We start from the raw sequence: 70,855 nt of genomic DNA on the forward strand, positions 1-70,855 counted from the left end.
TAACATGACCCAGCTGTAATGTCAGTAGTCGCATTGATTTGATTTTTGGTGTGCTTGTAGGGCGCTGGCACCCTCATTCATTGACCCAGAAAATTTGGCACTGCTGTGAATAGTTTAGTCGCAAAGTGAAGATTCACGGGTAAAAAGCCCCAAACTGTCAGAAAGGTTATTTTCAGCTTTCAGCAGCCCTGGGCGAGTTCTTTAGAGAAATGTGGCTGTTTTTCTTGGTGCACTTGTCTATATCCAGCCACACAAGGAGATGAGGATTGTCATTGTCTGTTACGGAGCTGCGAACGGGAAGAAAGTTGAGAAAATGTCGGATTTTGACCATTTGTGCTGACCTTTGAATTTCAATGTACCTCTCTATAACATGACCCAGCTGTAATGTCAGTGGTCGCTTTGATTTGATTTTTGGTTTGCTTGGAGGGCACTGTCACCCACATTCAGTGACCCTGAAAATTTGGCACTGCTGTGAATAGTTTAGTCGCAAAGTGAAGATTCACAGGTAAAAAGCCCCAAACTATCAGATAGGTCATATTTCAGCTTTCAGCAGCCCTGGGCGAGTTCTTTGGAGAAATGTGGCTCTTTTTCTTGGTGCACTTGTCTATGTCCAGCTACACAAGGAGATGAGGATGGTCATTGTCTGTTTCTGAGCTGCGAACGGGCAGAAAGGTGAGAAAATGTCGGATTTTGACCATTTGTGCTGACCTTTCAATTTCAATGTACCTCTCTATAACATGACCCAGCTGTAATGTCAGTAGTCGCATTGATTTGATTTTTGGTGTGCTTGTAGGGCGCTGGCACCCTCATTCATTGACCCAGAAAATTTGGCACTGCTGTGAATAGTTTAGTCGCAAAGTGAAGATTCACGGGTAAAAAGCCCCAAACTGTCAGAAAGGTTATTTTCAGCTTTCAGCAGCCCTGGGCGAGTTCTTTAGAGAAATGTGGCTGTTTTTCTTGGTGCACTTGTGTATGTCCAGCTACACAAGGAGATGAGGATGGTCATTGTCTGTTTCTGAGCTGCGAACGGGCAGAAAGGTGAGAAAATGTCGGATTTTGACCATTTGTGCTGACCTTTGAATTTCAATGTACCTCTCTATAACATGACCCAGCTGTAATGTCGGTGGTCGCATTGATTTGACTTTTGGTTTGCTTGGAGGGCGGTGGCACCCACATTCAGTGACCCAGAAAATTTGGCACTGCTGTGAATAGTTTAGTCGCAAAGGGAAGATTCACAGGTAAAAAGCCCCAATTTGTGAGATAGGTTATTTTCAGCTTTCAGCAGCCCTGGGCGAGTTCTTTTGAGAAATGTGGCTCTTTTTCTTGGTGCACTTGTCTATATCCAGCTACACAAGGAGATGAGGATGGTCATTGTCTGTTACTGAGCTATGAACGGGCGGAAAGGTGAGAAAATGTCGGATTTTGACCATTTTTGCTGACCTTTGAATTTCAATGTACCTCTCTATAACATGACCCAGCTGTAATGTCAGTGGTCGCATGGATTTGATTTTTGGTGTGCTTGGAGGGCGCTGACATAGCCAGCAATCGCACGTCATCACGTACATTGAAAATCAACATAATTTAGCGAATCCACCTTTTTTTCAGGATCCCTTTTCAACGAGGACGAAGCAAAGTCGGCCGAACGAAGCCTAGAGGAAGAAAATCACCCTCTCCACTTCACCATCACGATACTGACATAGATACGAGATGAAACAACTGAAAAATCCACAAGAAAACTGTACGACCATCATCGCGCTGACTTTGGTCTGACTTTGGTCTGAGAATTTCTATCACGATCAAAAATGTACGAGGAGCACTCAAAAATCAGCCACAGACGTACCTTTATCGCTCTCTACTCCTTTTTCAAGGCACAGAAGTCGACTCTCCACTTTCAAACCAGGAACCAGACATACCAGTGGTCCTTTTCAGCTGCTCCACGAGCGCAGGAAATGTTCACCAAGGGGCGCAGAGCAGCATCCATTCCAGAAAAAGAGCTAAAATACGAGTGAGACTGCATGCCTGAGTACATGAGTACATGTGTGAGTACATGCAGAAAATAGTCAATTTCAGCGTTTCTGCTCCAAACAGCAACTAGCTTCGACTAGAAACAAAGATTACACCAAAGGATCAAACAACAACCATTTTCTGCACTTTTTTTGCAGATGGCTTCCTTGTGCTTGGCCCAGCACGCCAAAAATCACATCTCGGAGGAGTACAAAAATTACAACTCTCAGATGTCCTCGATTGCTGGCCATGACTCAAAAATAAGCCACAGACGTACCTTTATCGATCTCTACTCCTTTTTCAAGGCACAAAAGTCGACTCTCCACTTTCAAACCAGGAACCAGGCTTACCAGTGGTCCTTTTCAGCTGCTCCACGAGCGCAGGAAATGTTCACCAAGGGGCGCAGAGCAGCATCCATTCCAGAAAAAGAGCTAAAATACGAGTGAGACTGCATGCCTGAGTACATGAGTACAATCATGCAGAAAATAGTCAATTTCAGCGTTTCTGCTCCAAACAGCAACTAGCTTCGACTAGAAACAAAGATTACACCAAAGGATCAAACAACAACCATTTTCTTCAGTTTTTTTTGCAGATGGCTTCCTTGTGCTTGGCCCAGCACGCCAAAAATCACACCTCAGAGGAGTACAAAAATTACAACTCTCAGATGTCCTCGATTGCTGGCCATGCCACATTCAGCGACACAGAAAATTTGGCACTGTTGTGAATAGTTTAGTCGCAAAGTGAAGATTCACGGGTAAAAACCTCCAAACTGTGAGATAGGTTATTTTTCAGCTTTCAGCAGCCCTGGGCGAGTTCTTTAGAGAAATGTGGCTCTTTTTCTTGGTGCACTTGTCTGTGTCCAACTACACAAGGAGATGAGGTTGGTCATTGTCATTTTCTGAGCTGTGAACGGGCAGAAAGGTGAGAAAATGTCGGATTTTGACCATGTGTGCTGACCTTTGAGTTTCAATGTACCTCTCTATAACATGACCCAGCTGCATTGTCAGCGGTCGCATTGATTTGATTTTTGGTTTGCTTGTAGGGCGCTGGCACGCACATTAAGTGACCCAGAAAATTTGGCACTGCTGTGAATAGTTTAGTCGCAAAGTGAAGATTCACGGTAAAAAGCCCCAAACGGTCAGATCAGTTATTATTCAGCTTTCAGCAGCCCTGGGCGAGTTCTCCAGAGAAATGTGGCTCTTTTTCTTGGTGCACTTGTCTATGTCCAGCTACAGAAGGAGATGAGGATGGTCATTGTCTGTTTCTGAGCTGCGAACGGGCAGAAAGGTGAGAAAATGTCGGATTTTGACCATTTGTGCTGACCTTTGAATTTCAATGTACCTCTCTATAACATGACCCAGCTATAATGTCAGTGGTCGCATTGATTTGATTTTTGGTGTGCTTGTAGTTGCATCTGCGCGCCTTGATCCAAGAGGGTGGTGGCGTTCCTGCGGATGCGGAAAACTGGGCCTTTGGCCGAGTCTCACGCGAACCGTGAATTTTTTTTTTTTTTTTTTGTAGGGCGCAGGCAGGCAGGGCGCAGGTAGCAGCAGGCAGGCATAGTGGGATGGTCTAAGACCATGATTGAGAAACAGAAGGTACCAGGTTCAAGTCCTGCTTGGAAGCGGAAGGATTTTTTCTAGCCGTGCTGCGACCCACAGTTAATTGGGAACTCGTGGCCTGGCACGATGGAAACATGGATGCAGTGAATGGGATTTCGGTCTTTGACCACTTTGTGGTGGGTTTGATCTACTCACCTCCCACCGCTTAGGAGCTGCATCTGCGCCTTGATCCAAGAGGGTGGTGGCGTTCCTGCGGATGCGGAAAACTGGGCCTTTGGCCGAGTCTCACGCGAACCGTAATTTTTTTTGTAGGGCGCTGGCACCCACATTCACTGACCCAGAAAATTTGGCACTGCTGTGAATAGTTTAGTCACAAAGTGAAGATTCACTGGTAAAAAGCCCCAAACTGTAAGATAGGTTATTTTTCAGCTTTCAGCAGCCCTGGGCGAGTTCTTTAGAGAAATGTGGCTTTTTTTCTTGGTGCACTTGTCTATGTCCAGCTACACAAGGAGATGAGGATGGTCATTGTCATTTTCTGAGCTGCGAACGAGCGGGAAGGTGAGAAAATGTCGGATTTTGACCATTTGTGCTGACCTTTGAATTTCAATGTACCTCTCTATAACATGACCCAGCTGTAATATCAGTGGTCGCATTGGTTTGATTTTTGGTTTGCTTGGAGGGCGCTGGCACCCACATTCAGTGACCCAGAAAATTTGGCACTGCTGTGAATAGTTTAGTCGCAAAGTGAAGATTCACGGTAAAAAGCCCCAAACTGTCAGATAAGTTATTATTCAGCTTTCAGCAGCCCTGGGCGAGTTCTTGCTGCGAACGGGCAGAACGGTGAGAAAATGTCGGATTTTGACCATTTGTGCTGACCTTTGAATTTCAATGTACCTCTCTATAACATGACCCAGCTATAATGTCAGTGGTCGCATTGATTTGATTTTTGGTGTGCTTGTAGGGCGCAGGCAGGCAGGGCGCAGGTAGCAGCAGGCAGGCATAGTGGGATGGTCTAAGACCATGATTGAGAAACAGAAGGTACCAGGTTCAAGTCCTGCAAGGAAGCGGACGGATTTTTTCTAGCCGTGCTGCGACCCACAGTTAATTGGGAACTCGTGGCCTGGCACGATGGAAACATGGATGCAGTGAATGGGATTTCGGTCTTTGACCACTTTGTGGTGGGTTTGATCTACTCACCTCCCACCGCTTAGGAGCTGCATCTGCGCCTTGATCCAAGAGGGTGGTGGCGTTCCTGCGGATGCGGAAAACTGGGCCTTTGGCCGAGTCTCACGCGAACCGTAATTTTTTTTGTAGGGCGCTGGCACCCACATTCACTGACCCAGAAAATTTGGCACTGCTGTGAATAGTTTAGTCACAAAGTGAAGATTCACTGGTAAAAAGCCCCAAACTGTAAGATAGGTTATTTTTCAGCTTTCAGCAGCCCTGGGCGAGTTCTTTAGAGAAATGTGGCTTTTTTTCTTGGTGCACTTGTCTATGTCCAGCTACACAAGGAGATGAGGATGGTCATTGTCATTTTCTGAGCTGCGAACGAGCGGAAAGGTGAGAAAATGTCGGATTTTGACCATTTGTGCTGACCTTTGAATTTCAATGTACCTCTCTATAACATGACCCAGCTGTAATATCAGTGGTCGCATTGGTTTGATTTTTGGTTTGCTTGGAGGGCGCTGGCACCCACATTCAGTGACCCAGAAAATTTGGCACTGCTGTGAATAGTTTAGTCGCAAAGTGAAGATTCACGGGTAAAAAGCCCCAAACTGTCAGATAAGTTATTATTCAGCTTTCAGCAGCCCTGGGCGAGTTCTTCAGAGAAATGTGGCTCTTTTTCTTGGTGCACTTGTCTATGTCCAGCTACACAAGGAGATGAGGATGGTCATTGTCATTTTCTGAGCTGCGAACGAGCGGAAAGGTGAGAAAATGTCGGATTTTGACCATTTGTGCTGACCTTTGAATTTCAATGTACCTCTCTATAACATGACCCAGCTGTAATGTCAGTGGTCGCATTGGTTTGATTTTTGGTTTGCTTGGAGGGCGCTGGCACCCACATTCAGTGACCCAGAAAAGTTGGCACTGCTGTGAATAGTTTAGTCGCAAAGTGAAGATTCACGGTAAAAAGCCCCAAACTGTCAGATAAGTTATTATTCAGCTTTCAGCAGCCCTGGGCGAGTTCTTGCTGCGAACGGGCAGAAAGGTGAGAAAATGTCGGATTTTGACCATTTGTGCTGACCTTTGAATTTCAATGTACCTCTCTATAACATGACCCAGCTATAATGTCAGTGGTCGCATTGATTTGATTTTTGGTGTGCTTGTAGGGCGCAGGCAGGCAGGGCGCAGGTAGCAGCAGGCAGGCATAGTGGGATGGTCTAAGACCATGATTGAGAAACAGAAGGTACCAGGTTCAAGTCCTGCAAGGAAGCGGAAGGATTTTTTCTAGCCGTGCTGCGACCCACAGTTAATTGGGAACTCGTGGCCTGGCACGATGGAAACATGGATGCAGTGAATGGGATTTCGGTCTTTGACCACTTTGTGGTGGGTTTGATCTACTCACCTCCCACCGCTTAGGAGCTGCATCTGCGCCTTGATCCAAGAGGGTGGTGGCGTTCCTGCGGATGCGGAAAACTGGGCCTTTGGCCGAGTCTCACGCGAACCGTAATTTTTTTTGTAGGGCGCTGGCACCCACATTCACTGACCCAGAAAATTTGGCACTGCTGTGAATAGTTTAGTCACAAAGTGAAGATTCACTGGTAAAAAGCCCCAAACTGTAAGATAGGTTATTTTTCAGCTTTCAGCAGCCCTGGGCGAGTTCTTTAGAGAAATGTGGCTTTTTTTCTTGGTGCACTTGTCTATGTCCAGCTACACAAGGAGATGAGGATGGTCATTGTCATTTTCTGAGCTGCGAACGAGCGGAAAGGTGAGAAAATGTCGGATTTTGACCATTTGTGCTGACCTTTGAATTTCAATGTACCTCTCTATAACATGACCCAGCTGTAATATCAGTGGTCGCATTGGTTTGATTTTTGGTTTGCTTGGAGGGCGCTGGCACCCACATTCAGTGACCCAGAAAATTTGGCACTGCTGTGAATAGTTTAGTCGCAAAGTGAAGATTCACGGGTAAAAAGCCCCAAACTGTCAGATAAGTTATTATTCAGCTTTCAGCAGCCCTGGGCGAGTTCTTCAGAGAAATGTGGCTCTTTTTCTTGGTGCACTTGTCTATGTCCAGCTACACAAGGAGATGAGGATGGTCATTGTCATTTTTTGAGCTGCGAACGGGCAGAAAGGTGAGAAAATGTCGGATTTTGATCATTTGTGCTGACCTTTGAATTTCAATGTACCTCTCCATAACATGACCCAGCTGTAATGTCAGTGGTCGCATTGATTTGATTTATGGTTTGCTTGGAGGGCGCTGGCACCCACATTCAGTGACCCAGAAAATTTGGCACTGCTGTGAATAGTTTAGTCGCAAAGTGAAGATTCACATGTAAAAAAACCCAAACTGTGAGATAGGTAATTTTTCAGCTTTCAGCAGCCCTGGGCGAGTTCTTTAGAGAAATGTGGCTCTTTTTCTTGGTGCACTTGTCTATGTCCAGCTACACAAGGAGATGAGGATGGTCATTGTCATTTTTTGAGCTGCGAACGAGCGGAAAGGTGAGAAAATGTCGGATTTTGACCATTTGTGCTGACCTTTGAATTTCAATGTACCTCTCTATAACACGACCCAGCTGTAATGTCAATGGTTGCATTATTTTGATTTTTGGTTTGCTTGGAGGGCGCTGGCACCCACATTCAGTGACCCAGAAAATTTGGCACTGCTGTGAATAGTTTAGTCGCAAAGTGAAGATTCACGGGTAAAACATTGCGCGAAATCGCGCATCTATGAGCGACATCCACATAAACTGCTGGGACCATGGTACTCGAATCTCATTCTGAGCACCCTTTTTTCTTCCTTTTTTCAGCCGTTTTTTAGCAAAAAGTCCTCGAGCTCGATTTTTTTTTGATCGATCGTTCTTCAAGGAAAGACGAGTGGACAATCGATCAACAGGGCCGAGGACGAATGCGTGTGGTTGGAGTTCTTGCGTGGCACAGGATGACCAGACACACATATAGATACATTGCGACGATCTAATCTGCACAGTGTTTCCTAATACCGCACGCACGACGGTAAGTACAATTCATGTGATTTCAAATTGTTTGTGATCTACAACGTCGCGAGCAGGACGGAAATACAGCAACAGCACGACAACCGTTATACCAGGCAGTAACCAACAGTCACCTCCATCACATTCTCCAGATCAGAAGGCAAGTGAGGCAGTGAACATGAAGAAATAAAGTATGAAAGAATGAAAAGTGAATAATTCAAAAATCTCAGAAACGTTGAACGTAAAAAACACTGAGAACAAGGAAAGTGACTTACTTCGATGGCGAAAGACAAAGCGAATGTTCCTCGTATGGACCTGGCTCTTGCGGAATCAGCCACACTGTGGAACCATGTGTTTGATTCTACAAGGGATGGCTACCTGCTCCTCACCAACCAGCCTCCACAACGGTGGTAAAGTCGCCAAAAATACGAAAGTTGAACATTTTGTGCATGTGTCATGGCCGCGCTTCGGCGGGTTTGTGACTGGGCTTGGATCAGTCTAGTGGCTACCCAGGTAGACGACCAATATAGTCGCCATCCAAGTTGCTAGCTCACACCTGTTTTCAGGCTCACACAAGGTAGTCGAAGGTTGAAGGGGAGCGATCAAAGATACCTTTATTAGTTGGAAGAAGGCGGCTTTTATGTGATTTTGGTTATAGTATAATTGTGATATAATAATTAGTAGGAAATATTAGTATAGCTTTGGGGAGCTCGCTCACCCACATTACATGAAAGAGTTATAACTATGAGTACTCTAGTGATGTCCGAGGTTATTCGTACGGCGATCGTGCGACGGAGCCTGGAGTACGCTGTCGGATGTTGCCGCAGCTAGAGTGCGCCGCCTTCGTACGGTGTCTTGATTGGGTCACCCTTCATCTTCTGCCCCGTAGGCTCTTCCCTCTCATTACCCCGTAGCTAGGGCGCTGCACGGTCAAGCCGCGACCTCTCCCAAAAAGGGATAACGGAGTCCGCAGTGCGCGAAACACTTGCAGGACCCTTTACGTCGTACGACGCGAGAAGAGGTGTCATGCTTGCTCGACTAACAAAGGTATCAGCTCCCTTGCAGGACTAAGCAGGGTCCCCTCAAGCTCAATAGTGTAGTGAGTACAATGCTGACGACTTGTACTGAAGGTGTTGCCGACGTACGACAACACTTGCGACTCTAGGCCACGAGTTGTAAGCCATGATTGCTCAACTAACGAAAGTGCCAAATCCTTCGTAGGACTAATCATGGTTCTTACAGAACTCTAGAATATTTCGGAGCCCAGCTTTTGGCTGCTGAACTCAATGCATGGTCGCTTTCACGACGAGTCTGATCCGGGTCATGACAATTCCCCGGCCTCTCAAGAATCACGTCCCCGTGATCTCAACTAACATTAAAGTCAGCGAGTCGTGACGGTAACCGCCTAGCTCTCGTTGGCCAAGCCAACTGGTTCTGCACCGTAACAGGTACGGGCATAGAGTACGAAATGTGGCTCCACAGGCGGGACATTTCCATCAAAAAATTCCAACTTCAAAATGAAACTGGTACTGCCCCACTATCGTAGAGATGAGCCTGGTGCTGATGATCAACACGCAGCTTGTCATGTACAACTAAATGCACGTTGCAAATCTTCACGCAAAGCGTATACGTATGACAGTTCGCCATTTCGTGTCATCTCAGATGAATGTAGACCATAGGCCATAACGTGTGGTCGACACACCCTTCTACCACGTAGGTATCCGGTTCAGTACAAAAACTACTGCAGAGCTCCAGGAGCCATTTCATAGATTTGGTGGTATCCAACGAATCGGTTCCACCCACACTCCACCCATTACAAAAGACCTTGGCGACCTCGCCAAGACTTCCACGGTAGGGTCATTGCTGCCAGCAAGGACAGACACAATGGCATACGCCTAGTAGCCTGTGCAACAGGACCACGATCACGTGTCTCAATTGTGTGGTGTAGCACCGAAGTGCGACCAAGCTCAGATGGGTTCAAAGCGAACGCATCTCGATACCGAAGCACTAAGGCTTGCAAGCAGTGGATCTCCTCGCGGGAGATACCAGATTGTCCTCGAGAGGTTTCATTACCATCTCTTCCGACCCCCACTTCCGTGTGTTCCAGGCCCGAGTCCAGCTCGTCCACACACCTAGGCTCCAGGATCGAGTCCAGCTCGTCCAACCTACAGGCTCCAGGATCGAGTTCGTCCTCGTCCAACCTACAGGCTCCAGGGTCGAGTTCGTCCTCGCCCAACCTCAAAGGTTCCATGGATGAGTTCGTCCTCTTCCAACCTTTCCGGGGGTCCACAACCGGACATCTTGCTCCAATTCGCAACTGCTTCCAGACCCCGAGAGAGTCCTCCGTCTCAGCTATTTGAACTGATTCCTCTCTCTGGCCATCAGCCAGAGTGTCTTCGGTCACGATACTCATGACCTCAGATATTGGTGCTAACCGACCAATCTGCATTGCCCTCTCTAGAGCCACTGCCTCGTCAGAGTAATTCAACACCCGTACGGGAACACCATCCACCGTAGGGCTCACTAGCGCATGCGCCATCATGACATCATTCATTCCTTGAAAACACCCATCAGGTATCGTCAAGGCACAGGTCGGCAACCCTTCCGACTTGTCTAGCACGGCGTTAACCGTCACCTCCGAAAATGGGAGTATCACTTCACGCCTCCGCAAGCGAAGAACGTGCTCTCGTTTGCCATCACCATCATGGCTTGGCGGAACGACGTCAGCTTTAGAAGCTTTAAAATGCAATGCTCCACCACCCGAAGTGATCTCGCAAGGAATTGGGACAGCACATCGCGTCCAATGCCACAACCAGTAACCAACATCATACTCAGTACGTGACGAAACACCACAGGGTGCGGACGTCGACAGATCCGACACCAAACAGGCATCGCCCAACACAGAAGTGCGGGTTTCAGGTGGGCATCAGCTCACTAGTGATTTCCATCACACTCCAATCAAAACATTCGAGATCCGCATCAACGAACTCAAATCAGCAGTTGTTCAAGCTCTCTGCAGAACTTGTTACTGTATCATCGTTTCAGCCAGCATCTCAACTGATGCGCCCAGTTTCGAAATCTGGCTTCGTGACTCCGTCACACGACAAGGACATAGTCCTCTTGACTGTTTTTTTGAACCGTCAAAGTTCAAAAGAACAGCAACACTCCTCAACTGCAGCTGAGGGCAACGTAGAAGCTAAGCTTCATGCAGTCATCGATCCTGCCACTGCAAGACGACTCTAAAAGTCTAAAAGCATTTCGCTTCTCGAGCAGTTTCTGTGCAAGCGCTGACAAAACAGCAGAGTTTCCTCATTGCACGTCCTTGCAAGAACCTCCGTGGGTTCGAACAATGCGCCGTCTACACCGCAAATCGAGTGCAGCTGACACATATCTCAGACCAACAAGTGGTGCGGGAGTCGAAACTCTCGTCGGCGGCATGACCGACTTTCGCCAGGTCTTCCGGAACAAGTTGGCACGCCAACTGGTAGCAACGGCCACTAAACAGAACGAGTTCACGTTCCATGTGCACGCACTCAAACAGAGTGTTCAACTGAACGGACCAAGGCCAGAACAGAACAAAAACAGTTTGCTGCCGAATCCACTTGAGAACTGCATGCAGCCTCGTGAAATCGACATCAAATTCACACCTCTGCGTGCTCGAGTAAACAAGAGCTCAGAGTTCAGCATGGACCAGTGCACACCGAGTTACGACTACTCTGCCAGAGCAACAGCAAGACGCAACTTGGAGATCCTGGTCACAGCACCAAATGTCATGGCCGCGCTTGGCGGGTTTGTGACTTGGCTTAGATTTGTCTAGTGGCTACCCAGGTAGACGACCAATATAGTCGCCATCCAAGTTGCTAGCTCACACCTGTTTTCCGGCTCACACAAGGTAGTCGAAGGTTGAAGGGGAGCGATCAAAAGATTCCTTTATTAGTTGGAAGAAGGCGGCTTTTATGTGATTTTGGTTATAGTATAATTGTGATATAATAATTAGTAGGAAATATTAGTATAGCTTCGGGGAGCTCGCTCACCCACATTACATGAAAGAGTTACAACTATGAGTACTCGAGTGATGTCCGAGGTTATTCGTACGGCGATCGTGCGACGGAGCCTGGAGTACGCTGTCGGATGTTGCCGCAGCTAGAGTGCGCCGCCTTTGTACGGTGTCTTGATTGGGTCACCCTTCATCTTCTGCCCCGTAGGCTCTTCCCTCTCATTACCCCGTAGCTAGGGCGCTGCACGGTCAAGCCGCGACCTCTCCCAAAAAGGGATACCGGAGTCCGCAGTGCGCGAAACACTTGCAGGACCCTTTACGTCGTACGACGCGAGAAGAGGTGCCATGCTTGCTCGACTAACAAAGGTATCAGCTCCCTTGCAGGACTAAGCAGGGTCCCCTCAAGCTCAATAGTGTAGTGAGTACAATGCTGACGACTTGTACTGAAGGTGTTGCCGACGTACGACAACACTTGCGACTCTAGGCCACGAGTTGTAAGCCATGATTGCTCAACTAACGAAAGTGCCAAATCCTTCGTAGGACTAATCATGGTTCTTACAGAACTCTAGAATATTTCGGAGCCCAGCTTTTGGCTGCTGAACTCAATGCATGGTCGCTTTCACGACGAGTCTGATCCGGGTCATGACACATGCATGCAATGGAAAATTTGTGCTGAGTATGTCGAGTGGCCATTCGAACAGGACAAAGCCGTTGCGCAAGCTGTGACCCTGAAATTTCGTCCATTGGTAGCGAGGATAACCCTGAGCTGGAAAGTGCAAGGGATGGCATGCTACACTCCCCCGCATACGCTTGACAGCACAATTTGAGGCGTGGAGTAGTAATATACCAGTATCATACTACCCCCTGATACCTGATGCATGGACGTCGTCATCTTCATCCCGCAGATCGAAAATGTACAGGTGTCGCGTGATTTCGCGCAATGAGCCCCAATTTGTGAGATAGGTTATTTTTCAGCTTTCAGCAGCCCTGGGCGAGTTCTTTAGAGAAATGTGGCTCTTTTTCTTGGTACACTTGTCTATCATAGCCAGCAATCGCATGTCACCACGTACATTGAAAATCAACCTAATTTTGCGAATCGACCTTTTTTTCCGGATCACTTTTCAACGAGGACGAAGCAAAGTCGGCCGAACGAAGCCTAGAGGAAGATAATCACCCTCTCCACTTCACCATCACGATACTGACATAGATACGAGATGAAACAACTAAAAAATCCACAAGAAAACTGTACGGCCATCATCACTTTGGTCTGACTTTGGTCTGAGAATTTCTATCACGGTCAAAAATGTACGAGGAGCACTCAAAAATGAGCCACAGACGTACCTTTATCGCTCTCTACTCCTCAAGGCACAAAAGTCGACTCTTCACTTTCAAACCAGGAACCAGACATACCTGTGATCCTTTTCAGCTGCTCCACGAGCGCAGGAAAGGTTCACCAAGGGGCACAGAGCAGCATCCATTCCAGAAAAAGAGCTAAAATACGAGTGAGACTGCATGCCTGAGTGCATGAGTACATGTATGAGTACATGCAGAAAATAGTCAATTTCAGCGTTTCTGCTCCAAACAGCAACTAGCTTTGACTAGAAACAAAGATTACACCAAAGGATCAAACAACAACCATTTTCTGCAGTTTTTTGCAGATGGCTTCCTAGTAATTCCTTGTGCTTGGCCCAGCACGCCAAAAAATCACACCTCAGAGGAGTACAAAAATTACAACTCCCAGATGTCCTCGATTGCTGGCCATGATCCAGCTACACAAGGAGATAAGGATGGTCATTGTCTGTTACTGAGCTATTAACGGGCGGAAAAGTGAGAAAATGTCGGATTTTGACCATTTGTGCTGACCTTTGAATTTCAATGTACCTCTCTATAACATGAACCAGCTGCATTGTCAGTGGTCGCATTGTTTTGATTTTTGTTTTGCTTGTAGGGCGCTGGCACTCACATTCAGTGACCCAGAAAATTTGGCACTGCTGTGAATAGTTTAGTCGCAAAGTGAAGATTCACGGGTAAAAGCCTCAAACTGTGAGATAGGTTATTTTCAGCTTTCAGCAGCCCTGGGCGAGTTCTTTAGAGAAATGTGGCTCTTTTTCTTGGTGCACTTATCTATGTCCAGCTACAAAAGGAGATGAGGATGGTCATAGTCATTTTCTGAGCTGCGAACGGGCAGAAAGGTGAGAAAATGTCGGATTTTGACCATTTGTGCTGACCTTAGAACTTCAATGTACCTCTCTATAACATGACACAGCTGTAATGTCAGCGGTCGCATTGATTTGATTATTTTTTGGTTTGCTTGTAGGGCGCTGGCACCCACATTCAGTGACCCAGAAAATTTGACACTTCTGTGAATAGTTTAGTCGCAAAGTGAAGATTCACGGGTAAAAAGCCCCAATTTGTGAGATAGGTTATTTTTCAGCTTTCAGCAGCCCTGGGCGAGTTCTTTAGAGAAATGTGGCTGTTTTTCTTGGTGCACTTGTCTGTATTCAGCTACACAAGGAGATGAGGACGGTCATTGTCTGTTACTGAGCTATTAACGGGCGGGAAGGTGAGAAAATGTCGGATTTTGACCATTTTGCTGACCTTCGAATTTCAATGTACCTCTCTATAACATGACCCAGCTGTAATGTCAGTGGTCGCATTGATTTGATTTTTGGTTTGCTTTGAGGACGCTGGCACCCACATTCAGTGACCCAGACCATTTGGCACTGCTGTAAATAGTTTAGTCGCAAAGTGAAGATTCACGGGTAAAAAGCCCCAAACTGTGAGATAGGCTATTTTCCAGCTTTCAGCAGCCTTGGGCGAGTTCTTTAGAGAAATGTGGCTCTTTTTCTTGGTGCACTTGTCTATGCCCAGCTACACAAGGAGATGCACTTGTCTATATCCAGCTACACAAGGAGATGAGGATGATCATTGTCTGTTTCTGAGCTGCGAACGGGCAGAAACGTGAGAAAATGTCGGATTTTGACCATATGTGCTGACCGGTGAATTTCAATGTACCTCTCTATAATATGACCCAGCTGCATTGTCAGGGGTCGCATTGATTTGATTTTTGGTTTGCTTGTAGGGCGCTGGCACCCAAGCAGATGAGTATGGTCATTGTCTGTTTCTGAGCTTCGAACGGGCAGAAAGGTGGAAAAATGTCGGATTTTGACCATTTGTGCTGGCCTTTGATTTCAAAGAAAACTGTGAGATAGGTCATTGTCTGTTACTGAGCTATTAACGGGCGGAAAAGTGAGAAAATGTCGGATTTTGACCATTTGTGCTGACCTTTGAATTTCAATGTACCTCTCTATAACATGAACCAGCTGCATTGTCAGTGGTCGCATTGTTTTGATTTTTGTTTTGCTTGTAGGGCGCTGGCACTCACATTCAGTGACCCTGAAAATTTGGCACTGCTGTGAATAGTTTAGTCGCAAAGTGAAGATTCACGGGTAAAAGCCTCAAACTGTGAGATAGGTTATTTTCAGCTTTCAGCAGCCCTGGGCGAGTTCTTTAGAGAAATGTGGCTCTTTTTCTTGGTGCACTTGTCTATGTCCAGCTACAAAAGGAGATGAGGATGGTCATTGTCATTTTCTGAGCTGCGAACGGGCAGAAAGGTGAGAAAATGTCGGATTTTGACCATTTGTGCTGACCTTTGAATTTCAATGTACCTCTCTATAACATGACCCAGCTGCGTTGTCAATGGTCGAATTGATTTGATTTTTGGTTTGGTTGGAGGGCGCTGGCACCCACATTCAGTGACCCAGAAAACTTGGCACTGCTCGGTCATGTTATAGAGAGGTACATTGAAATTCAAAGGTCAGCACAACTGGTCAAAATCCGACATTTTCTAACCTTTCCGCCCGTTAATAGCTCAGTAACAGACAATGACCATCCTCATCTCCTTGGGTAGCTGGATATAGACAAGTGCACCAAGAAAAAGAGCCACATTTCTCTAAAGAACTCGCCCAGGGCTGCTGAAAGCTGAAAAATTTGGGCTTTTTACCGTTAATCTTCACTTTGTGACTAAACTATTCACAGCAGTGTCAAATGTTCTGGTTCACTGCATGTAGGTGCCAGCGCCCTCCAAGCAAACCAACAGTCAAATCGATGCGACCACTGACATTACAGCTGGGTCACTGCTGTGAATAGTTTAGTCGCAAATTGAAGATTCACGGGTAAAAGCCTCAAACTGTGAGATAGGTTATTTTCAGCTTTCAGCAGCCCTGGGCGAGTTCTTTAGAGAAATGTGGCTCTTTTTCTTGGTGCACTTGTCTATGCTCAGCTACACAAGGAGATGAGGATTGTCATTGTCTGTTTTTGAGCTGCGAACGGGCAGAAAGGTGAGAAAATGTCGGATTTTGACCATTTGTGCTGACCTTTGAATTTCAATGTACATCTCTATAACATGACCCAGCTGTGATGTCAGTGGTCGCATTGATTTGATTTTTGGTTTGCTTGGAGGGCGCTGGCACCCACATTCAGTGACCCAGAAAATTTGGCACTGCTGTGAATAGTTTAGTCGCAAAGTGAAGATTCACGGGTAAAAAGCCCCAATTTGTGAGATAGGTTATTTTTCAGCTTTCAGCAGCCCTGGGCGAGTTCTTTAGAGAAATGTGGCTCTTTTCCTTGGTACACTTGTCTATATCCAGCTCATTTTCTGAGCTGCGAACGGGCAGAAAGGTGAGAAAATGTCGGATTTTGACCATTTGTGCTGACCTTTGAATTTCAATGTACCTCTCTATAACATGACACAGCTGTAATGTCAGGGGTCGCATTGATTTGACTTTTGGTTTGGTCGGAGGGCGCTGGCACCCACATTCAGTGACCCAGAAAATTTGACACTTCTGTGAATAGTTTAGTCGCAAAGTGAAGATTCACGGGTAAAAAGCCCCAATTTGTGAGATAGGTTATTTTTCAGCTTTCAGCAGCCCTGGGCGAGTTCTTTAGAGAAATGTGGCTGTTTTTCTTGGTGCACTTGTGTATATTCAGCTACACAAGGAGATGAGGATGGTCATTGTCTGTTACTGAGCTATTAACGGGCGGAAAGGTTAGAAAATGTCGGATTTTGACCATTTGTGCTGACCTTTGAATTTCAATGTACCTCTCTATAACATGACCCAGCTGTAATGTCAGTGGTGGCATTGATTTGTTTTTTGGTTTGCTTGTAGGGCGCTGGCACCAGTGACCCACAAAATTTGACACTGCTGTGAATAGTTTAGTCGCAAAGTGAAGATTCACGGTAAAGTGAAGATTCACGGGTGAAAAGCCCCAAATTGTGAGATAGGTTATTTTCCAGCTTTCACGTCAGGCGAAATAGCACGTCATCGTACATTTGAGATCAGCGGGAAGAAGATGACGACGTCCACTAATTTAGTATCTGTGCACACGAATCTGCTGTGTGTGTGACTCTGTGTGTCAGTTATGATATCATCTTCTGTGGTTCCATGCCTAGCATGTACGTCTGAACCATCCTGCAAAGTTTGAATGACGTAGGTTGAGCGATCGCTCCGCGAAATATACTTTTTGAAATTCTCTTCATAGTATATCTTCCACCATTGAAATTTCGAATTTCTTCAAAAAAAGTGCTGAGAGGGGTGGCTTGCAACCTCGATATGGCTTGTTCCAGGTATGCTTTGGAGCCATCTTCTGTTGAAGTAGTGGCGGGGATCTGCCCTGCAACTGCTACAACAAAAAATGATTCGATCTGAGAAAGGGTGAGACCGCGAATCTCGGTTGAATATTGAGTATTTCAAGCCTTTTCACGACGAAGATGGAGTTCTTTTTGGAGATGGACGTCCCGGCAAAGGACATGGTGTCCGACGTCTGGCGTCTGGTGAAGCCAGGGATCATTTGTCCAGTCAGGTCGGCAGCCTAACCGTCGGTAAGCTTGTGTTTGGATCCCGTTCTGCTCGATGTGGTAGATCACAAACAATTTGATATCGCACAAATTGATCTCAGCATCGTGCGTACGGTATTTTATATTCAGAAAATCCCAAAGTGTCTCTGTATGGCCGTCCTATGCCACGGGAAACTCCAATCAGGCTCCTATGTCCTCTGCCTTCATGATTGAATGTCCACTTCGTTTGAACAACGAACACAACAATCGAGGACGGCCTTGCAAAGAAAAATACAGCTATACTGGAGCTGAAAAAAAGAAGAAAAAAACGTGTTCAGGATGAGACTCGAGTACACGCATACTCTCCCAGCAGGTGAAACGCAAATTTTTGTGAAAAATGCGTGACGCCGACTGACCAGTAATTTCGCCTGACGGCAGCCTTGGGCGAGTTATTTAGAGTGATGTGGCTCTTTTTCTTGGTGCACTTGTCTATGATCAGCTACACAAGGAGATGAGGATTGTCATTGTCTGTTTTTGAGCTGCGAACGGGCAGAAAGGGGAGAAAATGTCGGATTTTGACCATTTGTGCTGACCTTTGAATTTCAATGTACATCTCTATAACATGACCCAGCTGTGATGTCAGTGGTCGCATTGATTTGATTTTTGGTTTGCTTGGAGGGCGCTGGCACCCACATTCAGTGATCCAGAAAATTTGGCACTGCTGTGAATAGTTTAGTCGCAAAGTGAAGATTCACGGGTAAAAAGCCCCAGTTTGTGAGATAGGTTATTTTTCAGCTTTCAGCAGCCCTGGGCGAGTTCTTTAGAGAAATGTGGCTCTTTTCCTTGGTACACTTGTCTATATCCAGCTACACAAGGAGATGAGGATGGTCATTGTCGTTTTCTGAGCTATTAACGGGCAGAAAGGTGAGAACATGTCGGATATTGACCATTTGTGCTGACCTTTCAATTTCAATGTACCTCTCTATAACATGACCCAGCTGCATTGTCAGTGGTCGCATTGATTTGATTTTTGGTTTGCTTGGAGAGCGCTGGCACCCACATTCAGTGACCCAGAACATTTGGCACTGCTGTGGATAATTTAGTCGCAAAGTGAAGATTCACGGGTAAAAAGCCCCAAACTGTCAGAAAGGTTATTTTTCAGCTTTCAGCAGCCCTGGGCGAGTTCTTTAGAGAAATGTGGCTCTTTTTCTTGGTGCACTTTTCTATGTCCAGCTACAGAAGGAGATGAGGATGGTCATTGTCTGTTTCTGAGCTGCGAACGGGCAGAAAGGTGAGAAAATGTCGGATATTGACCATTTTTGCTGACCTTTGAATTTCAATGCACCTCTCTATAACATGACCCAGCTGCGTTGTCAATGGTCGCGTTTATTTGATTTTTGGTTTGCTTGGAGGGCGCTTGCATCCACATTCATTGACCCCGAAAATTTGGCACTGCTGTTAATATTTTCGTCGCAAAGTGAAGATTCACGGGTAAAAAGCCCCAATTTGTGAGATAGGGTTATTTTTCAGCTTGCAGCAGCCCTGCGCGAGTTCTTTAGAGAAATGTGGCTCTTTTTCTTGGTGCGCTTGTCTGTGTCCAGCTACACAAGGTGTTGTGTATGCAAGTTAGTCATTATATATCTACTACACCGTTTGCTACTGACTGCGCATGCTCGCATATGGTTGTTGTTGTTACTTTACCTGACCAAGAGGAATGTCTTACAAATGCTAGTGTTTGTGTGTGTCAGTAAGAATGCATGAGTGTAATGGAATGTTAGTCCGCAAGGGGACATAACAATTTGGCGACGAAGATAAAAGACGAAGATGTCGCGATCGAAGCTTGAAATATTTGAAAAAGGTGATTTTCGGGAGTATGTAGAGAGACTCACGTTTTATTTTATCGCCAACAGTATTGGACAAGTCGCAGCTGGGGCAACCGCGGACCAGGAGAGAGCGGCGGACACGCAAAAGGCAGCTGTCCTGATCAGTCAACTCTCTGCTGAGAACTACTCGATTCTGAAGAGTCTTTGCCTGCCGGACAAACCAGCGCAGAAAACGTTTGAGGAACTCGGAGAATTGCTTTCAGAGCACTTCAAGCCTAATGTCAGTGTGTTGGCGGCGACTCATAGATTCCAGAGGATTTGTCAAAAGGATGGAGAGTCAGCAACACAGTATGCAGCTAGACTAAAGCAAGCAGCCATGGACTGTAAGTTTCAGGCGTATTTGGACAGGGCACTCCGAGACCAGTTTGTCAGTGGGTTGAAGTCGATGAGTGTTACGAAGGAGATATTGTCGAAAGCAAAGGAGACCTCAAGTTTGGCGGACATTGTGACGATGGCATCAGCCTATGAAACTGCATCGAGAGAGTCGGAACAATTGACGGCGCAGTCCGTCCACGCCGTTCGTTCGCGCCATTCGACGAGCAAGCCAACTCCAACTTTCAAGTCGCACGACAAGAAATGTTTTCGGTGTGACAAGGCTGGTCACAAACCGGAAGAGTGCCGCTTCAAGAGTGTGAAGTGTCACGCGTGTGGTACGGTGGGTCACATCGAGAGAGCTTGCCGCAAGAAGAAGTCTGGACAAACCGTCCATCACATCGCGGAAGAAATTGGTGAGTTCGTTCCATGTGCTAGTAAACCCGATGTCACCATGTATAGTGTAAATGCAATGGGGCGACTACCGTACACTGTGTCATTAGATGTAATGGGTACCACTATCCAAATGGAGATTGATACAGGAAGTGCTGTCACGATTCTCAGCAGCGCAGATTTCTTGCAATGCAATGGTGTGCTGAGTAACCTGATGGAATCCAGTATCAACCTTGTGTCCTACTCTGGAGATGTGATTAATTGTCTCGGGGAAGCGGAAATGGAGTTCCGAATGGGCACACAATTGCACACACTATTGGTGAGGGTTACAAATGGAAACCGTCCATCTATTCTGGGCAGAGATGCAATGGCTTTGTTCAAACTCCCCTGGAAATCAATTTTCGAAGTGCACCAGGTCGAAAAGTCTGGCGCTAAATTCATTGAGAAATACCCAGGGTTGTTCGACACCTCAGAAGTGGGAAAGGTGAAAGGCGTGCAGGTGAAATTGCATGTGTCTGATGAGAGCCCTGTTTACCGAAAGGCAAGGCCGGTACCACTGTCAATTCGGGAGAGCTATGTTGAGGCTCTGAATAAATTGGAAGCAGATGGTATAATCGAGAAAGTCACGCATTCAGAATGGGCCTCCCCTACTGTCACGGTAGAGAAATCAGGAGGTGGGTTGAGAATCTGTGGTGACTACAGTGGCACTATCAATCTGCATTCTAAATGCGAGCAATACCCGCTACCCACTCTTGAGGAGCTATTGCACAAATTGGGCCCGGGGTCTAAATTCACGAAGCTGGATTTGTCGCAAGCCTACCACCAGCTAGAGATAGCACCTGAATGTCGGAAGTACACCACGATCAATACCATGCAGGGGTTGTATCAGTACAAACGACTCCCTTTTGGTTTTCACAGCGCCGTATCTATTTTCCAACGGGTAATGGAAGAAACCCTTAGCGATTTGCCAGGATGCGGGGGCTACATCGACGATGTGTTGTGTACTGGTCGTGATGAGGAGATCCATGAGAAAAATGTGGATCAAGTGCTATCTTGCCTAAATGAGAAAGGATTCAAGCTCAATCCTAAGAAGTTCAGCTACATGGCGGATAAGCTAACGTACCTCGGTCATCAGGTAACCGCGCAGGGAATCGCACCCTCGCCTGATCGAGTGAATGCCTTGAAAGTCGCAAAGCCGCCTAACAACGTGAATGAATTGTACTCTTTTCTGGGTGCGGCCAATTCTCAACGGAAATTTGTACCTCGGTTCGCAGAGATTGCTGCACCACTGTACAACCTGCTCAGGAAAGAAATGAAATGGCAATGGAGCAAGGCAGAGGAAGATGCATTCCAGGCCTTGAAAGATGCAATGTGTGAGCATACGCTATTAGCACACTACGATGTCAAGAAGCCAGTCACACTCCAGGTGGACGCTTCTCCAATGGGTCTAGGTGCCGTACTATTGCAAAGGCAAAAGAATGGTGATGTTTTGCCGGTTGCTTACGTGTCAAGGAAATTGACACCGGCTGAATCGCGTTATGCACAAATCGAACGGGAAGCCGTAGCTGTGGTTTTCGGTGTTACGAAGTTCCAGAAATACTTGCTAGGGCGCCACTTCACGCTTCAAACCGACCATCAACCACTATTGAAGTTACTGGGAAACAACGAACCAGTTCCTACACTTGCATCAGCTCGCATCAAGAAATGGGCACTAATGCTAGCTGGCTATGATTATGAGATCAAGTATTTGCCAGGCAAGGAAAATGTCTACGCGGATTTCCTGTCTAGGCAACCATGTGAGAATATCAGTCCGTCTGCAGAGGAAATGGTTACGGTTCGTGTCTTGCTAGTGGAGGAAGATACGATAATCAAAGCAGACGTAGTGAAATCGGAAACAGCTCGTGACCCTGAGCTATCTAAGGTGCTCTACTATGTAGTGAATGGTTGGCCTAGCTCAGTACCCCAATCGTTTCGGTCTTACCACAATAAGAGGGATGAGCTGTCTGCGGAAGATGGTATCCTATTGTGGGGACAACGAGTTGTCATACCCAAATCACTAAGAATGGTATTGCTACGTGATTTGCACACGGAGCACTTTGGCATGGTCAAAACCAAGCAAATGGCACGACGGTACTTATGGTGGCCAAATGTGGATCAAGAGATTGAAATGTTAGTCAAGGCATGTGCTCAATGCCAAGAAAGTGCGAAATGTCCACCTGCCAAGTCGGGAACCTGGTCATGGCCAAACGGTCCATGGAAACGGGTGCATATCGACTTTGCAGGACCATTCATGGGCAAGATGTTCCTGGTTGTGGTGGATGCATACACAAAGTATCTGGATGTAATTGCAATGTCTAATGCCACGTCTGCAACCACTATTGCGGCTCTGCGGCACGTGTTCTCTGTGTTTGGTCTGCCGGAGCATCTTGTTTCAGATAATGGAACCCAATTCACGAGCGAGGAATTCAAGGCTTTCCTCCGTGCCAACGACATTGTGCACACCCTGACGGCTCCAGGCCATCCGGCTACGAATGGACTTGCTGAGCGCTATGTGGGTGTGTTTAAGCAGAAGTTGAAGGAAATGGGTGCAACGAGCGAACCGCTGCAAGCTCGGCTCGACAGGTTTCTGCTAACGTACCGCACGACACCCAACCATGCCGGCAGAACACCTGCGGAGATGATGTTTGGACGCCAGCCACGCACGCGGCTCAGTGCTCTGCGTCCCTCGCAGGTACGTCAACAAGCAAAGGCTTATGAGGACGGCAATCGCGTCAAGCCAGCGTTCACAGAGAGTGACTCTGTGTTTGCGCTGAATTTCGGCAAAGGTAATCGTTGGGTCCCGGGACGAATTGTGCGTGTCCTCAGTGACTACAACTATGAAGTACAAGTGGGTGATGTGTTGTGGAAGCGTCACCGAGATCAGTTGCGTCTACGGTCAGTTCCGGCAAGCTTGAGTGCATCGCTGCCAGAACCACTGTTGGATATAATCGATCAGACGTCACCGTCACCAGTGCTGTCAGACGTAGGAGAGTCGTCACGGGCCAGTGATTTTCCGGCTAGCGTCTCGCCACAGTCTGCTACTGTACAAGTTGAGGCGGATCCTCCTTGTGAGCAGTCGGCTCCTGAAGTTGGTTTACCACAGGTCGAGAATACTCCCTGTGAAACCACTGTTAGACGTTCGTCTCGGCGTAGTGTTCGTCCGGATAGACTGATTGAACAGTTTTGAGCCGTTCCCTGATATGTCATTGCTGGACTGTTTAGCGAACTAGTAATTATTACCATGTACAATAGTGTGCAAGATCCTTGGTATTGCTAATATTGACTGGCGGATTCCTGCATCAGATTATGTTATTGTAGTGCTGTGTCAAAGTTTAAGAATTCACGTACGGTGGATTGATGAACTTATTTTATGTGTTGCTTCAACGATTTTGAGGTATTTAATTGTGGTAGAATATTCCCTGGAACATTCTTGAAAGGGGGCAGTTGTTGTGTATGCAAGTTAGTCATTATATATCTACTACACCGTTTGCTACTGACTGCGCATGCTCGCATATGGTTGTTGTTGTTACTTTACCTGACCAAGAGGAATGTCTTACAAATGCTAGTGTTTGTGTGTGTCAGTAAGAATGCATGAGTGTAATGGAATGTTAGTCCGCAAGGGGACATAACACAAGGAGATTAGGATGGTCATTGTCTTTTTGTGAGCTGCGAACGGGCAGAAAGGTGAGAAAATGTCGGATTTTGACCATTTGTGCTGACCTTTGAATTTCAATGTACATCTCTGTTACTTTTCCTCAGCGCCCAGGTCAACACACTTTCGTCAACACCGGGTTTCCGCACACAATCGAATCACAGTTCAGTTTTACTCCACTCCGGAGAACACAATTTTTCAGACCCATGGAACATAGTAAAATCACAACAGCTACAAACTTGTAGAATCTAGAGCACAGGTCCAACACAACAAGAACCAAAACATTACCACGCGGCCAGCAACAAGTTACATGCGAACAACAACTCACAGAACCAAAGGCACATGCTTCCAAAACCAATACACACTCCGGCCCGGCCGGCCCGTGTCGCATATGCCAGCGATACATGCATAAAAGGAAGTACAGTGAGAAGGAAGTAACGCAGGTCACATGAAAGTGCGTAGCATTCCCACGTGTAAGCTAACACGCACTACAAATCACGTTCACAGGCACAGGGCCTTAGGGGACAACTACAAACTGTGCACTACGCACACATTCAAATACAGCTGTAGACACGCACTGCATAAATCTACAAGTACTCGTACAAACTGTCCAGGTCAGCGACACCTGCAGCATCTGCTGGAACAATGGCACAAGGGAGTACTAAGAGTAAGAAAACGTAACATTCCCTCCCTCATGAGCGAATGTGGGAAAACTGAGCGAATCTAATGCCTATACGCTATTGGGCAAAACCGTAACTTGATACACGGCATTAACAACGGCGAGCATGCCAGTTAATGTCACTCATTGAGATCACTTAGCCGGACTTCGGCAGAGGCTGGGAGAGTCACCTTGACTGCCGACGGTTCCACATCTAGGGGCACCAAGCGGTGGACGCTGCGCTTGTACACCTTCCCTTTGACCTTCACGTCCACTACGCGCACCTTCCCGTCCTTTCCAGGATACGTAGCGACCACTCGACCAAGCGGCCACTGAGTCCTTGGGAGCGATTCGTCCAGCATCATTAGGATTTTGCCGACTGTAACCGATGCACTATCACGGTGCCACTTCGTCTCCAAATTGGCTCGAGCAACAATCTCGCGGAGCCACCTCTTCCAAATGCGCTTCATCAGATCCTGAAGCAACTGCCAGCGACGATGCAGACCCCCCTTCGGGGTTGCTTCCAACGCTGTTGCAACTCTCGAATGGCCAACCAAGAAATGCAAAGGCGTTAGCGGCTCCAGGTCTTCACTTTCCTCCGAAAGCGTTGTCAATGGCCACGAGTTGATGAGAGCCTCGGCCTGCACCAATACTGTCTGGAGCTCTTCTTCAGTTAAATCAGCCTTGTACAGCACAGTCTGGAGAACTTGCTTCATGGGGCGCACGATCCGTTCGAACACGCCGCCGAAATGAGGAGAACGAGGCGGATTGAATTTCCACTCAATCCCTTGGCCTGCATACTCCGATGTGAGGTCGGCATGGTCAAGCTGGGCGACTGCCTCCCTCAGCTCTCGCTCTGTCGCAACAAAATTGCTTCCATTATCAGTAAGCAACATCTCGGGTGTGCCGCGACGCTTGCAGAATCGCGTCAGGGCCATCTTGAAGCCAGTCGTGTCGAGAGAGGTAACCAGCTCCAAGTGACACGCTCGAGATTGCAGACACGTGAACACTGCCACATACCTCTTCTCTTGTGTACGTCCTCGACCTCTCTTCACTAGAAATGGTCCGGCGAAGTCCACAGCGGTGCGGGCGAATGCCAGAAGTGGTCCTTGCGTGCGGAGGTCTGGGAGAGAGGACCCATCCTGGTAGTGGCTGGTTTGCGCCACACCTTCTGACATCCCACGCAGTGGTGCCGATGTGACTTCACCATTTGCTTGCCCTTCACAAGCCAGTAGTGATCGGCGAGATTGGACAGGATGTGATTCGTGCCAATGCTGTGTCGGCATCGCTCATCCTCTCTCCGAATGATCAGTTCTGTCACTCGGTGTCGAGGTGGGAGAATAATTGGCGATCGAAACTCAGATGCCAAGTGGTAAGCCGTACGCAGTTTCCCACTAACTCTTAATACGGGGTATCCACTCTGTTCGTCGATGCGCGGTTGCAACTTGAGAAGAGGGGCACTGCTTGGCAACTCCTTCCCTTTTCTCAGCGTGCTCGTCACTTCACCATAGCTCTCATCTTGCGCACGCATGATCCAATAGTGCTCCGCTCTTTCAAACTCAGCTGGTGAGAGCTCGGGCACGGCAACCTCCTTGCTGTTCTTGATTGCAATCTTCACACGGGCGTCGCTGAGCGTTAGCTGTGGCAGTCGGCTCTTGCGGCGATTGTGTATGGCACGCATGCACCAAGCCGTGACCCGCACAAGACGGCTCCACGAGGAATAGTTGTTTGGACTTAGCCGCAACGGTGGTGACATCATTGCCGTCATCGTGATTTCAGGAGTCTTGAGCATTTGTGGTAGCTCCTTCGGCACAGCTATCCTGCGATCTGGCCATTCGCTCTGTTGCTGTGCCAGAAACGTTGGTCCATGCCACCACCTGCTCTCCTCTGCCAGCTGTGTGACTGTCATCCCACGGGTGGGGAGATCAGCTGGATTTCTGACTCCGGGAACATGACGCCAGTTCCGTGCCATAGACTGCTGTTGGATCTCCGATATCCGGTTGCCGGCTTCCAGCTTGAACTTTCGGCTGGGTGATCGAATCCAATATTGGACATTCATGGAATCGCTCCAGTAGTGGCTGTCGGCTGCTCTCACACCAAGAGCTTCGCTAACGTACGTCCCAAGACGCACACCCAGGACCGCTCCCTGCAGCTCTAGCATCGGAATGGATCGACGCTTGATCGGTGCTGGTCTTGCCTTGGCCATCACCAGGGTAACCTTCGCTGTACCATCTGGTCGCTCTGCTCGGACGTATGACGCAGCGGCGTAGGCCCGTTCTGATGCGTCGGTGAACGTGTGCACACTCAGACCCATCGACGTTGTGCTATCTTGAAAACAGCGATCAATGCGTAGCTGTGTTAGCTTAGGCATCTCAGCAAACCATTCTTGCCAAGCTACCGCCGTCTCTTCAGGCAGTGGGTCGTCCCAGCCGAGCCCCGCAAGACATAGTTCCTGGAACAACAACTTGCTCCTGATGGTGAATGGTGCTAGTTGCCCTCTGGGGTCAAACAGTGATGCCATGCGACTGAGGACGGTGCGCTTCGTGCACGCAGCGGATGTGGGTTCCTGATAGTGAAACGTGAAATAATCTTCGCTGACCATCCACGTTACGCCCAGTGCCTTTTGTGAGGGCTGTCCAGACGACTCTTGTGCCGTTATGGACTTAGACGTGGCCGGCGCGCGGTGCTCCGGTGGAATTGATTCCATCACTGCTTCACTGTTGCTCAACCACTTCCGGAGATGGAAGCCGCCTTTCTTCAGGAGGTCTTGTAGCTGAGACCGAAGACGCATTGCTTTCTGGTCGTCAGGCAAGGACTTCAACATGTCGTCGACGTAGAATCCCTTGCGAACTGTGTCACTGACTGCCGGGTCGTAGTTCGCTCCGAAACGCTCGGCCGTCTCCAGCAAAGCTCTGCCTGCTAGGTATGGCGATGCACGGATGCCAAACGCCAACCTGGTGAACTCATAGGCCTTGACTCCGTCCCCGGTCTTCCAAAGAAATCGGTGATATCTGCGATCCTCAGGCTGTAGTGATACCTGAAGGAACATCTCCGACACATCAGCAATCAGTGCCACAGGGTGCATGCAGAACCGGATCAGTACTGTGACGAGGTCATTTTGCAGTCGTGGCCCAGCGTACATGTGTTCATTGATGGACGTGCCGTTGAAGCGAGCTGCAGCATCAAACACAACACGGACCTTAGTTGTAGCCTTGTCTTCGCGGACTACTGCGAAGTGCGGCAGAAACCATTGCTCACGGCCACATTGCTGGACTTGATCAGATGTCAGCTCCTGAATGTACGCCTTCTGTAGGTACTCCTCCAGCACCTTTGCATAGCGAATCAGAACGGTTGGTCTTCTCTCTAGAGACCTCAGTAGCGAACGCAGCCGATCCTCGGCCTGCACTCGGTTGCTCGTGATCTGAGGACGCGCTCCATTCTGCCAGGGAATACCGACAACGAATCGACCATCTGCGTACACTAGCTGCTGTCGAGTCATTTCCTCAGCATGGCGTTCGTCAGGTGACAGGTAGCTCTCAGCAGACGGTTGCATGCCGACCGCTTCCAAGTCCCAGAAGTTACGGACAAGCGAGTCGAGGCCTGTCTGTGTTAGTTCCAGGGCATGATGGGTGTGCTGGACAGAGCTGTCTTGTATGGCTGAACCGAAACAGACCCATCCCAAGGGTGTGCGCCTTGCAATGGGCTCACCTGCCTTGCCAATCCGTTCTTCCTGTGCACTGTGCAGTGCTGCTGAATTTAGCCCGATTAGGATGTCGATGGCGCGTTGATTGCTTGCAGCAGGGATATCAATGTCTGCTAGATGTGGCCACTGGTGACGCAGACGGCTCCAATCAGCAACGTGCACGTCGCTTGTGATCTTTGGCAGCACATATGCCTCAACTTCTGATATCTCTTGGCTGTCATATTGATGAAGGGACAGAGACACCACCTCTCGCTCGCCTGAGAGAACTTGACCGCCTAGCACACCAACAGGCACTGGCTTGCGCTCTCCTCGCAGCCGTAGTCGGTGTGCAAGCCTCTCTGTGACAAAGCTGCATGTTGATCCAGAGTCAAGAAGGACGTTGGCTGTGGCAGTCACTGTTCCATTTGCAACCCTCACCGGTATCGTCATGAATGAGGTCAAGCCGGCCTCATCGTCATTGGCTGGCTGGGATTCGCTGTTCACATGGTGGCTAGCCTCTTTTCGCGTTGGTGGTGATGGTGTTAAACTGCCTTGTCGTTCACGGTGCAGTAAATGATGATGCTTGCCTTGACACTCTCGGCACACCGCTGCCATGCAGTCTCGTGCCCAGTGCCCATCTCCCAGGCAGTTGACGCATAGCCGTAGGTTCCGGATCGTGTCATTTCTCTTTTGCACGGGCAGACTCTTGAATTCGCCACAATCTGCAATATGGTGTGCACCCTCGCACTTACCACAGGCATGGCTGTTGTCTGCATGTTGTCTTTGCTCTGAGGCAGCTTGCTCTTTTCTGGAGTTGCTGCGGCTGCTAGAAGCGACCAAGTTACGTTTCGGCCCAGGCTGTGACGAGTCGCTTGATCGTGGAGTCCCAGGACTGGAGATAAACGTGCGCTCCCTGACTCCATATTGCCTGCTGGGCAACGGCCGATTACTCTTGTTTTGGTGCTCCTTGGGCTGCAGTGATACTGGTGGGCGGTCTCCCAGGCCAATTCGCTCCTCAACACGCATCTGCTTCTGGACGTGTGTTATTAGGAATTGCGAGAATGCCTGTATGTCACAGCTGGAATCATCATAACGATCGAAGTAGCGTGCCAGGAGCCGTCGAGGAATCTTCCGGGTTAGCGCCAGGTATAACTCTCTGCCTGGCTGCACCTGGACTGCTTCCATGTTAAGCAGGGTATTGCGGAGCCGAATGGCGAACTTTTTCAGCTGGCTGACGTCACGCTCATTGGTCAAGACTGGCCACTCCATGAGCTCTCTTTCCTGGTTGTTCAGCTCTCGGTCTTGGCCACCGTACCAGCGTTCCAACTCGGCCATGATTGCTTTATATGCGCCAGGTCCATCCAAGACATCAGCAATCAGCTCCTCTGCAGAACCATCAGCAAGGGCCTCCCTCAGATGCGCAAGCTTGTGGTTCTCCGACATCGCGTAACTGTCGTCAATCAGCCGAAGGAAACGCTGCCGCCACTTCAGGTAGCTTTTCACCTTCCCATCAAACTTGGGCAGCTCTAACGCCTTCAGGTGACTGGTAACAGCATAAGGCGAGTTCCATGGCATGAATCCAGGCGATGCCATCTGGTGTCCAGGCAGTGCCAGCTGAGGTCCAGGCAACAGTGTTTGCTTCGCTGGTTGGAACGGCACTGCTCCAGGGTTGAGTGAGAGTGTCTCCGTCATGGCACTGCACAGTGAAGCTGCTTGCTCGGCTTTGTCCTTGTTCTTCTGTCGTTTTTCCGATTTTTTCTTCTTCTGAGTCATCAGTCTTCTCGGTGCAGCGGGGCTTGGCTGGGCCTGTCCACTTGCTTCCAGCAGCATTGGACGCACGGCGCTACCAAGCACATGGACTTGCTGCAGCTGCTGCTGCCGTAGCGGCTGTGACGGCGGCTGCTGCTGCTGCTGTGACGGCGGCTGCTGCTGCTGCTGTGACGGCGGCTGCTCCTGCATATGTACTGGCTGGGTAGTGCAGGCAGCTCCGCCTCTGGACGCAACTCCTGCGTTGGCCAGAGCACGTGTACCAACACGCCTGGACGCAGGCCCATAGTGACTAACAGTACTACTATCAGTGTGGCTGTTATCACTTTCACCACTACTGGCGTTAGTTGTAGTTCCAGTAGTTGTAGAGTCACCAGCAGTGTCACTACTTGAGGCGCTACTGGATGACACATAGTGGTCTGACTCTTCAGACACACCGTCAACGACGTCCGGGACATTCTGCGATAGCTGAGCAGCTGCTGTTCCTGCTACCAGTGTATTCACATTTTCAACACTGGGGCGCGCGAGTGGTAACGGAGGATCAGTCGTAAACCTACTACCGGTAACTGCACTGTCCGACTCCGCTCGTGGTGGCATACAAGATCGCAGAGTCGCACTTGCGCCGTCACGACTTCGTTGGAAGACCACGTCCCCGTCCGAAGCAATTTCTCTACGAGGCGACGGGCTAGCTCCTGCCGCCGACTCGTGCGCAGATTCTTCTTCGGAACGAGCTTGCTCCAAGGCTTGCCGTTTCTGCAGGACAGCTAACTTACTCTGCAGAACTTGTTCCTGCAGTGCAGCAATCTCTTCTGCCACTCGCACCTCGGCCTCTGCCCTTTTTCTGGCCACTCGAGCTCTCTCCAATTCTACGAGTTCAGTGCTCCCAGGACTGGCACGAGTACTCGAGCGCTCACTTCCAGAAAATCCATATCGCCTGGGTTCCTTTCCTTTCGTCGATCTGTGGCTGATACGCCGCTCCTCACTCATGGCGACGACTCTCAGCAACCACGGAAAGGCAAAAGGATCCCGTCGGAGGTGCCAGTTTATGTTACTTTTCCTCAGCGCCCAGGTCAACACACTTTCGTCAACACCGGGTTTCCGCACACAATCGAATCACAGTTCAGTTTTACTCCACTCCGGAGAACACAATTTTTCAGACCCATGGAACATAGTAAAATCACAACAGCTACAAACTTGTAGAATCTAGAGCACAGGTCCAACACAACAAGAACCAAAACATTACCACGCGGCCAGCAACAAGTTACATGCGAACAACAACTCACAGAACCAAAGGCACATGCTTCCAAAACCAATACACACTCCGGCCCGGCCGGCCCGTGTCGCATATGCCAGCGATACATGCATAAAAGGAAGTACAGTGAGAAGGAAGTAACGCAGGTCACATGAAAGTGCGTAGCATTCCCACGTGTAAGCTAACACGCACTACAAATCACGTTCACAGGCACAGGGCCTTAGGGGACAACTACAAACTGTGCACTACGCACACATTCAAATACAGCTGTAGACACGCACTGCATAAATCTACAAGTACTCGTACAAACTGTCCAGGTCAGCGACACCTGCAGCATCTGCTGGAACAATGGCACAAGGGAGTACTAAGAGTAAGAAAACGTAACAATCTCTATAACATGACCCAGCTGTGATGTCAGTGGTCGCATTGATTTGATTTTTGGTTTGCTTGGAGGGCGCTGGCACCCACATTCAGTGACCCAGAAAATTTGGCACTGCTGTGAATAGTTTAGTCGCAAAGTGAAGATTCACGGGTAAAAAGCCCCAATTTGTGAGATAGGTTATTTTTCAGCTTTCAGCAGCCCTGGGCGAGTCCTTTAGAGAAATGTGGCTCTTTTCCTTGGTACACTTGTCTATATCCAGCTACACAAGGAGATGAGGAAGGTCATTGTCTGTTACTGAGCTATTAACGGGCAGAAAGGTGAGAAAATGTCGGATATTGACCATTTGTGCTGACCTTTGAATTTCAATGTACCTCTCTATAACATGACCCAGCTGCATTGTCAGTGGTCGCATTTATTTGATTTTTGGTTTGCTTGGAGGGCGCTGGCACCCACATTCAGTGACCCAGAACATTTGGCACTGCTGTGGATAATTTAGTCGCAAAGTGAAGATTCACGGGTAAAAAGCCCCAAACTGTCAGAAAGGTTATTTTTCAGCTTTCAGCAGCCCTGGGCGAGTTCTTTAGAGAAATGTGGCTCTTTTTCTTGGTGCACTTTTCTATGTCCAGCTACAGAAGGAGATGAGGATGGTCATTGTCTGTTTCTGAGCTGCGAACGGGCAGAAAGGTGAGAAAATGTCGGATATTGACCATTTTTGCAGACCTTTGAATTTCAATGCACCTCTCTATAACATGACCCAGCTGCATTGTCAGTGGTCGCATTGATTTGATTTTTGGTTTGGTTGGAGGGCGCTGGCACCCACATTCAGTGACCCAGAAAATTTGGCACTGCTGTGAATAGTTTAGTCGCAAAGTGAAGATTCACGGGTAAAAAGCCCCAAACTGTCAGGTTATTTTTCAGCTTTCAGCAGCCTTGGGCGAGTTCTTCAGAGAAATGTGGCTCTTTTTCTTGGTGCACTTGTCTATGTCCAGCTACACAAGGAGATGAGGATGGTCATTGTCTGTTCCCTAACCTGCGAACGGGCAGAAAGGTGAGAAAATGTCGGATTTTGACCATTTGTGCTGACCTTTGAATTTCAATGCACCTCTCTATAACGTGACCCAGCTGTAATATCAGTGTTCGCATTGATTTGATTTTTGGTTTGCTTGGAGGGCGCTGGCACCCACATTCAGTGACCAAGAAAATTTGGCACTGCTGTGAATAGTTTAGTCGCAAAGTGAAGATTCACGGGTAAAAAGCCCCAAACTGTGAGATAGGTTATTTTTCAGCTTTCAGCAGCCTTGGGCGAGTTCTTTAGAGAAATGTGGCTCTTTTTCTTGGTGCACTTGTCTATGTCCAGCTACAGAAGGAGATGAGGATGGTCATTGTCTGTTTCTGAGCTGCGAACGGGCAGAAAGGTGAGAAAATGTCGGATTTTGACCATTTGTGCTGACCTTTGAATTTCAATGCACCTCTCTATAACATGACCCAGCTGCATTGTCAGTGGTCGCATTGATTTGATTTTTGGTTTGCTTGGAGGGCGCTGGCACCCACATTCAGTGACCCAGAAAATTTGGCACTGCTGTGAATAGTTTAGTCGCAAACTGAAGATTCACGGGTAAAAAGCCCCAAACTGTGAGATAGTTTATTTTTCAGCTTTCAGCAGCCCTGGGCGAGTTCTTCAGTGAAATGTGGCTCTTTTTATTGGTGCACTTGTCTATATCCATCTACACAAGGAGATGAGGATGGTCAATGTCTGTTACTGAGCTATTAACGGGCGGAAAGGTGAGAAAATGTCGGATTTTGAACATTTGTGCTGACCTTTGAATTTCAATGTACCTCTCTATAACATGACCCAGCTGTAATGTCAGTGTTCGCATTGATTTGATTTTTGGTTTGCTTGGAGGGTGCTGGCACCCACATTCAGTGACCCAGAAAATTTGGCACTGCTGTGAATAGTTTAGTCGCAAAGTGAAGATTCACGGGTAAAAAGCCTCAAACTGTCAGAAAGGTTATTTTTCAGCTTTCAGCAGCCCTGGGCGAGTTCTTCAGAGAAATGTGGCTCTTTTTCTTGGTGCACTTGTCTATATCCATCTACAGAAGGAGATGAGGATGGTCATTGTCTGTTACTGAGCTATTAACGGGCGGAAAGGTGAGAAAATGTGGGATTTTGACCATTTGTGCTGACCTTTGAATTTCAATGTACCTCTCTATAACATGACCCAGCTGTAATATCAGTGGTCGCATTGATTTGATTTTTGGTTTGCTTGGAGGGCGCTGGCACCCACATTCATTGACCCAGAAAATTTGGCACTGCTGTGAATAGTTTAGTCACAAAGTGAAGATTCACGGGTAAAGAGCCCCAAACTGTCAGAAAGGTTATTTTTCAGCTTTCAGCAGCCCTGGGCGAGTTCTTCAGAGAAATGTGGCTCTTTTTCTTGGTGCACTTGTCTATGTCCAGCTACACAAGGAGATGAGGATGTTCATAGTCATTTTTTGAGCTGCGAACGGGCAGAAAGGTGAGAAAATGTCGGATTTTGACCATTTGTGCTGACCTTTGAATTTCAATGTACCTCTCTATAACATGACCCAGCTGCGTAGTCAATGGTCGCATTGATTTGATTTTTGGTTTGGTTTGAGGACGCTGGCACCCACATTTGAGCCCCAGCCAACAGAAACCTGAACATGTGTAATTTTTTCAAAAAATATTTTTTCGCTCTAAATTGATTCTACACTATTAATCATTCAAGTTATCAAGTTTGGTGACAATCTGATGAGCGAAAGCATGGAAAATAGAGTTTGAAGTCACACAGGTCAAGATTCGGTACAGTTGGCGCAGCATCCATGCCCAGTAACTCCATGCAAGTTGATCCTACAGTTTCTGATTGTGATGTGGAACAGGTACATGTAAGTAAATAGAATGCAAGTCAGGCTTGCCCTCTTGGTGCTGCAGGCATGAGTAGTTCAGAAGTGTGACGATATTCCGTATACACCTTCTTTACAACACCAGAGTGCAAAACGATGATTGGTGGCTGGCCTTCCAAATTGTGTTCAGGGACCTTTGTGCTGGCAGTTTGAGCGTTGTCCCAAAGCTTGCCATACTGATAGATGTACTGACCAATACCACTGACATCCACTCCCTTGCACACTTTCACTCAGACCATGATTTCAGCATAATTGTATTTCAATGATATGAGCGAATATTCGCGTTTTGTAGCACGTGAAGATGTTGCCCCAAAGCGTTCAGCTGGTTTGACTTTTTAGGGATCGCCTTTCTCAGCACAGGCAGCAGCCAGCTTGGCGTCGTCTGGCAAGGTAGAGTACTGATAATACTACGCTCTGTTTTGCGCCGTGAGAAGCCCTCCATCAGTGTCTGCAACATCATTGTTGTCGATGTAGAAAATACGGATCGCTGAGTGGGTCGACATTCAGCTTCTCCTCGCAGTCGCTATTACTCCAGCACTGACTATCGTCGCCATCAGTATCCAGTGTCGATTTTATGAGGGCTCTTCATTGCTATGCATATGAGACTTGCCACTGCTGGACAAACTCAGCGAGGTCGCCACCAAAGAAATAATTCCGATCGCGAAATAACTTTCAGCGCCGCTTCGTACAGGGAGTCTCATGCTGACAACTCTGGACCTAGTCCTTGTCGCGACACCTGTCGCCATCGCTGTGTCTAAACTCAACCTCCGTGTGACGAGCTCTCACCTAGCGCTAAAATCAATTGACCAGAGACATTTGAAGACACTTGAAACTCCTTTGACAACAAAGACACCCACTCGATCGAAAAAGAATCTTCAAAAGCTTATTAAGGTTATTTTCAGCTTTCCGCAGCCCTGGGCAAGTTCTTTAGAGAAATGTGGCTCTTTTTATTGGTGCACTTATCTATATCCATCTACACAAGGAGATGAGGATGGTCATTGTTTGGTACTGAGCTATTAACGGGCGGAAAGGTGAGAAAATGTCGGATTTTGACCATTTGTGCTGACCTTTGAATTTCAATGTACCTCTCTATAACATGACCCAGCTGTAATACCAGTGGTGGCATTGATTTGATTTTTGGTTTGGTTGGAGGGCGCTGGCACCCACATTCAGTGACCCAGAAAATTTGGCACTGCTGTGAATAGTTTAGTCGCAAAGTGAAGATTCATGGGTAAAAAGCCCCAAACTGTCAGATAGGTTATTTTTCAGCTTTCAGCAGCCTTGGGCGAGTTCTTTAGAGAAATGTGGCTCTTTTTCTTGGTGCACTCGTCTGTGTCCAGCTACACAAGGAGATCAGGATGGTCATTGTCATTTTGTGAGCTGCGAACGGGCAGAAAGGTGAGAAAATGTCGGATTTTGACCATTTGTGCTGACCTTTGAATTTCAATGTACCTCTCTATAACATGACCCAGCTGTAATATCAGTGGTCGCATTGATTTGATTTTTGGTTTGCTTGGAGGGCGCTGGCACCCACATTTAGTGACCCAGAAAATTTGGCACTGCTGTGGATAGTTTAGTCGCAAAGTGAAGATTCACGGGTAAAAAGCCCCAAACTGTCAGAAAGGTTATTTTTCAGCTTTTAGCAGCCCTGGGCGAGTTCTTCAGAGAAATGTGGCTCTTTTTCTTGGTGCACTTGTCTATGTCCAGCTACACAAGGAGATGAGGATGGTCATTGTCTGTTTCTGAGCTGCGAACGGGCAGAAAGGTGAGAAAATGTCGGATTTTGACCATTTGTGCTGACCTTTCAATTTCAATGTACCTCTTTATAACATGACCCAGCTGTTAAGTCAGTGGTCGCATTGTTTTGATTTTTGGTTTGCTTGGAGGGCGCTGGCACCCACATTCAGTGACCCAGAAAATTTGGCACTGCTGTGAATAGTTTAGTCGCAAAGTGAAGATTCACGGTTAAAAAGCCTCAAACTGTGAGATAGGTTATTTTCAGCTTTCAGCAGCCCTGGGCGAGTTCTTTAGAGAATTGTGGCTCTTTTTCTTTGTGTACTTGTCTATGTCCAGCTACACAAGGAGATGAGGATGGTCATTGTCATTTTCTGAGCTGCGAACGGGCAGAAAGGTGAGAAAATGTCGGATTTTGACCATTTGTGCTGACCTTTGAATTTCAATGTACCTCTCTATAACATGACACAGCTGTAATGTCAGTGTTCGCATTGATTTGATTTTTGGTTTGCTTGGAGGGCGCTGGCACCCACATTCAGTGACCCAGAAATTTGGCACTGCTGTGAATAGTTTAGTCGCAAAGTGAAGATTCACGGGTAAAAAGCGCCAAACTGTCAGAAAGGTTAGTTTTCAGCTTTCAGCAGCCCTGGGCGAGTTCTTCAGAGAAATGTGGCTCTTTTTCTTGGTGCACTTGTCTATGTCGAGCTACACAAGGAGATGGGGATGGTCATTGTCATTTTCTGAGCTGCGAACGGGCAGAAAGGTGAGAAAATGTCGGATTTTGACCATTTGTGCTGACCTATGAATTTCAATGTACCTCTCTATAACATGACCCAGCTGCGTTGTCAATGGTCGCATTTACTTGATTTTTGCTTTGGTTGGAGGGCGCTGGCACCCACATTCATTGACCCAGAAATCTTGGCACTGCTGTGAATAGTTTAGTCGCAAAGTGAAGATTCACGGGTAAAAAGCCCCAAACTGTCAGAAAGGTTATTTTTCAGCTTTCAGCAGCCCTGGGCGAGTTCTTTAGAGAAATGTGGCTCTTTTTCTTGGTGCACTTGTCTATATCCATCTACACAAGGAGATGAGGATGGTCAATGTCTGTTACTGAGCTATTAACGGGCAGAAAGGTGAGAAAATGTCGGATTTTGAACATTTGTGCTGACCTTTGAATTTCAATGTACCTCTCTATAACATGACCCAGCTGTAATGTCAGTGTTCGCATTGATTTGATTTTTGGTTTGCTTGGAGGGTGCTGGCACCCACATTCAGTGACCCAGAAAATTTGGCACTGCTGTGAATAGTTTAGTCGCAAAGTGAAGATTCACGGGTAAAAAGCCCCAAACTGTGAGATAGGTTATTTTTCAGCTTTCAGCAGCCTTGGGCGAGTTCTTTAGAGAAATGTGGCTCTTTTTCTTGGTGCACTTGTCTATGTCCAGCTACAGAAGGAGATGAGGATGGTCATTGTCTGTTTCTGAGCTGCGAAGGGGCAGAAAGGTGAGAAAATGTCGGATTTTGACCATTCGTGCTGACCTTTGAATTTCAATGCACCTCTCTATAACATGACCCAGCTGCATTGTCAGTGGTCGCATTTATTTGATTTTTGGTTTGCTTGGAGGGCGCTAGCACCCACATTCAGTGACCCAGAAAATTTGGCACTGCTGTGAATAGTTTAGTCGCAAAGTGAAGATTCATGGGTAAAAAGCCCCAAACTGTCAGAAAGGTTATTTTTCAGCTTTCAGCAGCCCTGGGCGAGTTCTTCAGAGAAATGTGGCTCTTTTTCTTGGTCCACTTGTCTATGTCCAGCTACACAAGGAGATGAGGATGGTCATTGTCATTTTCTGAGCTGCGAACGGGCAGAAAGGTGAGAAAATGTCGGATTTTGACCATTTGTGCTGACCTATGAATTTCAATGTACCTCTCTATAACATGACCCAGCTGCGTTGTCAATGGTCGCATTGACTTGATTTTTGGTTTGCTTGGAGGGCGCTGGCACCCACATTCATTGACCCAGAAAATTTGGCACTGCTGTGAATAGTTTAGTCGTAAAGTGAAAATTCACGGGTAAAAAGCCCCAAACTGTCAGAAAGGTTATTTTTCAGCTTTCAGCAGCCCTGGGCGAGTTCTTTAGAGAAATGTGGCTCTGTTGTAGTACGTTATTTTGTGTACGTCGTGTGTACGTCATGTTGGTGCATGCGCGTGTTGCTGTGGTGTAAAAAGCAGTCTTCGTCTTGAGTTCATCATGTCTTTGTCTTGAGTTCGTCATGTATAGTTGTGGGTCCGTCGTCTTGTCACAAATATAGTCTTCTAAATGGAGTTATCATCGTCCCTTTGTATAAGTGTGGAGATGGCACGGGACTGGGAGCAGGTAGAGAAAAGCGAGTTACAACATTGGTGGCAGCGGTAATGGAAATTTGTAAATCTCAACTTCTGGATTCGTCCTGCGTGGCCTTCGCTCCCAGTTTCCGATGTCATCTCCAGTCGTCCTATCGTCACAGTTTTGTCCGTCTTAAAGAAGTTCGTCCGTCGTCCTCGTCCTTCATCATTCGTCTCTCCCGTCTCTTGTCAGTCGTCGTCAGTCGTCGTCACTGGTGGTCCCGGACACGACGTAAAACTGTGCCCAGAAGAAAAACTGAAACAGAAAAAAAGAAGGATGGAAGGTGAAGGCTGCAGTGTGAGGATGTGGACGCTGAGCAGCGCTTTGAGATGGCGGACGACATGGCAGACGGCGTGAGGAGTTTCGTTGGTGAGAGGGTACGTGTGTTGTTGTGAACGTGATGAGTATGTGAGTTGTGTATTTTCTGTTCTCCCAACATTTTGTTCTTTATTATTTGCTCTCCTCGAGGGTAAAGAGGCGCCCGCACAGCGCGTGTGTTCTGTTTGTTTTTTGATTTGCTCTTCTATGAGGATAACTAGAGGCCCCCACAGAGCCAGTGGATTCTGTTCTTTTTTGTTATTCTTATGATTTGTGCTCTCACATTTTAGAATTTTTGCGTGATCGTGAGGTGGTGTGTTGTGTGAAGTAGAGTTTTTGAGGTTATCAGTTCCCACACGTGTGACGGCGATCGTGGCTCGTGTTCTGGGTGGGCGGACAGAGTTTTTTTTAATAATCTGCAATGCAGTGCAAAGTTTTATTTATGGGTGTGACTGGTATGGTATGATTGAGTGATTTGTGTGATCTTTTTCTCTTTTTCCTCTGTTTATTATTAGAATCGAGGACGATTCTACTCTTGGGAGGGAGTTATGTTGTAGTACGTTATTTGTGTACGTCGTGTGTACGTCATGTTGATGCATGCGCGTGTTGCTGTGGTGTAAAAAGCAGTCTTCGTCTTGAGTTCATAATGTCTTCGTCTTGAGTTCGTCATGTATAGTTGTGGTTCCGTCGTCTTGTCACAAATATAGTCTTCTAAATGTAGTTATCGTCGTCCCTTTGTATAAGTGTGGAGATGGCACGGGACTGGGAGCAGGTAGAGAAAAGCGAGTTACAACAGCTCTTTTTCTTGGTGCACTAGTCTATATCCATCTACACAAGGAGATGAGGATGGTTATTGTCTGTTACTGAGCTATTAACGGGCGGAAAGGTGAGAAAATGTCGGATTTTGACCATTTGTGCTGACCTTTGAATTTCAATGTACCTCTCTATAACATGACCCAGCTGTAATGTCAGTGTTCGCATTGATTTGATTTTTGGTTTGCTTGGAGGGCGCTGGCACCCACATTCAGTGACCCAGAAAATTTGGCACTGCTGTGAATAGTTTAGTCGCAAAGTGAAGATTCACGGGTAAAAAGCCCCAAACTGTGAGATAGGTTATGTTCCAGCTTTCAGCAGCCTTGGGCGAGTTCTTTAGAGAAATGTGGCTCTTTTTCTTGGTGCACTTGTCTATGTCCAGCTACAGAAGGAGATAAGGATGGTCATTGTCTGTTTCTGAGCTGCGAACGGGCAGAAAGGTGAGAAAATGTCGGATTTTGACCATTTGTGCTGACCTTTGAATTTCAATGTACCTCTCTATAACATGACCCAGCTGTAATATCAGTGGTCACATTGATTTGATTTTTGGTTTGCTTGGAGGGCGCTGGCACCCACATTCAATGACCCAGAAAATTTGGCACTGCTGTGAATAGTTTAGTCGCAAAGTGAAGATACACGGGTAAAAAGCCCCAAACTGTGAGATAGGTTATTTTCAGCTTTCAGCAGCCTTGGGCGAGTTCTTTAGAGAAATGTGGCTCTTTTTCTTGGTGCACTTGTCTATGTCCAGCTACAGAAGGATATGAGGATGGTCATTGTCTGTTTCTGAGCTGCGAACGGGCAGAAAGGTGAGAAAATGTCGGATTTTGACCATTTGTGCTGACCTATGAATTTCAATGTACCTCTCTATAACATGACCCAGCTGCGTTGTCAATGGTCGCATTGACTTGATTTTTGGTTTGCTTGGAGGGCGCTGGCACCCACATTCATTGACCCAGAAAATTTGGCACTGCTGTGAATAGTTTAGTCGTAACGTGAAAATTTACGGGTAAAAAGCCCCAAACTGTCAGAAAGGTTATTTTTCAGCTTTCAGCAGCCCTGGGCAAGTTCTTTAGAGAAATGTGGCTCTTTTTCTTGGTGCACTTGTCTATATCCATCTACAGAAGGAGATGAGGATGGTCATTGTCTGTTACATATAAGTTTCCGTGCATGGCACGGTAAGTGAAGTTAGCAACCCACCAACAATTACATTCCTAACATAATTTGCACGTACTTGCCATAGCGCATCACGTGCCCGTGCAGAACACGCACTCCGAACTCCCGCGCCCCGGCACGGGACCACGCGGAGCATGCGCATTACTCCGGCTCTCGATGCTGCTTCTTCTTCATCCTTGCTGCGCCAACAGTCAGATCGCTTGACAACCTTGGCCAGTTTTTGAGCTTGCTCTTCGCTTTGCTGTGCTGACGGTCAAATTGTTTGACTATCGCGGCCAGTTTCTGATCAATATCCGATCAACCAGGTCTCTGTCAGTGAGCGATGTCCAGCCAAAACGCTCCGTTTGCTTTGCTGCGCTGACGCAGTGACGGTCAAATTGTTTGACAATCGCGGCCAGTTTCTGATCAATATCCGATCAACCATGTCTCTGTCAGTGAGCGATGTCCAGCCATAACGCTCTTTGCTTTGCTGCCTTAACGGTCAAATTGTTTGACAATCGCGGCCAGTTTCTGATCAATATCCGATCAACCATGTCTTGTCAGTGAGCGATGTCCAGCCAAAATGCGCTCTGCTGAGCTGCGAAACGCACTGGCATCCCGCAATTGTTTAGACCCGACAGGAACAAAACCTACTCCGCGGACTCGCCTGCTCGAGTTGAAGTTGGCTCCAGACTACTGTACGCGAGGACTTGGCCGCTCCGGCAGCGGAGCAGAACCTAGCCAAGGCAACTGCAGCCCCATCCCTGGCCTGGGAGACTTTAGTCGGGAGGAGGTTCGCGACGCTTGGAGCACGTATTGTGCGACTGACGCAGCAGCACACCCCTCCAGGGCCCCCGGAGCTGTTTTCGCACCAGCCCATAATCTTGAAGATGGCTCGGAAATTTAGGTCCCTGATGCTGAGCTCTCCTCTCTAAAGCTGACACAAAGTATGCCTGGCGGCTTTGGTCTGTTTCCCCTCATGTCTGGCCCCGGCTTGGCATTTTTTGGAAGGTTCGTACCATGTAGATAAGGCACCACCATTTGGCCTTAGATCCTCCCCCTTCCGTTCAACAGACCGGCTGATGTGGACTCTCAGCCCAACGGCGACTCTGCAATGATCCTGCTAAGTCTCTTACTCGTCTTCGAGTACAGCGCTTCCGGACTCTCAGCCCATCTACCGACGCAGTGCTGACACACCCTGCACAGTCCACCCTCCAGCAGTTGACGACGCAACCATGGACCTCATCCGCCAGGGCCTGGCGGCCAGTTCCAGCATAACATGCGCTTCGCTGCCGCGCTCCGAACACTTGTCGCCCTGCGCCAGGGCAAGCCACACTCAGGGACTGATCAGTGCCAGCAGCATTGTTCCAGATCCTGTACTTTGAGTGCATTGCCCACTGTGCTAATGGCTAGCCGCATTGGACGGCACTCACATCAAATGCAGTGTAATAGTAATGCAGATAAATCCTGTTTGGGTCAGGTTGTCAGCGCTGCCGGACTCGCATCCCAACTGCCGAAGTGGTGCCGACACAACCAGCGCAGTCCACCCTCCAGCAGTTGACGACGCAACCATGGACCTCATCCGCCAGGGCCTGGCGGACAGCTCCAGCATGGCATGCGCTTCGCCGCAGCACTCCGAACGCTTGTCGCCCTGCGCCAGGGCAAGCCAACCTCAGGGACTGATCAGTGCCGGCAGCATTGTTCCAGATCCTGTACTTCGAGCACATCGCCCACTATGCTAATGGGCAGCCGCATTGGACGGCACTCACATAAATTGCAGTGTAATAGTAATGCAGATAAATCCTGTCTGGGTCCGGTTGTCAGCGCGTCTGGACTTGCAGCCCAACTGCCGAAGCGGTGCCGGCACAACCAGCGCAGTCCACCCTTCAGCAGTTGATGACGCAACCATGGACCTCATCCGCCAGGGCCTGGCGGGCAGCTCCAGCACAACATACGCTTCGCTGCAGCGCTCCGAACGCTTGTCACCCCGCACTAGGGCAAGCCATACCCAGTGACTGATCAGTGCCAACAGCATTGTTCCATATCCGGTACGTTGAGCGCATTGCCCACTATGCTAATGGGCAGCCGCATTGGACGGCACTCACATCAATTGTAGTGTAATAGTAATGTAGATAAATCCTGTTTGGGTCAGGTTGTCGACGCTTCTGGACTCGCAGCCCAACTGCCGACGCAGTGCCGACACAACCAGCGCAGTCCACCCTTCAGCAGTTGACGACGCGGGCCGCAACTTTGGACGATCTGGCTGGCGTACAGCACTACCTGCAGTCCACCGTGCCTAGCCCGCACAACCGCGCCATGCTCTGGAGCGCCGTGACTCTGGCCTTCCACGGGCTGCTCAGAGTCAACGAGTACACCTTCACGGCACGGGGCACCGGCCTTGAGTACAGCGATGCGACCATGTACCCAGACCGCGTGGAGCTGCGCCTGCGTGCGACAAAGACGAGCCAATACGGCAGCGGCCAGGACATTAGCGCCAGGAGGACAGGCTCGCCGACATGCCCGCACACGGCAGCCACCAGCTACCTAGCAGCCCGTGGCTCGGCACCTGGCCCGCTCTATCGCTATGATGACGGCACGCCCCTGAAGCCGCATAACATCAACAGGCTACTACAAACAGCCTTGCCTAACAAAGACGTGCGCAGCCACAGCCTCAGACGAGGTGCTGCAACGCTGGCAGGCAAAGCTGGCGTGCCTGAGTACGTGCTGAAGACCGCCGGCAGGTGGCAAAGCTCTGCCTATCTCCGCTATGTCCGCACCCCTGTCGCAGACAGAGCATTGCCAGCGGCATTGTTCTAGTCTCTGCCCGTTATGCTAATGGGTAGCCGCATTGGACGGCCCTAGCAACAGCTGTAGTGTACATATGATATACCTATTATACTATAACTATAGTAACGCTACTATAACTATAGTAATGCCGATAATTCCTGTTTGGGTCATGTTGTATTTTGGGAGAACGGTAGGGATCGTGGGTCAGGCCGGCATTGAGCCAAGTGCGCCTACATGTGCTCACAAGTGCATCCCTACCGTATGCGTGTATTGACACGCCGGGCAATTGTTGCCCCCATTAGCCCTGGCATTGGCCAGTCTAACGCACATTGGTGCTTGCGATACTACGGCATTGGTCCATAGTATTGCATACTGCATGCGGCAATTGTTGCCTGCGATACTACGGCATTGGTCCATAGTATTGCATACTGCATGCGGCAATTGTTGCCTGCGATACTACGGCATTGGTCCATAGTATTGCATACTGCATGCGGCAATTGTTGCCTATGCCCTGATAATACAACGCGTAATAGCTCCCAAACAGGTCGGCTTGTGTGGTTGTTAAATACAAGTTTCCGTGCATGGCCCGGTAAGTGAAGTTAGCAACCCACCAACAATTACATTCCTAACATAATTTGCACGTACTTGCCATAGCGCATCACGTGCCCGTGCAGAACACGCACTCCGAACTCCCGCGCCCCGGCACGGGACCACGCGGAGCATGCGCATTACTCCGGCTCTCGATGCTGCTTCTTCTTCATCCTTGCTGCGCCAACAGTCAGATCGCTTGACAACCTTGGCCAGTTTTTGAGCACCACCACCCACCCCATCATCTCTAACCATCATTCTATTCTAAGCCATCCCGGAAGGGAGAACGGTAGGGATCGTGGGTCAGGCCGGCATTGAGCCAAGTGCGCCTACATGTGCTCACAAGTGCATCCCTACCGTATGCGTGTATTGACACGCCGGGCAATTGTTGCCCCCATTAGCCCTGGCATTGGCCAGTCTAACGCACATTGGTGCTTGCGATACTACGGCATTGGTCCATAGTATTGCATACTGCATGCGGCAATTGTTGCCTGCGATACTACGGCATTGGTCCATAGTATTGCATACTGCATGCGGCAATTGTTGCCTGCGATACTACGGCATTGGTCCATAGTATTGCATACTGCATGCGGCAATTGTTGCCTATGCCCTGATAATACAACGCGTAATAGCTCCCAAACAGGTCGGCTTGTGTGGTTGTTAAATATAAGTTTCCGTGCATGGCCCGGTAAGTGAAGTTAGCAACCCACCAACAATTACATTCCTAACATAATTTGCACGTACTTGCCATAGCGCATCACGTGCCCGTGCAGAACACGCACTCCGAACTCCCGCGCCCCGGCACGGGACCACGCGGAGCATGCGCATTACTCCGGCTCTCGATGCTGCTTCTTCTTCATCCTTGCTGCGCCAACAGTCAGATCGCTTGACAACCTTGGCCAGTTTTTGAGCACCACCACCCACCCCATCATCTCTAACCATCATTCTATTCTAAGCCATCCCGGAAGGGAGAACGGTAGGGATCGTGGGTCAGGCCGGCATTGAGCCAAGTGCGCCTACATGTGCTCACAAGTGCATCCCTACCGTATGCGTGTATTGACACGCCGGGCAATTGTTGCCCCCATTAGCCCTGGCATTGGCCAGTCTAACGCACATTGGTGCTTGCGATACTACGGCATTGGTCCATAGTATTGCATACTGCATGCGGCAATTGTTGCCTGCGATACTACGGCATTGGTCCATAGTATTGCATACTGCATGCGGCAATTGTTGCCTGCGATACTACGGCATTGGTCCATAGTATTGCATACTGCATGCGGCAATTGTTGCCTATGCCCTGATAATACAACGCGCAATAGCTCCCAAACAGGTCGGCTTGTGTGGTTGTTAATGAGCTATTAACGGGCGGAAAGGTGAGAAAATGTCGGATTTTGAACATTTGTGCGGACCTTTGAATTTCAATGTACCTCTCTATAACATGACCCAGCTGTAATGTCAGTGTTCGCATTGATTTTATTTTTGGTTTGCTTGGAGGGCGCTGGCACCCACATTCAGTGACACAGAAAATTTGGCACTGCTGTGAATAGTTTAGTCGCAAAGTGAAAATTCACGGGTAAAAAGCCCCAAACTGTCAGATAGGTTATTTTCCAGCTTTCAGCAGCCTTGGGCGAGTTCTTTAGAGAAATGTGGCTCTTTTTCTTGGTGCACTTGTCTATGTCCAGCTAGAGAAGGAGATGAGGATGGTCATTGTCTGGTTCTGAGCTGCGAACGGGCAGAAAGGTGAGAAAATGTCGGATTTTGACCATTTGTGCTGACCTTTGAATTTCAATGTACCTCTCTATATCATGACCCAGCTGTAATATCAGTGGTCGCATTGATTTGATTTTTGGTTTGCTTGGAGGGCGCTGGCACCCACATTCAGTGACCCAGAAAATTTGGCACTGCTGTGAATAGTTTAGTCGCAAAGTGAAGATTCACGGGTAAAAAGCCCCAAACTGTCAGATAGGGTATTTTCCAGCTTTCAGCAGCCTTGGGCGAGTTCTTTAGAGAAATGTGGCTCTTTTTCTTGGTGCACTTGTCTATGTCCAGCTACAGAAGGAGATGAGGATGGTCATTGTCATTTTCTGATCTGCGAACGGGCAGAAAGGTGAGAAAATGTCGGATTTTGACCATTTGTGCTGACCTATGAATTTCAATGTACCTCTCTATAACATGACCCAGCTGCGTTGTCAATGGTCGCATTGACTTGATTTTTGGTTTGCTTGGAGGGCGCTGGCACCCACAGAACATTTGGCACTGCTGTGAATAGTTTAGTCGTAAAGTGAAAATTCACGGGTAAAAAGCCCCAAACTGTCAGAAAGGTTATTTTTCAGCTTTCAGCAGCCCTGGGCGAGTTCTTCAGAGAAATGTGGCTCTTTTTCTTGGTGCACTTGTCTATATCCATCTACACAAGGAGATGAGGATGGTCATTGTCTGTTACTGAGCTATTAACGGGCGGAAAGGTGAGAAAATGTCGGATTTTGAACATTTGTGCGGACCTTTGAATTTCAATGTACCTCTCTATAACATGACCCAGCTGTAATGTCAGTTTTCGTATTGATTTGATTTTTGGTTTGCTTGGAGGGCGCTGGCACCCACATTCAGTGACCCAGAAAATTTGGCACTGCTGTGAATAGTTTAGTCGCAAAGTGAAGATTCACGGGTAAAAAGCCCCAAACTGTCAGATATGTTATTTTTCAGCTTTCAGCAGCCTTGGGCGAGTTTTTTAGAGAAGTGTGGCTCTTTTTCTTGGTGCACTTGTCTATGTCCAGCTACAGAAGAAGATGAGGATGGTCATTGTCTGTTTCTGAGCTGCGAAGGGGCAGAAAGGCGAGAAAATGTCGGATATTGACCATTTGTGCTGACCTTTGAATTTCAATGCACCTCTCTATAACATAACCCAGCTGCATTGTAAGTGGTCGCATTTATTTGATTTTTGGTTTGCTTGGAGGGCGCTGGCACCCACATTCAGTGACCCAGAAAATTTGGCACTGCTGTGAATAGTTTAGTCGCAAAGTGAAGATTCACGGGTAAAAAGCCCCAAACTGTCAGAAAGGTTATTTTTCAGCTTTCAGCAGCCCTGGGCGAGTTCTTCAGAGAAATGTGGCTCTTTTTCTTGGTCCACTTGTCTATGTCCAGCTACACAAGGAGATGAGGATGGTCATTGTCATTTTCTGAGCTGAAAAAGGGCAGAAAGGTGAGAAAATGTCGGATTTTGACCATTTGTGCTGACCTTTGAATTTCAATGTACCTCTCTAGAACATGACCCAGCTGCGTTGTCAATGGTCGCATTGATTTGATTTTTGGTTTGGTTGGAGAGCGCTGGCACCCACATTCATTGACCCAGAAAATTTGGCACTGCTGTGAATAGTTTAGTCGCAAAGTGAAGAATCACGGGTAAAAAGCCCCAAACTGTGAGATAGGTTATTTTTCAGCTTTCAGCAGCCTTGGGCGAGTTCTTTAGAGAAATGTGGCTCTTTTTCTTGGTGCACCTGTCTATGTCCAGCTACAGAAGGAGATAAGGATGGTCATTGTCTGTTTCTGAGCTGCGAACGGGCAGAAAGGTGAGAAAATGTCGTATATTGACCATTTGTGCTGACCATATTTGATTTTTGGTTTGCTTGGAGGGCGCTGGCACCCACATTCAGTGACCCAGGAAATTTGGCACTGCTGTGAATAGTTTATTCGCAAAGTGAAGATTCACGGGTAAAAAGCCCCAAACTGTCAGAAAGGTTATTTTTCAGCTTTCAGCAGCCCTGGGCGAGTTCTTTAGAGAAATGTGGCTCTTTTTCTTGGTGCACTTGTCTATATCCATCTACAGAAGGAGATGAGGATGGTCATTGTCTGTTACTGAGCTATTAACGGGCAGAAAGGTGAGTAAATGTCGGATTTTGAACATTTGTGCTGACCTTTGAATTTCAATGTACCTCTCTATAACATGACCCAGCTGTAATGTCAGTGTTCGCATTGATTTGATTTTTGGTTTGCTTGGAGGGCGCTGGCACCCACATTCAGTGACCCAGAAAATTTGGCACTGCTGTGAATAGTTTAGTCGCAAAGTGAAGATTCACGGGTAAAAAGCCCCAAACTGTCAGATATGTTATTTTTCAGCTTTCAGCAGCCTTGGGCGAGTTCTTTAGAGAAATGTGGCTCTTTTTCTTGGTGCACTTGTCTATGTCCAGCTACAGAAGGAGATGAGGATGGTCATTGTCATTTTCTGAGCTACGAAGGGGCAGAAAGGTGAGAAAATGTCGGATTTTGACCATTCGTGCTGACCTTTGAATTTCAATGCACCTCTCTATAACATGACCCAGTTGCATTGTCAGTGGTCGCATTGACTTGATTTTTGGTTTGCTTGGAGGGCGCTGGCACCCACATTCAGTGACCCAGAAAATTTGGCACTGCTGTGAATAGTTTAGTCGCAAAGTGAAGAATCACGGGTAAAAAGCCCCAAACTGTGAGATAGGTTATTTTTCAGCTTTCAGCAGCCTTGGGCGAGTTCTTTAGAGAAATGTGGCTCTTTTTTTTGGTGCACTTGTCTATGTCCAGCTACAGAAGGAGATGAGGATGGTCATTGTCTGTTTCTGAGCTGCGAACGGGCAGAAAGGTGAGAAAATGTCGGATTTTGACCATTTGTGCTGACCTTTGAATTTCAATGCACCTCTCTATAACATGACCCAGCTGCATTGTCAGTGGTCGCATTTATTTGATTTTTGGTTTGCTTGTAGGGCGCTGGCACCCACATTCAGTGACCCAGAAAATTTGGCACTGCTGTGAATAGTTTAGTCGCAAAGTGAAGATTCACGGGTAAAAAGCCCCAAACTGTCAGAAAGGTTATTTTTCAGCTTTCAGCAGCCCTGGGCGAGTTCTTCAGAGAAATGTGGCTCTTTTTCTTGGTGCACTTGTCTATGTCCAGCTACACAAGGAGATGAGGATGGTCATTGTCATTTTCTGAGCTGCGAAAGGGCAGAAAGGTGAGAAAATGTCGGATTTTGACCATTTGTGCTGACCTTTGAATTTCAATGTACCTCTCTATAACATGACCCAGCTGCGTTGTCAATGGCCGCATTGACTTGATTTTTGGTTTGGTTGGAGGGCGCTGGCACCCACATTCATTGACCCAGAAAATTTGGCACTGCTGTGAATAGTTCAGTCGCAAAGTGAAGAATCACGGGTAAAAAGCCCCAAACTGTGAGATAGGTTATTTTTCAGCTTTCAGCAGCCTTGGGCGAGTTCTTTAGAGAAATGTGGCTCTTTTTCTTGGTGCACTTGTCTATGTCCAGCTACAGAAGGAGATGAGGATGGTCATTGTCTGTTTCTGAGCTGCGAACGGGCAGAAAGGTGAGAAAATGTCGGATATTGACCATTTGTGCTGACCTTTGAATTTCAATGCACCTCTCTATAACATGACCCAGCTGCATTGTCAGTGGTCGCATTTATTTGATTTTTGGTTTGCTTGGAGGGCGCTGGCACCCACATTCAGTGACCCAGAAAATTTGGCACTGCTGTGAATAATTTAGTCGCAAAGTGAAGATTCACGGGTAAAAAGCCCCAAACTGTCAGAAAGGTTATTTTTCAGCTTTCAGCAGCCCTGGGCGAGTTCTTCAGAGAAATGTGGCTCTTTTTCTTGGTGCACTTGTCTATGTCCAGCTACACAAGGAGATGAGGATGGTCATTGTCATTTTCTGAGCTGCGAACGGGCAGAAAGGTGAGAAAATGTCGGATTTTGACCATTTGTGCTGACCTTTGAATTTCAATGTACCTCTCTATAACATGACCCAGCTGCGTTGTCAATGGTCGCATTGATTTGATTTTTGGTGTGCTTGGAGGGCGCTGGCACCCACATTCAGTGACCCAGAAAATTTGGCACTGCTGTGAATAGTTTAGTCGCAAAGTGGAGAATCACGGGTAAAAAGCCCCAAACTGTGAGATAGGTTATTTTTCAGCTTTCAGCAGCCTTGGGCGAGTTCTTTAGAGAAATGTGGCTCTTTTTCTTGGTGCACTTGTCTATGTCCAGCTACAGAAGGAGATGAGGATGGTCATTGTCTGTTTCTGAGCTGCGAACGGGCAGAAAGGTGAGAAAATGTCGGATTTTGACCATTTGTGCTGACCTTTGAATTTCAATGTACCTCTCTATAACATGACCCAGCTGCATTGTCAGTGGTCGCATTTATTTGATTTTTGGTTTGCTTGGAGTGCGCTGGCACCCACATTCAGTGACCCAGAAAATTTGGCACTGCTGTGAATAGTTTAGTCGCAAAGTGAAGATTCACGGGTAAAAAGCCCCAAACTGTGAGAAAGGTTATTTTTCAGCTTTCAGCAGCCCTGGGCGAGTTCTTCAGAGAAATGTGGCTCTTTTTCTTGGTGCACTTGTCTATATCCAGCTACACAAGGAGATGAGGATGGTCATTGTCTGTTTCTGAGCTGCAAACGGGCAGAAAGGTGAGAAAATGTCGGATTTTGACCATTTGTGCTGACCTTTGAATTTCAATGCACCTCTCTATAACGTGACCCAGCTGTAATATCAGTGTTCGCTTTGATTTGATTTTTGGTTTGCTTGGAGGGCGCTGGCACCCACATTCAGTGACCCAGAAAATTTGGCACTGCTGTGAATAGTTAAGTCGCAAACTGAAGATTCACGGGTAAAAAGCCCCAAACTGTGAGATAGGTTATTTTTCAGCTTTCAGCAGCCTTGGCCGAGTTCTTTAGAGAAATGTGGCTCTTTTTCTTGGTGCACTTGTCTATGTCCAGCTACACAAGATGATGAGGATGGTCATTGTCATTTTCTGAGCTGCGAAAAGACAGAAAGGTGAGAAAATGTCGGATTTTGACCATTTGTGCTGACCTTTGAATTTCAATGTACCTCTCTATAACATGACCCAGCTGCGTTGTCAATGGTCGCATTGATTTGATTTTTGGTTTGCTTGGAGGGCGCTGGCACCCACATTCAGTAACCCAGAAAATTTGGCACTGCTGTGAATAGTTTAGTCGCAAAGTGAAGAATCACGGGTAAAAAGCCCCAAACTGTGAGATAGGTTATTTTTCAGCTTTCAGCAGCCTTGGCCGAGTTCTTTAGAGAAATGTGGCTCTTTTTCTTGGTGCACTTGTCTATGTCCAGCTACAGAAGGAGATGAGGATGGTCATTGTCTGTTTCTGAGCTGCGAACGGGCAGAAAGGTGAGAAAATGTCGGATATTGACCATTTGTGCTGACCTTTGAATTTCAATGCACCTCTCTATAACATGACCCAGCTGCATTGTCAGTGGTCGCATTTATTTGATTTTTGGTTTGCTTGGAGGGCGCTGGCACCCACATTCAGTGACCCAGAAAATTTGGCACTGCTGTGAATAGTTTAGTCGCAAAGTGAAGATTCACGGGTAAAAAGCCCCAAACTGTGAGAAAGGTTATTTTTCAGCTTTCAGCAGCCCTGGGCGAGTTCTTCAGAGAAATGTGGCTCTTTTTCTTGGTGCACTTGTCTATGTCCAGCTACACAAGGAGATGAGGATGGTCATTGTCTGTTTCTGAGCTGCGAACGGGCAGAAAGGTGAGAAAATGTCGGATTTTGACCATTTGTGCTGACCTTTGAATTTCAATGCACCTCTCTATAACGTGACCCAGCTGCATTGTCAGTGGTCGCATTGATTTGATTTTTGGTTTGCTTGGAGGGCGCTGGCACCCACATTCAGTGACCCAGAACATTTGGCACTGCTGTGGATAATTTAGTCGCAAAGTGAAGATTCACGGGTAAAAAGCCCCAAACTGTCAGATATGTTATTTTTCAGCTTTCAGCAGCCCTGGGCGAGTTCTTTAGAGAAATGTGGCTCTTTTTCTTGGTGCACTTTTCTAAGTCAAGCTACAGAAGGAGATTAGGATGGTCATTGTCTGTTTCTGAGCTGCGAACGGGCAGAAAGGTGAGAAAATGTCGGATTTTGAAAATTTGTGTTGACCTTTGAATTTCAATGTACCTCTCTATAACATGACCCAGCTGCATTGTCAGTGGTCATATTTATTTGATTTTTGGTTTGCTTGGAGGGCGCTGGCACCCACATTCAGTAACCCAGAAAATTTGGCACTGCTGTGAATAGTTTAGTCGCAAAGTGAAGATTCACGGGGAAAAAGCCCCAAACTGTCAGATAGGTTATTTTTCAGCTTTCAGCAGCCTTGGGCGAGTTCTTTAGAGAAATGTCGCTCTTTTTCTTGGTGCATTTGTCTATGTCCAGCTACAGAAGGAGATGAGGATGGTCATTGTCTGTTTCTGAGCTGCGAACGGGCAGAAAGGTGAGAAAATGTCGGATTTTGACCATTTGTGCTGACCTTTGAATTTCAATGCACCTCTCTATAACATGACCCAGCTGCATTGTCAGTGGTCGCAGTTATTTGATTTTTGGTTTGCTTGGAGTGCGCTGGCACCCACATTCAGTGACCCAAAAAATTTGGCACTGCTGTGAATAGTTTAGTCGCAAAGTGAAGATTCACGGGTAAAAAGCCCCAAACTGTGAGATAGGTTATTTTTCAGCTTTCAGCAGCCCTGGGCGAGTTCTTTAGAGAAATGTGGCTCTTTTTATTGGTGCACTTGTGTATGTCCAGCTACACAAGGGGATGAGGATGGTCATTGTCATATTCCGAGCTGCGAACGGGCGGAAAGTTGAGAAAATGTCGGATTTTGACCATTTGTGCTGACCTTTGAATTTCAATGCACCTCTCTATAACATGACCCAGCTGCATTGTCAGTGGTCGCATTGATTTGATTTTTGGTTTGCTTGGAGGGCGCTGGCACCCACATTCAGTGACCAAGAAAATTTGGCACTGCTGTGAATAGTTTAGTCGCAAAGTGAAGATTCACGGGTAAAAAGCCTCAAACTGTCAGAAAGGTTATTTTTCAGCTTTCAGCAGCCCTGGGCGAGTTCTTTAGAGAAGTGTGGCTCTTTTTCTTTGTGCACTTGTCTATATCCATCTACATAAGGAGATGAGGATGGTCATTGTCTGTTACTGAGCTATTAACGGGCGGAAAGGTGAGAAAATGTCGGATTTTGAACATTCGTGCTGACCTTTGAATTTCAATGTACCTCTCTATAACATGACCCAGCTGTAATATCAGTGGTCGCATTGATTTGATTTTTGGTTTGCTTGGAGGGCGCTGGCACCCACATTCATTGACCGAGAAAATTTGGCACTGCTGTGAATAGTTTAGTCACAAAGTGAAGATTCACGGGTAAAGAGCCCCAAACTGTCAGATAGGTTATTTTTCAGCTTTCAGCAGCCCTGGGCAAGTTCTTCAGAGAAATGTGGCTCTTTTTCTTGGTGCACTTGTCTATGTCCAGCTACACAAGGAGATGAGGATGTTCATAGTCATTTTTTGAGCTGCGAACGGGCAGAAAGCTGAGAAAATGTCGTATTTTGACCATTTGTGCTGACCTTTGAATTTCAATGTACCTTTCTATAACATGACCCAGCTGCGTTGTCCATGGTCGCATTGATTTGATTTTTGGTTTGGTTGGAGGACGCTGGCATCCACATTCATTGACCCAGAAAATTTGGCACTGCTGTGAATAGTTTAGTCGCAAAGTGAAGATTCACGGGTAAAAAGCCCCAAACTGTGAGATAGGTTATTTTTCAGCTTTCAGCAGCCTTGGGCGAGTTCTTTAGAGAAATGTGGTTCTTTTTCTTGGTGCACTTGTCTATGTCCAGCTACAGAAGGAGATGAGGATGGTCATTGTCTGTTTCTGAGCTGCGAACGGGCAGAAAGGTGAGAAAATGTCGGATTTTGACCATTTGTGCTGACCTTTGAATTTCAATGCACCTCTCTATAACATGACCCAGCTGCATTGTCAGTGGTCGCATTGATTTGATTTTTGGTTTGCTGGGAGGGCGCTGGCACCCACATTCAGTGACCCAGAACATTTGGCACTGCTGTGGATAATTTAGTCGCAAAGTGAAGATTCACGGGGAAAAAGCCCCAACCTGTCAGAAAGGTTATTTTTCAGCTTTCAGCAGCCCTGGGCGAGTTCTTCAGAGAAATGTGGCTCTTTTTCTTGGTGCACTTCTCTATGTCCAGCTACACAAGGAGATGAGGATGGTCATTGTCATTTTCTGAGCTGCGAAAGGGCAGAAAGGTGAGAAAATGTCGGATTTTGACCATTTCTGCTGACCTTTGAATTTCAATTTACCTCTCTGTAACATGACCCAGCTGTAATACCAGTGGTGGCATTGATTTGATTTTTGGTTTGCTTGGAGGGCGCTGGCACCCACATTCAGTAACCCAGAAAATTTGGCACTGCTGTGAATAGTTTAGTCGCAAAGTGAAGATTCACGGGTAAAAAGCCCCAAACTGTCAGATAGGATATTTTTCAGCTTTCAGCAGCCTTGGGCGAGTTCTTTAGAGAAATGTGGCTCTTTTTCTTTGTGCACTCGTCTGTGTCCAGCTACACAAGGAGATCAGGATGGTCATTGTTATTTTGTGAGCTGCAAACGGGCAGGAAGGTGAGAAAATGTCGGATTTTGACCATTTGTGCTGACCTTTCAATTTCAATGTACCTCTCTATAACATGACCCAGCTGTAATATCAGTGGTCGCATTGATTTGATTTTTGGTTTGGTCGGAGGGCGCTGGCATCCACATTCAGTGACCCAGAAAATTTGGCACTGCTGTGAATAGTTTAGTCGCAAAGTGAAGATTCACGGGTAAAAAGCCCCAAACTGTGAGATAGGTTATTTTTCAGCTTTCAGCAGCCTTGGGCGAGTTCTTTAGAGAAATGTGGCTCTTTTTCTTGGTGCACTTGTCTATGTCCAGCTACAGAAGGAGATGAGGATGGTCATTGTCTGTTTCTGAGCTGCGAAAGGGCAGAAAGGTGAGAAAATGTCGGATTTTGACCATTTGTGCTGACCTTTGAATTTCAATGTACCTCTCTATAACATGACCCAGCTGTAATGTCAGTGGTCGGATTGTTTTGATTTTTCGTTTGCTTGGAGCGCGCTGGCACCCACATTCAGTGACCCAGAAAATTTGGCACTGCTGTGAATAGTTTAGTCGCAAAGTGAAGATTCACGGGTAAAAAGCCTCAAACTGTGAGATAGGTTATTTTCAGCTTTCCGCAGCCCTGGGCGAGTTCTTTAGAGAAATGTGGCTCTTTTTATTGGTGCACTTATCTATATCCATCTACACAAGGAGATGAGGATGGTCATTGTTTGGTACTGAGCTATTAACGGGCGGAAAGGTGAGAAAATGTCGGATTTTGACCATTTGTGCTGACCTTTGAATTTCAATGCACCTCTCTATAACATGACCCAGCTGCATTGTCAGTGGTGGCATTGATTTGATTTTTGGTTTGCTTGGAGGGCGCTGGCACCCACATTCAGTGACCGAGAAAATTTGGCACTGCTGTGAATAGTTTAGTCGCAAAGTGAAAATTCACGGGTAAAAAGCCCCAAACTGTCAGAAAGGTTATTTTTCAGCTTTCAGCAGCCCTGGGCGAGTTCTTTAGAGAAATGTAGCTCTTTTTCTTGGTGCACTTGTTTATATCCATCTCCACAAGGAGATGAGTATGGTCATTGTCTGTTACTGAGCTATTAACGGGCGGAAAGGTGAGAAAATGTCGGATTTTGAACATTTGTGCTGACCTTTGAATTTCAATGTACCTCTCTATAACATGACCCAGCTGTAATGTCAGTGTTCGCATTGATTTGATTTTTGGTTTGCTTGGAGGGCGCTGGCACCCATATTCAGTGACCCAGAAAATTTGGCACTGCTGGGAATAGTTTAGTCGCAAAGTGAAGATTCACGGGTAAAAAGCCCCAAACTGTCAGATAGGTTATTTTCCAGCTTTCAGCAGCCTTGGGCGAGTTCTTTAGAGAAATGTGGCTCTTTTTCTTGGTGCACTTGTCTATGTCCAGCTACACAAGGAGATGAGGATGGTCATTGTCATTTTCTGAGCTGCGAAAGGGCAGAAAGGTGAGAAAATGTCGGATTTTGACCATTTGTGCTGACCTTTGAATTTCAATGTACCTCTCTATAACATGACCCAGCTGCGTTGTCAATGGTCTCATTGATTTGATTTTTGGTTTGCTTGGAGGGCGCTGGCACCCACATTCAGTGACCCAGAAAATTTGGCACTGCTGTGAATAGTTTAGTCGCAAAGTGAAGAATCACGGGTAAAAAGCCCCAAACTGTGAGATAGGTTATTTTTCAGCTTTCAGCAGCCTTGGGCGAGTTCTTTAGAGAAATGTGGCTCTTTTTCTTGGTGCACTTGTCTATGTCCAGCTACAGAAGGAGATGAGGATGGTCATTGTCTGTTTCTGAGCTGCGAACGGGCAGAAAGGTGAGAAAATGTCGGATTTTGACCATTTGTGCTGACCTTTGAATTTCAATGCACCTCTCTATAACATGACCCAGCTGCATTGTCAGTGGTCGCATTTATTTGATTTTTGGTTTGCTTGGAGGGCGCTGGCACCCACATTCAGTGACCCAGAAAATTTGGCACTGCTGTGAATAATTTAGTCGCAAAGTGAAGATTCACGGGTAAAAAGCCCCAAACTGTCAGAAAGGTTATTTTTCAGCTTTCAGCAGCCCTGGGCGAGTTCTTCAGAGAAATGTGGCTCTTTTTCTTGGTGCATTTGTCTATGTCCAGCTACACAAGGAGATGAGGATGGTCATTGTCTGTTTCTGAGCTGCGAACGGGCAGAAAGGTGAGAAAATGTCGGATTTTGACCATTTGTGCTGACCTTTGAATTTCAATGCACCTCTCTATAACGTGACCCAGCTTTAATATCAGTGTTCGCTTTGATTTGATTTTTGGTTTGCTTGGAGGGCGCTGGCACCCACATTCAGTGACCCAGAAAATTTGGCACTGCTGTGAATAGTTTAGTCGCAAAGTGAAGATTCACGGGTAAAAGCCCCAAACTGTGAGATAGGTTATTTTTCAACTTTCAGCAGCCTTGGGCGAGTTCTTTAGAGAAATGTGGCTCTTTTTCTTGGTGCACTTGTCTATGTCCAGCTACGGAAGGAGATGAGGATGGTCATTGTCATTTTCTGAGCTGCGAAAGGGCAGAAAGGTGAGAAAATGTCGGATTTTGACCATTTGTGCTGACCTTTGAATTTCAATGTACCTCTCTATAACATGACCCAGCTGCGTTGTCAATGGCCGCATTGACTTGATTTTTGGTTTGGTTGGAGGGCGCTGGCACCCACATTCATTGACCCAGAAAATTTGGTACTGCTGTGAATAGTTTAGTCGCAAAGTGAAGAATCACGGGTAAAAAGCCCCAAACTGTGAGATAGGTTATTTTTCAGCTTTCAGCAGCCTTGGGCGAGTTCTTTAGAGAAATGTGGCTCTTTTTCTTGGTGCACTTGTCTATGTCCAGCTACAGAAGGAGATGAGGATGGTCATTGTCTGTTTCTGAGCTGCAAACGGGCAGAAAGGTGAGAAAATGTCGGATATTGACCATTTGTGCTGACCTTTGAATTTCAATGCACCTCTCTATAACATGACCCAGCTGCATTGTCAGTGGTCGCATTTATTTGATTTTTGGTTTGCTTGGAGGGCGCTGGCACCCACATTCAGTGACCCAGAAAATTTGGCACTGCTGTGAATAGTTTAGTCGCAAAGTGAAGATTCACGGGTAAAAAGCCCCAAACTGTCAGAAAGGTTATTTTTCAGCTTTCAGCAGCCCTGGGCGAGTTCTTCAGAGAAATGTGGCTCTTTTTCTTGGTGCACTTGTCTATGTCCAGCTACAGAAGGAGATGAGGATGGTCATTGTCATTTTCTGAGCTGCGAACGGGCAGAAAGGTGAGAAAATGTCGGATTTTGACCATTTGTGCTGACCTTTGAATTTCAATGTACCTCTCTATAACATGACCCAGCTGCGTTGTCAATGGTCGCATTGATTTGATTTTTGGTTTGCTTGGAGGGCGCTGGCACCCACATTCAGTGACCCAGAAAATTTGGCACTGCTGTGAATAGTTTAGTCGCAAAGTGGAGAATCACGGGTAAAAAGCCCCAAACTGTGAGATAGGTTATTTTTCAGCTTTCAGCAGCCTTGGGCGAGTTCTTTAGAGAAATGTGGCTCTTTTTCTTGGTGCACTTGTCTATGTCCAGCTACAGAAGGAGATGAGGATGGTCATTGTCTGTTTCTGAGCTGCGAACGGGCAGAAAGGTGAGAAAATGTCGGATTTTGACCATTTGTGCTGACCTTTGAATTTCAATGTACCTCTCTATAACATGACCCAGCTGCATTGTCAGTGGTCGCATTTATTTGATTTTTGGTTTGCTTGGAGTGCGCTGGCACCCACATTCAATGACCCAGAAAATTTGGCACTGCTGTGAATAGTTTAGTCGCAAAGTGAAGATTCACGGGTAAAAAGCCCCAAACTGTCAGAAAGGTTATTTTTCAGCTTTCAGCAGCCCTGGGCGAGTTCTTCAGAGAAATGTGGCTCTTTTTCTTGGTGCACTTGTCTATATCCAGCTACACAAGGAGATGAGGATGGTCATTGTCTGTTTCTGAGCTGCGAACGGGCAGAAAGGTGAGAAAATGTCGGATTTTGACCATTTGTGCTGACCTTTGAATTTCAATGCACCTCTCTATAACGTGACCCAGCTGTAATATCAGTGTTCGCTTTGATTTGATTTTTGGTTTGCTTGGAGGGCGCTGGCACCCACATTCAGTGACCCAGAAAATTTGGCACTGCTGTGAATAGTTTAGTCGCAAACTGAAGATTCACGGGTAAAAAGCCCCAAACTGTGAGATAGGTTATTTTTCAGCTTTCAGCAGCCTTGGCCGAGTTCTTTAGAGAAATGTGGCTCTTTTTCTTGGTGCACTTGTCTATATCCAGCTACACAAGGAGATGAGGATGGTCATTGTCTGTTTCTGAGCTGCGAACGGGCAGAAAGGTGAGAAAATGTCGGATTTTGACCATTTGTGCTGACCTTTGAATTTCAATGCACCTCTCTATAACGTGACCCAGCTGTAATATCAGTGTTCGCTTTGATTTGATTTTTGGTTTGCTTGGAGGGCGCTGGCACCCACATTCAGTGACCCAGAAAATTTGGCACTGCTGTGAATAGTTTAGTCGCAAACTGAAGATTCACGGGTAAAAAGCCCCAAACTGTGAGATAGGTTATTTTTCAGCTTTCAGCAGCCTTGGCCGAGTTCTTTAGAGAAATGTGGCTCTTTTTCTTGGTGCACTTGTCTATGTCCAGCTACACAAGATGATGAGGATGGTCATTGTCATTTTCTGAGCTGCGAAAAGACAGAAAGGTGAGAAAATGTCGGATTTTGACCATTTGTGCTGACCTTTGAATTTCAATGTACCTCTCTATAACATGACCCAGCTGCGTTGTCAATGGTCGCATTGATTTGATTTTTGGTTTGCTTGGAGGGCGCTGGCACCCACATTCAGTAACCCAGAAAATTTGGCACTGCTGTGAATAGTTTAGTCGCAAAGTGAAGAATCACGGGTAAAAAGCCCCAAACTGTGAGATAGGTTATTTTTCAGCTTTCAGCAGCCTTGGGCGAGTTCTTTAGAGAAATGTGGCTCTTTTACTTGGTGCACTTGTCTATGTCCAGCTACAGAAGGAGATGAGGATGGTCATTGTCTGTTTCTGAGCTGCGAACGGGCAGAAAGGTGAGAAAATGTCGGATATTGACCATTTGTGCTGACCTTTGAATTTCAATGCACCTCTCTATAACATGACCCAGCTGCATTGTCAGTGGTCGCATTTATTTGATTTTTGGTTTGCTTGGAGGGCGCTGGCACCCACATTCAGTGACCCAGAAAATTTGGCACTGCTGTGAATAGTTTAGTCGCAAAGTGAAGATTCACGGGTAAAAAGCCCCAAACTGTGAGAAAGGTTATTTTTCAGCTTTCAGCAGCCCTGGGCGAGTTCTTCAGAGAAACGTGGCTCTTTTTCTTGGTGCACTTGTCTATGTCCAGCTACACAAAGAGATGAGGATGGTCATTGTCTGTTTCTGAGCTGCGAACGGGCAGAAAGGTGAGAAAATGTCGGATTTTGACCATTTGTGCTGACCTTTGAATTTCAATGCACCTCTCTATAACGTGACCCAGCTATAATATCAGTGTTCGCATTGATTTGATTTTTGGTTTGCTTGGAGGGCGCTGGCACCCACATTCAGTGACCCAGAAAATTTGGCACTGCTGTGAATAGTTTAGTCGCAAAGTGAAGATTCACGGATAAAAAGCCCCAAACTGTGAGATAGGTTATTTTTCAGCTTTCAGCAGCCTTGGGCGAGTTCTTTAGAGAAAGGTGGCTCTTTTTCTTGGTGCACTTGTCTATGTCCAGCTACAGAAGGAGATGAGGATGGTCATTGTCTGTTTCTGAGCTGCGAACGGGCAGAAAGGTGAGAAAATGTCGGATTTTGACCATTTGTGCTGACCTTTGAATTTCAATGCACCTCTCTATAACATGACCCAGCTGCATTGTCAGTGGTCGCATTGATTTGATTTTTGGTTTGCTTGGAGGGCGCTGGCACCCACATTCAGTGACCCAGAACATTTGGCACTGCTGTGGATAATTTAGTCGCAAAGTGAAGATTCACGGGTAAAAAGCCCCAAACTGTGAGATAGGTTATTTTTCAGCTTTCAGCAGCCCTGGGCGAGTTCTTTAGAGAAATGTGGCTCTTTTTCTTGGTGCACTTTTCTAAGTCCAGCTACAGAAGGAGATGAGGATGGTCATTGTCTGTTTCTGAGCTGCGAACGGGCAGAAAGGTGAGAAAATGTCGGATTTTGAAAATTTGTGTTGACCTTTGAATTTCAATGTACCTCTCTATAACATGACCCAGCTGCATTGTCAGTGGTCGTATTTATTTGATTTTTGGTTTGCTTGGAGGGCGCTGGCACCCACATTCAGTAACCCAGAAAATTTGGCACTGCTGTGAATAGTTTAGTCGCAAAGTGAAGATTCACGGGGAAAAAGCCCCAAACTGTCAGATAGGTTATTTTTCAGCTTTCAGCAGCCTTGGGCGAGTTCTTTAGAGAAATGTGGCTCTTTTTCTTGGTGCATTTGTCTATGTCCAGCTACAGAAGGAGATGAGGATGGTCATTGTCTGTTTCTGAGCTGCGAACGGGCAGAAAGGTGAGAAAATGTCGGATTTTGACCATTTGTGCTGACCTTTGAATTTCAATGCACCTCTCTATAACATGACCCAGCTGCATTGTCAGTGGTCGCAGTTATTTGATTTTTGGTTTGCTTGGAGTGCGCTGGCACCCACATTCAGTGACCCAGAAAATTTGGCACTGCTGTTAATAGTTTAGTCGCAAAGTGAAGATTCACGGGTAAAAAGCCCCAAACTGTGAGATAGGTTATTTTTCAGCTTTCAGCAGCCCTGGGCGAGTTCTTCAGTGAAATGTGGCTCTTTTTATTGGTGCACTTGTCTATGTCCAGCTACACAAGGAGATGAGGATGGTCATTGTCATATTCCGAGCTGCGAACGGGCGGAAAGGTGAGAAAATGTCGGATTTTGACCATTTGTGCTGACCTTTGAATTTCAATGCACCTCTCTATAACATGACCCAGCTGCATTGTCAGTGGTCGCATTGATTTGATTTTTGGTTTGCTTGGAGGGCGCTGGCACCCACATTCAGTGACCCAGAAAATTTGGCACTGCTGTGAATAGTTTAGTCGCAAAGTGAAGATTCACGGGTAAAAAGCCTCAAACTGTCAGAAAGGTTATTTTTCAGCTTTCAGCAGCCCTGGGCGAGTTCTTTAGAGAAATGTGGCTCTTTTTCTTTGTGCACTTTTCTAAATCCAGCTACAGAAGGAGATGAGGATGGTCATTGTCTGTTTCTGCGCTGCGAACGGGCAGAAAGGTGAGAAAATGTCGGATTTTGAAAATTTGTGTTGACCTTTGAATTTCAATGTACCTCTCTATAACATGACCCAGCTGCATTGTCAGTGGTCGTATTTATTTGATTTTTGGTTTGCTTGGAGGGCGCTGGCACCCACATTCAGTAACCCAGAAAATTTGGCACTGCTGTGAATAGTTTAGTCGCAAAGTGAAGATTCACGGGGAAAAAGGCCCAAACTGTCAGATAGGTTATTTTTCAGCTTTCAGCAGCCTTGGGCGAGTTCTTTAGAGAAATGTCGCTCTTTTTCTTGGTGCATTTGTCTATGTCCAGCTACAGAAGGAGATGAGGATGGTCATTGTCTGTTTCTGAGCTGCGAACGGGCAGAAAGGTGAGAAAATGTCGGATTTTGACCATTTGTGCTGACCTTTGAATTTCAATGCACCTCTCTATAACATGACCCAGCTGCATTGTCAGTGGTCGCAGTTATTTGATTTTTGGTTTGCTTGGAGTGCGCTGGCACCCACATTCAGTGACCCAGAAAATTTGGCACTGCTGTGAATAGTTTAGTCGCAAAGTGAAGATTCACGGGTAAAAAGCCCCAAACTGTGAGATAGGTTATTTTTCAGCTTTCAGCAGCCCTGGGCGAGTTCTTCAGTGAAATGTGGCTCTTTTTATCGGTGCACTTGTCTATGTCCAGCTACACAAGGGGATGAGGATGGTCATTGTCATATTCCGAGCTGCGAACGGGCGGAGAGGTGAGAAAATGTCGGATTTTGACCATTTGTGCTGACCTTTGAATTTCAATGCACCTCTCTATAACATGACCCAGCTGCATTGTCAGTGGTCGCATTGATTTGATTTTTGGTTTGCTTGGAGGGCGCTGGCACCCACATTCAGTGACCCAGAAAATTTGGCACTGCTGTGAATAGTTTAGTCGCAAAGTGAAGATTCACGGGTAAAAAGCCTCAAACTGTCAGAAAGGTTATTTTTCAGCTTTCAGCAGCCCTGGGCGAGTTCTTTAGAGAAATGTGGCTCTTTTTCTTTGTGCACTTGTCTATATCCATCTACATAAGGAGATGAGGATGGTCATTGTCTGTTACTGAGCTATTAACGGGCGGAAAGGTGAGAAAATGTCGGATTTTGAACATTTGTGCTGACCTTTGAATTTCAATGTACCGCTCTATAACATGACCCAGCTGTAATATCAGTGGTCGCATTGATTTGATTTTTGGTTTGCTTGGAGGGCGCTGGCACCCACATTCATTGACCGAGAAAATTTGGCACTGCTGTGAATAGTTTAGTCACAAAGTGAAGATTCACGGGTAAAGAGCCCCAAACTGTCAGATAGGTTATTTTTCAGCTTTCAGCAGCCCTGGGCGAGTTCTTCAGAGAAATGTGGCTCTTTTTCTTGGTGCACTTGTCTATGTCCAGCTACACAAGGAGATGAGGATGTTCATAGTCATTTTTTGAGCTGCGAACGGGCAGAAAGGTGAGAAAATGTCGGATTTTGACCATTTGTGCTGACCTTTGAATTTCAATGTACCTTTCTATAACATGACCCAGCTGCGTTGTCCATGGTCGCATTGATTTGATTTTTGGTTTGGTTGGAGGACGCTGGCACCCACATTCATTGACCCAGAAAATTTGGCACTGCTGTGAATAGTTTAGTCGCAAAGTGAAGATTCACGGGTAAAAAGCCCCAAACTGTGAGATAGGTTATTTTTCAGCTTTCAGCAGCCTTGGGCGAGTTCTTTAGAGAAATGTGGTTCTTTTTCTTGGTGCACTTGTCTATGTCCAGCTACAGAAGGAGATGAGGATGGTCATTGTCTGTTTCTGAGCTGCGAACGGGCAGAAAGGTGAGAAAATGTCGGATTTTGACCATTTGTGCTGACCTTTGAATTTCAATGCACCTCTCTATAACATGACCCAGCTGCATTGTCAGTGGTCGCATTGATTTGATTTTTGGTTTGCTTGGAGGGCGCTGGCACCCACATTCAGTGACCCAGAACATTTGGCACTGCTGTGGATAATTTAGTCGCAAAGTGAAGATTCACGGGGAAAAAGCCCCAAACTGTCAGAAAGGTTATTTTTCAGCTTTCAGCAGCCCTGGGCGAGTTCTTTAGAGAAATGTGGCTCTTTTTCTTGGTGCACTTGTCTATGTCCAGCTACACAAAGAGATGAGGATGGTCATTGTCTGTTTCTGAGCTGCGAACGGGCAGAAAGGTGAGAAAATGTCGGATTTTGACCATTTGTGCTGACCTTTGAATTTCAATGCACCTCTCTATAACGTGACCCAGCTATAATATCAGTGTTCGCATTGATTTGATTTTTGGTTTGCTTGGAGGGCGCTGGCACCCACATTCAGTGACCCAGAAAATTTGGCACTGCTGTGAATAGTTTAGTCGCAAAGTGAAGATTCACGGATAAAAAGCCCCAAACTGTGAGATAGGTTATTTTTCAGCTTTCAGCAGCCTTGGGCGAGTTCTTTAGAGAAAGGTGGCTCTTTTTCTTGGTGCACTTGTCTATGTCCAGCTACAGAAGGAGATGAGGATGGTCATTGTCTGTTTCTGAGCTGCGAACGGGCAGAAAGGTGAGAAAATGTCGGATTTTGACCATTTGTGCTGACCTTTGAATTTCAATGCACCTCTCTATAACATGACCCAGCTGCATTGTCAGTGGTCGCATTGATTTGATTTTTGGTTTGCTTGGAGGGCGCTGGCACCCACATTCAGTGACCCAGAACATTTGGCACTGCTGTGGATAATTTAGTCGCAAAGTGAAGATTCACGGGTAAAAAGCCCCAAACTGTGAGATAGGTTATTTTTCAGCTTTCAGCAGCCCTGGGCGAGTTCTTTAGAGAAATGTGGCTCTTTTTCTTGGTGCACTTTTCTAAGTCCAGCTACAGAAGGAGATGAGGATGGTCATTGTCTGTTTCTGAGCTGCGAACGGGCAGAAAGGTGAGAAAATGTCGGATTTTGAAAATTTGTGTTGACCTTTGAATTTCAATGTACCTCTCTATAACATGACCCAGCTGCATTGTCAGTGGTCGTATTTATTTGATTTTTGGTTTGCTTGGAGGGCGCTGGCACCCACATTCAGTAACCCAGAAAATTTGGCACTGCTGTGAATAGTTTAGTCGCAAAGTGAAGATTCACGGGGAAAAAGCCCCAAACTGTCAGATAGGTTATTTTTCAGCTTTCAGCAGCCTTGGGCGAGTTCTTTAGAGAAATGTGGCTCTTTTTCTTGGTGCATTTGTCTATGTCCAGCTACAGAAGGAGATGAGGATGGTCATTGTCTGTTTCTGAGCTGCGAACGGGCAGAAAGGTGAGAAAATGTCGGATTTTGACCATTTGTGCTGACCTTTGAATTTCAATGCACCTCTCTATAACATGACCCAGCTGCATTGTCAGTGGTCGCAGTTATTTGATTTTTGGTTTGCTTGGAGTGCGCTGGCACCCACATTCAGTGACCCAGAAAATTTGGCACTGCTGTTAATAGTTTAGTCGCAAAGTGAAGATTCACGGGTAAAAAGCCCCAAACTGTGAGATAGGTTATTTTTCAGCTTTCAGCAGCCCTGGGCGAGTTCTTCAGTGAAATGTGGCTCTTTTTATTGGTGCACTTGTCTATGTCCAGCTACACAAGGAGATGAGGATGGTCATTGTCATATTCCGAGCTGCGAACGGGCGGAAAGGTGAGAAAATGTCGGATTTTGACCATTTGTGCTGACCTTTGAATTTCAATGCACCTCTCTATAACATGACCCAGCTGCATTGTCAGTGGTCGCATTGATTTGATTTTTGGTTTGCTTGGAGGGCGCTGGCACCCACATTCAGTGACCCAGAAAATTTGGCACTGCTGTGAATAGTTTAGTCGCAAAGTGAAGATTCACGGGTAAAAAGCCTCAAACTGTCAGAAAGGTTATTTTTCAGCTTTCAGCAGCCCTGAGCGAGTTCTTTAGAGAAATGTGGCTCTTTTTCTTTGTGCACTTTTCTAAATCCAGCTACAGAAGGAGATGAGGATGGTCATTGTCTGTTTCTGCGCTGCGAACGGGCAGAAAGGTGAGAAAATGTCGGATTTTGAAAATTTGTGTTGACCTTTGAATTTCAATGTACCTCTCTATAACATGACCCAGCTGCATTGTCAGTGGTCGTATTTATTTGATTTTTGGTTTGCTTGGAGGGCGCTGGCACCCACATTCAGTAACCCAGAAAATTTGGCACTGCTGTGAATAGTTTAGTCGCAAAGTGAAGATTCACGGGGAAAAAGGCCCAAACTGTCAGATAGGTTATTTTTCAGCTTTCAGCAGCCCTGAGCGAGTTCTTTAGAGAAATGTGGCTCTTTTTCTTTGTGCACTTTTCTAAATCCAGCTACAGAAGGAGATGAGGATGGTCATTGTCTGTTTCTGCGCTGCGAACGGGCAGAAAGGTGAGAAAATGTCGGATTTTGAAAATTTGTGTTGACCTTTGAATTTCAATGTACCTCTCTATAACATGACCCAGCTGCATTGTCAGTGGTCGTATTTATTTGATTTTTGGTTTGCTTGGAGGGCGCTGGCACCCACATTCAGTAACCCAGAAAATTTGGCACTGCTGTGAATAGTTTAGTCGCAAAGTGAAGATTCACGGGGAAAAAGGCCCAAACTGTCAGATAGGTTATTTTTCAGCTTTCAGCAGCCTTGGGCGAGTTCTTTAGAGAAATGTCGCTCTTTTTCTTGGTGCATTTGTCTATGTCCAGCTACAGAAGGAGATGAGGATGGTCATTGTCTGTTTCTGAGCTGCGAACGGGCAGAAAGGTGAGAAAATGTCGGATTTTGACCATTTGTGCTGACCTTTGAATTTCAATGCACCTCTCTATAACATGACCCAGCTGCATTGTCAGTGGTCGCAGTTATTTGATTTTTGGTTTGCTTGGAGTGCGCTGGCACCCACATTCAGTGACCCAGAAAATTTGGCACTGCTGTGAATAGTTTAGTCGCAAAGTGAAGATTCACGGGTAAAAAGCCCCAAACTGTGAGATAGGTTATTTTTCAGCTTTCAGCAGCCCTGGGCGAGTTCTTCAGTGAAATGTGGCTCTTTTTATCGGTGCACTTGTCTATGTCCAGCTACACAAGGGGATGAGGATGGTCATTGTCATATTCCGAGCTGCGAACGGGCGGAGAGGTGAGAAAATGTCGGATTTTGACCATTTGTGCTGACCTTTGAATTTCAATGCACCTCTCTATAACATGACCCAGCTGCATTGTCAGTGGTCGCATTGATTTGATTTTTGGTTTGCTTGGAGGGCGCTGGCACCCACATTCAGTGACCCAGAAAATTTGGCACTGCTGTGAATAGTTTAGTCGCAAAGTGAAGATTCACGGGTAAAAAGCCTCAAACTGTCAGAAAGGTTATTTTTCAGCTTTCAGCAGCCCTGGGCGAGTTCTTTAGAGAAATGTGGCTCTTTTTCTTTGTGCACTTGTCTATATCCATCTACATAAGGAGATGAGGATGGTCATTGTCTGTTACTGAGCTATTAACGGGCGGAAAGGTGAGAAAATGTCGGATTTTGAACATTTGTGCTGACCTTTGAATTTCAATGTACCGCTCTATAACATGACCCAGCTGTAATATCAGTGGTCGCATTGATTTGATTTTTGGTTTGCTTGGAGGGCGCTGGCACCCACATTCATTGACCGAGAAAATTTGGCACTGCTGTGAATAGTTTAGTCACAAAGTGAAGATTCACGGGTAAAGAGCCCCAAACTGTCAGATAGGTTATTTTTCAGCTTTCAGCAGCCCTGGGCGAGTTCTTCAGAGAAATGTGGCTCTTTTTCTTGGTGCACTTGTCTATGTCCAGCTACACAAGGAGATGAGGATGTTCATAGTCATTTTTTGAGCTGCGAACGGGCAGAAAGGTGAGAAAATGTCGGATTTTGACCATTTGTGCTGACCTTTGAATTTCAATGTACCTTTCTATAACATGACCCAGCTGCGTTGTCCATGGTCGCATTGATTTGATTTTTGGTTTGGTTGGAGGACGCTGGCACCCACATTCATTGACCCAGAAAATTTGGCACTGCTGTGAATAGTTTAGTCGCAAAGTGAAGATTCACGGGTAAAAAGCCCCAAACTGTGAGATAGGTTATTTTTCAGCTTTCAGCAGCCTTGGGCGAGTTCTTTAGAGAAATGTGGTTCTTTTTCTTGGTGCACTTGTCTATGTCCAGCTACAGAAGGAGATGAGGATGGTCATTGTCTGTTTCTGAGCTGCGAACGGGCAGAAAGGTGAGAAAATGTCGGATTTTGACCATTTGTGCTGACCTTTGAATTTCAATGCACCTCTCTATAACATGACCCAGCTGCATTGTCAGTGGTCGCATTGATTTGATTTTTGGTTTGCTTGGAGGGCGCTGGCACCCACATTCAGTGACCCAGAACATTTGGCACTGCTGTGGATAATTTAGTCGCAAAGTGAAGATTCACGGGGAAAAAGCCCCAAACTGTCAGAAAGGTTATTTTTCAGCTTTCAGCAGCCCTGGGCGAGTTCTTTAGAGAAATGTGGCTCTTTTTCTTGGTGCACTTGTCTATGTCCAGCTACAGAAGGAGATGAGGATGGTCATTGTCTGTTTCTGAGCTGCGAACGGGCAGAAAGGTGAGAAAAAGTCGGATTTTGACCATTTGTGCTGACCTTTGAATTTCAATGTACCTCTCTATAACATGACCCAGCTGCATTGTCAGTGGTGGCATTGATTTGATTTTTGGTTTGCTTGGAGGGCGCTGGCAGCCACATTCAGTGACCCAGAAAATTTGGCACTGCTGTGAATAGTTTAGTCGCAAAGTGAAGATGCACGGGTAAAAAGCCTCAAACTGTCAGATAGGTTATTTTTCAGCTTTCAGCAGCCCTGGGCGAGTTCTTCAGAGAAATGTGGCTCTTTTTCTTGGTGCACTTGTCTATGTCCAGCTACACAAGGAGATGAGGATGGTCATTGTCTGTTTCTAAGCTGCGAACGGGCAGAAAGGTGAGAAAATGTCGGATTTTGACCATTTGTGCTGACCTTTGAATTTCAATGCACCTCTCTATAACGTGACCCAGCTGTAATATCAATGTTCGCATTGATTTGATTTTTGGTTTGCTTGGAGGGCGCTGGCACCCACATTTATTGACCCAGAAAATTTGGCACTGCTGTGAATAGTTTAGTCGCAAAGTGAAGATTCACGGGTAAAAAGCCCCAAACTGTGAGATAGGTTATTTTTCAGCTTTCAGCAGCCTTGGGCGAGTTCTTTAGAGAAATGTGGCTCTTTTTCTTGGTGCACTTGTCTATGTCCAGCTACACAAGGAGATGAGGATGTTCATAGTCATTTTTGGAGCTGCGAACGGGCAGAAAGGTGAGAAAATGTCGGATTTTGACCATTTGTGCTGACCTTTGAATTTCAATGCACCTCTCTATAACATGACCCAGCTGCATTGTCAGTGGTCGCATTTATTTGATTTTTGGTTTGCTTGGAGGGCGCTGGCACCCACATTCAGTAACCCAGAAAATTTGGCACTGCTGTGAATAGTTTAGTCGCAAAGTGAAGATTCACGGGTAAAAAGCCCCAAACTGTCAGAAAGGTTATTTTTCAGCTTTCAGCAGCCCTGGGCGAGTTCTTTAGAGAAATGTGGCTCTTTTTCTTGGTGCACTTGTCTATGTCCAGCTACACAAGGAGATGAGGATGGTCATTGTCTGTTTCTGAGCTGCGAACGGGCAGAAAGGTGAGAAAATGTCGGATTTTGACCATTTGTGCTGACCTTTGAATTTCAATGTACCTACCTCTCTATAACATGACCCAGCTGGAATATCAGTGGTCGCATTGATTTGATTTTTGGTTTGGTTGGAGCGCGCTGGCACCCACATTCAGTGACCCAGAAAATTTGGCACTGCTGTGGATAGTTTAGTCGCAAAGTGAAGATTCACGGGTAAAAAGCCCCAAACTGTCAGAAAGGTTATTTTTCAGCTTTCAGCAGCCCTGCGCGAGTTCTTTAGAGAAATGTGGCTCTTTTTCTTGGTGCCCTTGTGTATGTCCAGCTACAGAAGGAGATGAGGATGGTCATTGTCTGTTTCTGAGCTGCGAACGGGCAGAAAGGTGAGAAAATGTCGGATTTTGACCATTTGTGCTGACCTTTGAATTTCAATGCACCTCTCTATAACGTGACCCAGCTGTAATATCAGTGTTCGCATTGATTTGATTTTTGGTTTGCTTGGAGGGCGCTGGCACCCACATTCAGTGACCCAGAAAATTTGGCACTACTGTGAATAGTTTAGTTGCAAAGTGAAGATTCACGGGTAAAAAGCCCCAAACTGTGAGATAGGTTATTTTTCAGCTTTCAGCAGCCTTGGGCGAGTTCTTTAGAGAAATGTGGCTCTTTTTCTTGGTGCACTTGTCTATGTCCAGCTACAGAAGGAGATGAGGATGGTCATTGTCTGTTTCTGAGCTGCGAACGGGCAGAAAGGTGAGAAAATGTCGGATTTTGACCATTTGTGCTGACCTTTGAATTTCAATGTACCTCTCTATAACATGACCCAGCTGCATTGTCAGTGCTGGCATTTATTTGATTTTTGGTTTGCTTGGAGGGCGCTGGCACCCACATTCATTGACCCAGAAAATTTGGCACTGCTGTGAATAATTTAGTCGCAAAGTGAAGAATCACGGGTAAAAAGCCCCAAACTGTCAGAAAGGTTATTTTTCAGCTTTCAGCAGCCTTGGGCGAGTTCTTTAGAGAAATGTGGCTCTTTTTCTTGGTGCACTTGTCTATGTCCAGCTACAGAAGGAGATGAGGATG

General features: G+C 46.8%; 2 protein-coding genes and 5 long non-coding RNA genes across 8 annotated transcripts; 6 read left to right on the forward strand and 1 right to left on the reverse strand.

Moving 5' to 3' along the window:
* Positions 1-13,849: 13,849 nt before the first annotated feature.
* LOC135810767 (uncharacterized) lies at positions 13,850-14,678 on the forward strand. Its single transcript, XR_010552373.1, has 3 exons — positions 13,850-13,909; positions 14,223-14,280; positions 14,589-14,678. It is a non-coding gene; the product is annotated as an uncharacterized LOC135810767 (long non-coding RNA).
* Positions 14,679-19,377: 4,699 nt separating this feature from the next.
* On the forward strand, positions 19,378-23,367 carry LOC135810422 (uncharacterized protein K02A2.6-like). The gene has a single exon (XM_065323915.1). The coding sequence runs from the start codon at positions 19,378-19,380 to the stop codon at positions 23,365-23,367; it is 3,990 nt and encodes a 1,329-aa protein (XP_065179987.1).
* A 2,177-nt stretch (positions 23,368-25,544) lies between these two features.
* LOC135810423 (uncharacterized) lies at positions 25,545-30,926 on the reverse strand. Its single transcript, XM_065323916.1, has one exon. It carries the CDS (start codon positions 30,924-30,926, stop codon positions 25,545-25,547), a length of 5,382 nt encoding a protein of 1,793 aa, XP_065179988.1.
* A 5,730-nt stretch (positions 30,927-36,656) lies between these two features.
* Positions 36,657-46,726, forward strand: LOC135810768 (uncharacterized). Of its 2 annotated transcripts, XR_010552374.1 has the most exons (10): positions 36,657-36,992; positions 37,311-37,359; positions 37,669-37,726; positions 38,036-38,093; positions 40,120-40,177; positions 40,486-40,543; positions 40,859-40,912; positions 45,947-46,004; positions 46,314-46,371; positions 46,678-46,726. It is a non-coding gene; the product is annotated as an uncharacterized LOC135810768 (long non-coding RNA). The 2 variants fall into 2 exon arrangements; XR_010552375.1 differs by lacking the exon at positions 40,859-40,912.
* A 313-nt stretch (positions 46,727-47,039) lies between these two features.
* On the forward strand, positions 47,040-48,503 carry LOC135810769 (uncharacterized). The gene is made up of 5 exons (XR_010552376.1): positions 47,040-47,174; positions 47,403-47,460; positions 47,770-47,827; positions 48,085-48,136; positions 48,446-48,503. It is a non-coding gene; the product is annotated as an uncharacterized LOC135810769 (long non-coding RNA).
* Positions 48,504-50,645: 2,142 nt separating this feature from the next.
* Positions 50,646-52,155, forward strand: LOC135810770 (uncharacterized). Its single transcript, XR_010552377.1, has 3 exons — positions 50,646-50,705; positions 51,015-51,072; positions 52,116-52,155. It is a non-coding gene; the product is annotated as an uncharacterized LOC135810770 (long non-coding RNA).
* A 2,160-nt stretch (positions 52,156-54,315) lies between these two features.
* LOC135810957 (uncharacterized) lies at positions 54,316-55,109 on the forward strand. Its single transcript, XR_010552477.1, has 3 exons — positions 54,316-54,375; positions 54,685-54,742; positions 55,052-55,109. It is a non-coding gene; the product is annotated as an uncharacterized LOC135810957 (long non-coding RNA).
* The last annotated feature ends 15,746 nt before the right edge of the window (positions 55,110-70,855 follow it).

This window comes from Sycon ciliatum, chromosome 2 (assembly GCF_964019385.1).
Source record: "Sycon ciliatum chromosome 2, ocSycCili1.1, whole genome shotgun sequence".
Lineage (NCBI taxonomy): Eukaryota > Metazoa > Porifera > Calcarea > Leucosolenida > Sycettidae > Sycon > Sycon ciliatum.

Excerpts from the sequence above, each read along its gene's own strand:
- LOC135810422 (XM_065323915.1), top strand. The coding sequence starts at position 19,378 with ATGTCGCGATCGAAGCTTGAAATATTTGAAAAAGGTGATTTTCGGGAG.
- LOC135810423 (XM_065323916.1), bottom strand. The coding sequence starts at position 30,926 with ATGAGTGAGGAGCGGCGTATCAGCCACAGATCGACGAAAGGAAAGGAA.